This window comes from Mesoplodon densirostris, chromosome 6, assembly GCF_025265405.1.
Source record: "Mesoplodon densirostris isolate mMesDen1 chromosome 6, mMesDen1 primary haplotype, whole genome shotgun sequence".
Lineage (NCBI taxonomy): Eukaryota > Metazoa > Chordata > Mammalia > Artiodactyla > Ziphiidae > Mesoplodon > Mesoplodon densirostris.
Window position 1 is genome coordinate 107,908,623 of NC_082666.1, and position 72,089 is coordinate 107,980,711.

The following is a 72,089-nucleotide window of genomic DNA, read 5'->3' on the forward strand; positions in this document are numbered from 1 at the left end:
TCTCAAAGATTGGGATCCTAAGTTCACCTCCATCACTGTTACCCTATGGCAGGGGTCTCGTGAGGCCTGACCACCACTCTCCTCTCTTGGCTCATTCCTGACCATTGCTGAAATTGGACCTGGCTCTAGGCTGTCCCTCTTGACCCATTCCACACTCTCACTCTTCCAGGTTCTGCCCACAAGGCTGAGTGTGAGGGACTGAGAAGGTGGCCTGCCCTCCTGTCCAGTCAGAGAAGCCTTTGAGGGCCCATGGTAGTCAATAGATGGAACCGCTCCCAGGGTACTCTGGATTTCCTTACACACAGTTGAGGGGACAAGGAGAGGCCTCTTCAGGGTAGGAACTGACTCTTCTCTTATCACCTTCTCTCCTGAATGAGCCCGAGGAGGTTTCTCCAGGAACTCAGCAAACTTGACTGTTGAGTGGGACCCAGACACACAGGTGGCTGAAGGGGAAGTGGCAAACTGCAGAACGGTGGAGGGTTGGCACTTTTTCGACTTAAAGAGATTTATGGGCTTGAGGACCTTGAGGGGTAGGGTCCACCTGTGCTTTACCCAAAACCTTTTAATATGTGCTTCCAGCACCTCTCGAGTGTCTGGATCAAGGAAGGAAACCCTACAGGAGGTGTTCATGCAGGGTTCCCAACCCTTCAAGCAGTATCTTCCACAGGCTCCAGCAGGCACGGCTTTGCACGTCTCACCAGGAGGGTCTTGACATGAGAGCTGATGAAAGTTGCCCTTGCCAGGAAGCCTCTCCAGGCAGCTGTAGGAGAGCAGATGGGGCCAGGATGGCCGGACAGGACAGGCAGGGGTGGGCACCTGCAGCCCAAGAACCCTCCTCTGCCCCCACACTGACTTCATAATGCTCCTGCTCTCCCTCACCCTAGGGCCTTAGCCACACCCTCCCATGGCTCCCCCTCCCAGGGCTGGGGTCACATTATAGGCTCTGGGAGGAAGGACGACCCAGGAGAGAAGGGGAAAGGTTCTTTACCTTTGCAGAAGTGAAACCAGGTCGTGAGTCCCCTCCAGTTCTTCCAGGCAATCTCTGCAAGCTGGAAATCAGGAGACTGGGTCATGGTGGTGAAGGCAGAGGCCTAAGAGTCTTTCAGGAGGCTGAGTGCAATGGCCCTTTAAGGGAAATCTTTGGAGGATTAGACTCTGGAGCCCAAGTATCAGTGTCCAAGGCCACATGTCCCTGACAGTGATGGTAAGTCTCACTTGAAAAGGGTTTGTCCTTTGCAAAGTGCTTCCACGTTCATTAGGCTCTGTTAATTAGGCTCAGGCTCTGTTTCCTGAGGAATAAGCTCTGCCCCTGGCATCCTCAGAGACCGTGAAGCTGGGCCCTCAGGATTAGGAGAGATGGAAGCTAACTCTCGGGTCGCGCAGGGCTGAATGGCAAAGGCTTACCTTTCAAAGATCTACTTTTCTTCCTACTCCTGCTCCTCCCCTTCAGCTTTACTTGATGCTGAGAGATAAGAAAAAGTGAGGGGCTAACACCCAACTCTCACTGTCCTCTATCTAGGCAAGCTGTGTTCATGAACAACATGACTTTCTACATTTAACTAAAACTCTGTGGGGTTTTTTCCCCTTTTACTTATCTTTAAAGTGGATAACAATATTTTCAGTTTTTCTTCTTTGAAGAGTGCAAAGAATTTTTTTTTTGGGGGGGGTATGCGGGCCTCTCACTGTTGTGGCCTCTCCCGTTGCGGAGCACAGGCTCCGGACGCACAGGCCCAGCGGCCATGGCTCACAGGCCCTGCCACTCCGTGGCACGTGGGATCATCCCGGACTGGGGCACGAACCTGCGTCCCCTGCATTGGCAGGGGGACTCTCAACCACTGCACCACCAGGGAAGCCCAAGAAGGATTTTTTAAGTTTTAATCACCATAGATTTCTTCTGTCACTGTTCCTCTGATCAAGAAACACACACATTCTCAGACCTAAATGCCCACGTGAGCTTTGTCAGATAGGATTCTGCTTCCCAAGGCCAGACCTCCACTCCAGCCTCTTCTCTCAGGCTCTCAGGGGCTCAGCCCCAACACAGAGGAAGGTCTCACTTGAGACACCCGCTGTGGGAAGGTGGCTGGTGAACCAGGGCTCAGGGGTCAGCCTTCCTGCAGAGATTGAACTCTTCGTAATCCAGTCCTTAACCATTAGTCACTGCATTTGGGACTTGCCCTGGAGCCCTCTACCATACCTGAACTCCTGGTCTAAGATCTTAGGCTAGAAATCCTCATGCCCACTCTAACCCCTCTCTGGCCTGGCTTTTCCCTAGAAGGATGATGTTCTATACTTTTCTGAGAGTTCCCATCTCAGGAGTCTCTCTACGTGGTTTAGAAAAGTGGAAATAAGAATAAGAAAAAAAGAGAGAATCTCTGCTGGGATTAAGCCAAAGGTTTCTTACCTTCCTGATGTTTCTATGTTTCCTAGGTGGTGCTAAGAATAGATTACTCTGGAAGCAGTGGAGTAACATTAGGAAGAGCCCCAGTCCACACAGGAACCCAAGGATGATATCAATCACCCAGGAAGTTGGGCTGGAGCTCAGCCAGATCGCAACAATGTCTTTCAAAGAAAAGAGATTCTCCATCTTCTGAACTGCATTGCTGCCCTCAGGCAACAGAGCACTGGGAGTTCACTTGATGGCAGAACCCCAGGCCTGCATCACAGAGCTGTGGCCTTGTCACAAAGGGCTCCTGAGTGTGGGGGGAGGGGCAATAAGAGAAATAGGCTGAATCACTGCCCCTCCTTCCCATCCACACCCACAGACACCTGCACCCTCCTGGGGCTTCCAGATCCCTCCTTCCAACTACTCTCATCCTGTCAGAGAGACCTTAGCCAATTTTCTCCTCATTCCATCTGGAACCTGGTTCCTTCATCCATTAGAGACCTTTACTTGAGGCCCACCAACTTGATAACTCTTGAACATCTTAAGCTGACCCTGGAAGACTGGCTGTTTCACAGACATTTTTACTCAGGATTTCCTTTGTCCTCAGCTCCAACTTTCCCACATCATGTTTGTGTCTTGTGTAAACCCAGGGATAGAACTTGAATTTCTTTTACACTTATTTAGTTTTGTGAATTTTGAATAGTGTATGTTTTGCCTCATTTTCTATCAGAGGGAACTACACACAAAAATTAAAATAATTTATTTTTCAAAATTCATAAGTATGAAAGAAGTATAAATAGTTATGTAATAGGGAAGAACAAATCTGCCTCCACATGAGATCTTTTTTACTTTAATCTTTATGCTTTGTTGCCTGAGCTAACTCTGTCCATCCCTGTGATCCAGGCTGGCTCTGCACTTTTTGTAAAACAATGTTGCCTAGAGCCTGAAATATACAGGATAGACTATTTCTAAGGCTCTGACTTTTAAGAGCCCATTCATGGAGATAAAAAGTTGCAGAACAGAGAATAATAATTGTTTTCTTGGAGGTTTACAGGAACACATGACCTGACCAGGATCTGACCCATCTGGCCAGCCTCTAGAACAAAGGATCCAACACCAAGATATTTGCAACAATTAGTCATGCCCCTCCCTCACCTTGCCTTTAAAAAGGCTTTGCTGAAAGCCTTCAGGGAGTTTGGGGTTTTTCCTGGGCATGAGCCACATGTCTTCTTGCATGGCACTGTGTAAACCTTTCTCTGCTTCAAACTCTGATGTTTCCGTATTTAGCCTCACTGTGCATCAGGCACACAGACCTGCATCTGGTAACAGTTAAACCTTCAAATGATGTTTTTGTAAGTTTGTAGTGTTTATAATTCTGGAGTTAGTAAATCTTTAAACTGCACAAAAACTTTTGGGACACACTGCAAACACGCACACACACACGTACTCATGTTCCTTAACCAATCTAGTACTTTCAAATCCAATAATCCATAATTTTCTACTTAAAAAAAAATCTTTCATATGTTGTCTCAACCCAGCTTCTTAGTTTGCAATGATAAGACAGTCCCCACTCTCCAGATAAATTTTGAAATATGTGGTCTTAGTCCATTAGGGCTGCTGTAACAATATACCATCGACTGGGTAGATTAAAGACAACAGACATTTATTATCACAGTTCTGGAGGCTGGGAAGCCCAAGATCAAGTCACCAGTATGGCCACCTCGTAGTGAGAGCTCTCTTCCTGGTTCACAGCTGGAGCCTTCTCTCTGTATCCTCATATGATGGGAGGAGGCTAGAGATATCTCTGGAGTCTCTTTTATAAGGCACTAATCCCATTCATGAAAGCTCATAAGCACTTTTGCACGGCCCCGCCTCCTATCTTTAAGAGGTAGGATTTCAACATGTAAATTTTGAGAGAACATTAACATTCAGACATGTGCACTCATTCTATACTCGGAAGCTAGGAATGGGTTAGGGTGAGCCAAGGTCCTGACCCTAAAGGGCTGTAGGGTGAAGAGTAGGACTAGGGGTCAAACCCTTGGGGCTGAGCCAGGTCTTGAGCAGCCTCTTCAGATATTCCTAGTGTGTTATGGATGTATTCTCTTTTCTGAGTGTGCCTTGCCTTTCCTGCCCCATCCTCCCAGGCCCCTGAAGCTTCAAGTCCAGCCTGAACCATATAGAAAGGGAGGTTTGAGTCTTACACAAAATTCCCTTATGACATCCCTTAGCAGTAACACAAGATTCACTGAAGGATTCACATGGTAAATATGTCTTAATGCCCCATGAGGGCTTTAAAATAATGTGTATTCTCTGCTTGTTGGTCATAATTTTATACAGTTTTAGTGGGAACGTGGGCATGTGAGTTTATTTGGCTATATTGCCATGAATGTGCACTTTCACAAACATATCTCCTACATCTACTCTTTTTCCTACAGTCTTTTCCTCCCATATGATATTCTCACCTTAATTCAACCTTTTATCAAAATTTAGACCTAGGTCTGTCACCATGTGGACATGCTTTGTAACAAAATAGCTTCAACCGAGGAGGTCAGTGGAAGGCCTGGACCAGCTATCTTGGTTCCATGATAGTAAGCAAAGGATCGCAAACTACCATGTTAAGCTTAAGCACAAAGCAAAGTTGGTTTAAGCATAGGTACACTGTCAGAGAGGGAGAGAGAGAAGGAGAGAGAAAGAGCAGGCTGTTTCTGAGAACAGGCTATTTCAGCGAAGTGAAGCAAGCCCAAAGCAAAGTATATCGAAGCAAAGGTACACTCTCGGGATGGGGGGGGGATGGGTGTACTGTTTCTGCAAATTGAAAGCAGCATTCCTATAAAGGCTTACGAGCGCTTTTTTTTTTTTTTAAAGAAGATGTTGGGGGTAGGAGTTTTTATTAATTAATTAATTTATTTTTGCTGTGTTGCGTCTTCATTTCTGTGTGCGGGCTTTCTCTAGTTGTGGCAAGCGGGGGCCACTCTTCATCGCGGTGCGCGGGCCTCTCACTATCGCGGCCTCTTGCTGCGGAGCACAGGCTCCAGACGCGCAGGCTCAGTAGTCGTGGCTCACGGGCCTAGTTGCTCCGCGGCATGTGGGATCCTCCCAGACCAGGGCTCGAAACCGTGTCCCCTGCGTTAGCAGGCAGATTCTCAACCACTGTGCCACCAGGGAAGCCCCTTACGAGCGCTTTTAAGGAGCATTTGGCAGAGAGGCGGGGGTGAGTGACAAGCATCATTATTTGATTGACAGTCCTGAGCTATGTAACAAGTTTTCTGCTGCGCACGCTCTCATCCTTGAATCCCCAAGAAATGCCTACTGGGTGGGGGGAGGGGCAAAACCACATGTAATTTATTGTAATTATGGTATAATGAGTTTGGATTTACTATAGGTTATACGCCTGTCTGGTCTGGGCATGCACAGCCTGGAGAAGTCCCCTTGTGTTACTGTGCCTCTCTTTATCAGGATAAGCTGCCCACCACCAGACCACAGTTTCTCCCGTTCTGGGTGGAGTCAAGGGAGAGTCCCCAGATGGCTGCGTGTGACTCAATTTCTTCTTCTTGTCTTTCTCACCACTGTCACCTCCTTGCTGCTAATGTCTGACTAACTACCTAACAGGTCTTCTTTGCATTCATATTTGCTCTCTAAATTTTCTCTATTACTTTATTTTCAATATGTTTTGCTTGATGGGGTTTTTTTTTGGAAATTTAAAAATCTTATGATAACATTTACCTTGATTTATTTAATTATTGTTCTGCTGTTATTGATTTCTGCCATCTTATTTTATGCTTTATTTTCTACATTTTCTTTATTGTTTCTTTTTTTCCCTTCTTTGGCATCTTCCATTTTACAGGTCAAGGGTACTTATGTTTGTTTGACATTTGGGAATTTTTAATATTGTAATGGTTTTATATCTTGAATTATGTTAATTTTCTCCTCAATTTCTTACCCGTGGATGAAAAATGTTCCCTGCCATATCAGTAGACAAAGGATGTTGCAGTCATCAAGTCAGATGTCAAAGCAGGAACCCTCAACTGTGCACCTTGAGGGGATTCGGGATGGAGAAAAACAGGGTACTGATTCTAGAGTTAAGGTGCATATCAAAGGAATGATTTCACGGAGCCCAGATTCTTTCATCTTCTCATACATAGAAAAGTGCTAAAGTCCTTAACTTGAGATGTCTAGTTTTCTTTAATTAATAGTAACCTTCTGATGTTCTGACAACCTGGTTTTGGTTGACTCCTCCCTTAGGTCTTCTGAGCAGTTCCTCAGAGTGATCTGACAGGCTGTGTTCTGGGCTTAAGTCCTCAGAAAAGCTGCCAAATAAAACATAATTCTCCTTTTGGGTTGTGCATAGTTTTCAGTCAGCAGTCTTGGCAACCAATGAAGGGGCCCAGAGCAGACTTTTCTTCTTTGCCTGAACTCTATGAGGATCCAGAGTCCTGGCACCAGCAGAGGCTTCTTGGGCCTGTCCGCTTTCTCAGAGAGTCCAGACGAATTTGGGTGAGTATCTCCTGGTTCTTGGATCTCCAGTTTTGGTTGATGATCCTAAGTTTTATGCAGTGGTGTTCAACTCTTCTCTTGAGTAGTAGGTGTTATCCTTGAAACTTGGTTTCAAGAAGAAGTATTTGGGTCATCCTCAGTGAAAGACACGGGGAAGATTTTTACTCAGTTTAAACACTGAGAGCTTATCCTCAGTAGAAAAACACTGGGAAGACTTCTGCTCAAGTGGGTTAGCCTCACTTAAAAGACACTGGGAAGATCTTGCTCAGTGTAGACACTGTGGTTTATCCTCAGCTGAAAGACTGGGGAGGCTTTGCTCAGGTGAAAGACACTGAGTAAAAGTTGGACTGGGTAATTAGGTGGAAGACTAACCTGTCTTCCTTGAATTGGCTACTTTAATAGAGTTTGTCAAAATAAAAGTGATCTTCACAAATTGAACTCAGAATGGGGAACTTAGCTTTCAATACAAAAGAAAAAGGAACAACAGATTTCCAGCCTCCAACGGATATCCTGGCCAGGTTTATGTCCATACAAAATTTACATTTACAAGTGCTTACTTACTTGGGACTTAAAGAAAATCTTGCCCTAAAAATGACTAAGATAGGACTCTTTGATTGCATATGCAGTTAAGTTAGAAAAAGCTGGCTCGATAAAAACATCTTTTCAGAATTCTGACTTCAAAAAAACAAAAGGCTTTCTAGGGGAAACTTGCATTTCTCTTCCTGTGTCTTTGAAATGTAAGTGTTCTGATATTCTTCTGTGTGTGTGTGTGTGTGTGTGTGTGTGTGTTTTGAGAACTTGGTCACTACCATCCAAAAGTACTTATATGGTGTACATTTGGCAGCCAGTCAAATAGACTGGGATTCTGAGCAGTCTTTTGTCTGACTGTACAACTCTCAGGGGCTTTTTGCCATCTTAACCTTCATTGTGTCAGCCTGTACAACAAAGACCATTACTTTCTTAAACTACTTTTGGGAGTAAACTTTCTGGATCTTATTTAGACAGCATCCTTTACACTCTTTTGTGGGGAAGCCTCTTGCGTCTTATTGGTTTGAGTCACTATTAAGGTATACCTCATTTATGGCCAGATGATGGATCCTTCAAATTGGAGAAACTTCTAAATTGGTAAATTTTTAGAGAGCTCTCATTATAAACAGCTGTTTCATTGGCTCCTATGGGGGGGCAGAAATGCTGGAAATTAGTCATACAATGGTTAACCTAAAAACTCCTTTAGTTTCAAACAAACCCCAAAAATTGGTTTGGGAAACCTTATTTGTGGTCTCTGCTTCCCCTAAATGGGTCTTACAGATGCTAATAAAAACATTAGAATAATTATTGTTAATTAGGTTAAGTAACAGGGAAAAAAACTGAAGGAAAAGCCTAAAAACTTTTTCCCAACAAGGTGGAAATTTTAAAGGGACTTCTCCTAAATGAATAAGAAATCTTTAGATGGTTATTTTAAAGTGGGATAAATAAAACAGACATTAATGAGATAAATCAAAGATTGGATACAATACTACCTAAGATTGGATGGGCCAAAGGGATCTCCTACTTGTCATCAACATTAAAGGGCCAGACCCAAACAAGTCTGCCCTATTTACCCCAGTTTAAAGTACGTATATTTTATGACATGTAAATTTTATACACGTAAAATTACACTGAGATACCTGACCAACAATTACTTGGGGCAAAAGTTAGACCAATTAATCCAGTTAAAAGATTGACAAAAGTGCCTGAGTCCCTTGGTTCAACCACTCTCTGGGGACCCCAGAGTCTTTATAAAAATTGGTATGTTTAAATGGGCATTGTGTAAGATAATTACCTCTCTTTTGCCTAATTATATTGTGTGGGATAGACATGTTTCACTGGGGAATTCTTCCCCTGCCTGATATTATAAGACGGCATATGAAGGAAATATTAATTAAACATACTAAAGGAAACCAGTGGGATTACCTGAGCCTATACAATATAAAGTAAGAACTGACAGCTAATATTTAAGGGATAATAAAAATAAATAATGGAGACTTTACTCTGGGTCTAACCCGTGCACTCAGAAAGAGGGTCTTTGTTGAATGCCTTAGGCAAGTTTTGAAGGTATGATCAATTAAACCATAAAGTTCTAGACTATAGAATTCTGAAATTTCAGTCTAGTTGGAAATCTTCTCACTGATACAGAAAAGCAAGTTAAAGAAAACGTAGTTGGGCAAATCAATCTTTTAATATTATTTAGGTGACAGGCCAGTTCTTTGGGGAATTAAAAGCAACTGTCTTTGTCTTGCAAATCGGTACAAATCAGAAATGTAAATACAGACCACAATGACCTGAGACTGAGCCTAATTAGCTAAATTAGGTAGAACCTGAAACCAAGGTTAAAAAAGGGGAAAAAGTGGCCTTTTAAAACTCAAACGGCTGATTAGTCAGTCAAGAAGACGGAGGAGTAGGAAGATGTGGAGTTCATATCTCCCCACAAATGCATCAAGAATACATCTACAAATGGAACAATTCTCCCAGAGCACCTGATAAACACTAGCAGAGGACCTCAGGCACCTAAAAGGACAAGAAAGATCCCCACGTAAGCAGGTAGGACGAAAGAAAGAAGAAGGGAAAAGGAAGAGCAGATGAAGTGGGACGTGACCTGTGACCCTGGGCGGGGGAGCGGAGCTGAAGGTGAGAAGAGGTTCCCGCATCTGGGGAAGCAGCGGGGAGAGAAGCTGGGACAGAAGGAGAAATTTGGTGGCTCAGAGAACAGTGCAGCAACCAGTCTGTGGCAGGCAGGAGAGAGTGAGGCCTACACGAGTGGTCTGGCCACAGCTCTGCATGCCCCAGCCACTGGGGACCACTGGTGCACACGGGGGCTGAGTGTTGGAATGTGGGGTTTGAAGAGCAGACCCAGGAAGGGGAATGATGTTGGCTGTGAGGAGACAGCTCAAGGGGATAGGAGTGAGGAGCTCCACAACCAGGAATGCTCCTGGAGGAAGCCCAGACCAGCAGAGAAGCAAAGTGCCACTGCTGCGTGATGCACAAAGGCCGGGGCCCACATTGCAGCCTCTCTCCTCACGCACTGGCCCCTGCCTCCACAGGCACTAGGAAGGGCTCCCGCCAGAGTGGCTCACGGGCCCCCAGCCATCATCACCTCAGCACTCTCCTGCTTGGGTGGCCCATTTGTCCAGCTTGCCACCTTGACTCCCTCCTGCCTGACAGGCTCGTACGTCCCATAGCCACCCAGCACCCTCTCACCTGGGCAGCCTGCCTGGCCTGATTGCCGCTTCTACATCCTCCTGCCTGACAAGCTCGTGTGCTCCAGCAGCCTTGGGAGCAGACGCCAATGGGTGGCCCACATGCAGAGATGGGGCTGAAACCACAGCTGAGTTCCAGGGGATATGCAACTAAGGAAGAAGAGCTGAAATCTCTCCTCATGGCTGTGCAAATCATGGCATTACCCTTCCTCTGATGGCTTCCTAAATTCAGCCCCTGGGAACATCCCAATGGACACGTGCTCCTGCAGCTGAGACAGGTCTGGCTTTAGCAGCTGTGGGTTTTGGGGGCACATACATGCTGGGGTTTGGCCAGGCCAGAGTCTGAGCTGCCTCCGTATCTCACACAGTGGGTCCAGGTACATAATTACTGCAGTCCTGGGACCTGACCTCAGTGGATCTGGGCCAGTGGCCTGGTGAAACGGATGCCTGAGTCATCAGGGCCACTTGCCGCCATAACCATGGTTAAGGTGGGACTGAGAGCAGTACCAACAGCAGTGTACTTTGTAAGCCTACACAATGGGCGGAAAGGAGACAAAACAGAACATACCCACAGGTGAACACCTCCAGAGGAGGAATACTCAATGGCTTCTATCCCAGTGGGGGTGCTCCAGTCCTCCCGACCTCACACCGCAGATCAGAAACACAGCTAAGAAACAGACCTGAGGCCTCTGCTCCAACGACTAGGGATCAGAACCCAACCCTGACAAGGCAGTGACAGCCACAGAGGAAAGGGAAACTTCTGCTGAATAAAAATCAAAATTAAGAAAATCAACAGGAAAGATCAAACTTGGAAAATGTTTGCAATATCAATATCTGGCAAAGAACTCAGATACAGATTAAAGAATTTTTACACTTCAAAAATAAAAAGACAATCCAATGGGAGAAAATGGCAAAAATATATGTATGGATATGTTATATATATAAATGTAAAGTATATGTATCCATGAATATATGCCTATTGGCTATTTGCATGTCTTCCTTTTATTTTTAAGTGCCTAATTACATTTTATATATATATACACACACTATTACATATAAAATAGATAACTAATAAGAACCTACTGTATAGCACAGGGAACTCTATTCAGTACTCTGTAATGACCTATATGGGAATAGAAACTAAAAAAGAGTGGATATATGTATAACAGACTCACTTTGCTGTACAGCAGAAACTAACACAACATTGTAAATCAACTATACTCCAAAAAACTTAATTAAAATATTTACATATATTGTATACAACATATATATTAACTATATATTATTTATATATATTAGAGATTGCTCCATCAAAGACGTACAAATTATAATTATGATGAGATACCACTACATACCACTATAATGTCTAAAATTTAAAAAACTGTTAATATCAAGTTTTGGTGTGGACCTAGAGAAACATGAATACATTGTTAATGGGCTTGTAGCATGAAAGCTTTAAAGTTAAATATACATTTACATATGACCAAGCAATTACCTAGTAGTTCATACTTATCCAAGAGATATGAAGTCTTAGGTCACACAAATTTGTTCACAAAAATGTGTAACACCATTATTCATAATAGGTAAAACTGGATATGACCAAAATATCCAAGATTTTTTTTTAAACATCTTTATTGGAGTATAATTGCTTGACAGTGGTGTGTTAGTTTCTGCTTTATAACAAAGTGAATCAGTTATACATATACATATGTTCCCATATCTCATCCCTCTTGCGTCTCCCTCCCTCCCACCCTCCCTATCCCACCCCTCTAGGTGGTCACAAAGCACCGAGCTGATTTTCCTGTGCTATGCGGCTGCTTCCCACTAGCTATCTATTTTACGTTTGCTAGTGTATATATGTCCATGTCACTCTCTCACTTTGTCACAGCTTACCCTTCCCCCTCCCCATATCCTCAAGTCCATTCTCTAGTAGGTCTGTGTCTTTATTCCCGTCTTACCTCTAGGTTCTTCATGACCTTTTTTTTTTTCTTCTTAGATTCCATATATATGTGTTAGCATACGGTATTTGTTTTTCTCTTTCTGACTTACTTCACTCTGTATGACAGACTCTAGGTCCATCCACCTCACTACAAATACAGCAATTTTGTTTCTTTTTATGGCTGAGTAATATTCCATTGTATATATGTGCCACATCTTCTTTATCCATTCATCCGATGATGGACACTTACGTTGCTTCCATGTCCTGGCTATTGTAAATAGAGCTGCAGTGAACATTTTGGTACATGACTCTTTTTGAATTATGGTTTTCTCAGGGTATAGGCCCAGTACTGGGATTGCGGGGTCGTATGGTAGTTCTATTTTTAGTTTTTCAAGGAACCTCCATACAGTTCTCCATGGTGGCTGTATCAATTTACATCCCCACCAACAGTGCAATAGGGTTCCCTTTTCTCCACACCCTCTCCAGCATTTATATGGTACTGGCACAAAAACAGAAATATAGATCAATGGAACAGGATAGAAAGCCCAGAGATAACCCCACACACATATGGTCACCTTATCTTTGATAAAGGAGGCAAGAATATACAGTGGAGAAAAGACAGCCTCTTCAATAAGTGGTGCTGGGAAAACTGGACAGCTACATGTAAAAGTATGAAATTAGAACACTCCCTGACACCATACACAAAAATAAACTCAAAATGGATTAAAGTCCTAAATGTAAAGCCAGACACTCTCAAACTCCTAGAGGAAAACATATGCAGAACACTCTATGACATAAATCACAGCAAGATCCTTTTGGACCCACCTCCTAGAGAAATAAAAACAAAAATAAACAAATGCGACCTAATGAAACTTAAAAGCTTTTGCACAGCAAAGGAAACCATAAACAAGACCAAAAGACAACCCTCAGAATGGGAGAAAATATTTGCAAATGAAGCAACTGACAAAGGATTTATCTCCCAAATTTAGAAGCAGCTCATGCAGCTCAATATCAAAGAAACAAACAACCCAATCTAAAAATGGGCAAAAGACCTAAATAGACATTTCTCCAAAGAAGATATACAGATTGCCAGCAAACACATGAAAGGATGCTCAACATCACTAATCATTAGAGAAATGCAAATCAAAACTACACTGAGGTATCACCTCACACCGGTCAGAATGGCCATCATCAGAAAATCTCCAACAAGATTTATATGGGTGAACCAGTTGTGGTATATCCATACAATGTCATATCATACAGCAGTAGAAGGATAGAATTATGAGGAATGCAACAAGGATGAATCTCAGAAACACTATGCTGAGAAAAAAGCTAGACACACAAGAGTATGTACTTTATGTTTCTGTTTATATGACTTTCTAGAAAAGGAAAAATGAATCTATGGCGACAGAAAACATATCAGCAGTTGCCTGTATCAAATATGGAGTAGAGAGTGACTGCAAAGAGGAAAGGGAAAACTGCAAAGGGGGGTAATAGGAAAATTGTCTACCTTGATGGAAACAGAGTTACAAAATATTTACATTTGTCAAAATTCATTAAAGTGGACATTCAAGTTAGTATATTTTTTATATTATACCACAATATATTTCTTTTAATAAAATAATTATGAAGAGTAGGTAAGTGGGCAAAGGACCTGAACGCCAGCTTTAGCTATGTTAGAGCTGTCAAATCAAAAAAAGATCAAGTTGCCCCTAATTTAAAAACCAAGAAAATGCATAGAAGTTGAGGAATAGAGATTTTAACTTATTTTAAGAGTGAGTTTTCTAACAATTAGAGCTTCCTAAAAATGAAATAAACTTATTTTGAGTTGGCAATTTCTTTCTCAGTGAGGACATTCAAGTACAAGATGATGATCATTTTTCAGGTATGTTGTAGAAGTGCCTTAGAGATTGAAATTTGCATTAACCAATATTTAAGATGATTCAATAACATCAGAAAATATGCTATATTTATATATGCTCTTTTATGGTAGAGTTCTGTCTATAATGTTTTCTAAAATATCCTTTGAATTAATATTTCAATAGTAGTCTCCAGTGCTGCAAATGCAGGCCAGAAAGTTAGATCTGTGCACAGTCGATTTTTTAAGAAGCTTGTAATCTGGAAGAGAAGATAGACAAAAATGTTGTAGCAAAATGCAGTAAGTTTCATAATAGAGATATCCTCATGCTCTTATATGACATGGAAGCAGTGTCACATTCTTAATATGTCATCTTTTTCTGAAATACTTCAGTATTAATTTCTAACAATGATAATAATTAATTAAGGCATGAATTATTTACGGAGAGATACCAGTTATTCCTAAAATATTTGGAGATTGTTTTAACATGAAGGTATTTCTTAGAATACCTCCAGTAAAGTTCCAAAACGTGTCTTTCAAAGCCTAAATGTGTTTGTACGATCCTGAAAACCTCAAGGAAAACTGGGAATGTTGCCGATTATCCACCATTTAAAGTTTTCTAGGCTTTGGCATTTTTCTGTAAGTATAAATAATTGACTATGAACTATGCAGAGAGTTGTTTTACCTGAATTTCTTTGAGATCCATCAGATGTGGCCATTAAAATGAGCCAATCTCCTCCATTACAACTACTCACTGTGCAGGCTTCTAGTCAAGCACTGGTGGAGATAGCGCAGCTCAATTTAAATGTAAAATTCAAGGTAATGTAACTAAACAAGTTAGTCCTATCCTTTTCCCCTTACTTTCCCTTAGAGAGTTTTTGAAGTTAGGGATTTGAAAAATGAAAATATTAAACCAAATTAATAGCAAAATGTCATTGATATCATTAGTGAACCCAAGCCCAGTTTCCATTTACCCCAAAGTATAAATTGCCTATCTGAGAAGCAGTTCAAATTTAAGTCATGTCAGATTGGTGGTCTTTCTGAGTTTCAGTTTGGAACTCTTATTTGAAGTCATTGTTTCATTCAAGAGCACCTCAATATCAATAGCAGGTTTTCTACTTCAGCAAAAGCCTTGATGTACATCGGTGCCATTGGGTCCAGAGGATAGCCTCTTTGTACGTTTTTTTCTCCCAGTCTCACTGCAATGTTAAAGTCACTGATATCACAGAGCACATTTCTAATCCTAACTATATGCCCTAATTTTGGCAGAAATCCACTCCTCCACTTTTATGCAATGTATTAACAACCAGAAATTTAACTGTATTTGTTGAGACTGTAATATCCACGTGAAGCATTCCTTTTTTGAAGCTCAAATTCTTAACACTTGCTTTCCCCTTTGCAAGAAATACTTACTCCTTTACTCCCTTGTCCCCTTAGGCTACCTACGTCATACTTCAGTTAAGAAGACATTTCACAAGGGATGCCTTTCCTTATCCTTCCAGGTGAGAAAGGCTCCCTGTTCCATGGCTCATAGTACCCTGTCTATATTTACTACAATTAGTAATTCTTCTTGAGACTGCAGGCTCTAAGAAACATGGACAATGCTTGCTTTTCCACACCTTGTATTACCAGCACCTAATGCAGTGCCTGGGACCTAGTAGAAGTTCTATAAATATGTAATGATTGCTGAATGAATGAATGAATGAATGTGTTAGTAACAAGATAAATGCATAAATCGTATTTGTAAAGCACAATACAAAGTAATTTCATTAATATTCACCCACTTATTTGTACCTTTATACCCTTCTCTTCATTTATATATCTTAGAATTACTTTTATCAGCAGGGATACAGGATTTAATGATGAAATTTTGAGGAAATGTATTAGAAATATTTGTGAGTGAGTAAGCACTATGCCATGGTGAGAGAGAGAAAAAAATAAAAGCTATTGCTATATTCTTGACTCAAGTCATACTCAATATTATTTGTTACATATTATATTACACACACAAATGCATTCTCACTGGCATGGTATCACCTACATTATTATAATTTCCATTTCCTTCCCAATCCCTCTAAAGCCCATACCTGACCCTTAGACTTATTAAATTGCATCGTTTTAAACCACTTCTCCAATTTGTCAAGGTCATATTACGGTCATGTTGAATTTTGATCTTGACAAAGTATTAATCAGTCTTATCAACTAAAGAGAACTGTAAATGACTAAATCCACATGCTTTTCTATCATCCTAGACTTGATGAAAATATTAAATAGCCTCTGGCCCAGGATTGACCTCTACATATAAAACTTCTGTCCACTTTGGTTGAGGAGGAACTATAAATGAGTTTCATTGTTCTACCTACTTTGTTTCCAATAAATAGGTCTCTGGTGCTGATCTATTTTTATAAATTTGTGAATGAATTCGATTTGTAATATTTTTATAATATTAATATTTAATGTCAGATTTCAAGTCGTGGATGAAAAAATGCTAACATCAATGAAAACTACTACTTGCCCAGATAGATTAATAATAGTAAGAACAGGTAAAGTAGATTTAAAACCTACTGTCATCTTTATTTACTTTCCTGAATTGTTCCCACTGTGCCACTTCCTTACTTTCTGAATATGACAGGTTCATGCATGACGTCCTCCTCTAGATGCTGTGCCATTAAGAAATCTCACTGATTATAACAGGTGATCATCTATGATGGATAATAAATATGCTTGTGCATTTTCAATCACAAATGCATGTCTTGCACACTGAAATGATTTTACTTGTTGCTTGATCACGGGGACTTCTTCCTCTGAATAAATAAGACTTGACTTTGCCTCTTTATGCAGTCATCTGTTCACAGTTCTGCCTCTCTCCAGTAGACTGTGTCTCCTTAAAGACAAATGAATATTCATTCATCTTTGATCCCCTTTGCTTAGCATGCATAGTAACTGTTCAACAAATATTTGTTTAATAAGTTAAACACCAATATGCCGTGAAGTAGGAAAATCTGGAGATGTGAGTGGTCAAGATGGGGGGTGTGATTAAAGGACCCCTCTGAATTCTAAGAACAACATACTTAGGAGGGAATGCATGAATAATCAACGGGGCTGACTACTTGACAACTAGTATGTATTCAACTTTCAAATTCTATATTATAAGCATCCCTGAGTGTAATTTGAAATGGATAGACAGGAATTTTTATTTTATTTTTTCTAATGAGGAAGCAGTGTAGGTCTCTATTCTCATGGCCTCTGTTGCTTCCTATGAATATTTCTCCAATATCTTGACATAATCATTTTCAGGAAGCCAAGAGAGTCCAAAAGAAAATGACAAACAACAGAAATTGCTTTCATTTTCTAGTGTTTGGAAAAACATAAAAATAGGTTTAAGTTTTTCAAACATACTTAGATTTCATGAGATTTTACTTGGTTTATAATCAATATGATAAGATGCATATATATGTATATAGAATCATCATTCATTTTAAATTGGAAATAATGTGTATCCCCATGGCTGATCTGCAAACTGTCAATAATAAGAACCAAGCTTATGTCCTCCTAAGTCTTTTGTAGCCCCATTTTAACACATTTTCTGAAAGTTATTTCACTTCAACCACTCTAGATACTTTCTAAAAAAACAATAGATGACTTTTTAAAATTTTCCTTTCAAAATGAAAATATTAAAATATGCTACAAATGGGTGCAATAATGGAAGCTACAACTTACCATGTAAGTTTGTTTGTAATTGAGCAAAATATGTTCCAATAATTTTTGCATTGTATTTGCCTTTCTCTCTGTAATTACTAACCCTTTTTCTTTCACTATGGAATGTGAATTTTGATTTCTCATCTTCAAATTTGCCTTTAAATACATTTCTACCCTTATTTTTCTTCCATCTGGAAGCTAAGTTTGCAAGAGAAAATTTGTTGCCACAAATATTGAATGTCTTCATATTAGGAATAATTCTAATGCAACTACTTTGTACTTGGAAATGTGCCACTGTGTTTAGGAAGGCTAAACACATACTTTTGGGTAAGTTCAAAAAAGATTACTCCAATGATTCAACCAAGTATATCTCAAGCATATTGATAAGAAATTTCAAACTAATTGTGTGTGATAGCCATCAATTAAAGACGTAAAATGAATGCCTGCTATTTTAAAACATAGTTAAGCCAAGGAAAAGCTGTGCATAACTAGCATGTTCTGTAAAGATAATTGGCTCACTAACTAAATTCTAACAGCCCATTCACATTTCTAGATTTTAATTGAAGAATGGATGGAAATAGTAAGGTGAGCTCATTGCCCAATACACATAAGCATGTGACAATTTTAATTTCTGCAGAGATGCCCATATTGTATGAAATCTTATTAATATTGTGATGGAATACAGTGAATCATGCTGTGAAAGAAGCACATATTTGTTGTACATGTGTTCACACACACACACACACAAACACACAGATACACACACATTTCTTTTCTCTCCTCTCTATTCTCATTTCAGTCCCATTTTTCCTCTTCTTAGATAACTGGTATCATGAATTGAACATAAATACTTTGAATCCATGCTTGAACTTTTTACTATATGCAAATGAATCCATGAAAAACACATGATTGCTTTGAGTTTTAAAAATCTGTATACATGTCATCATGCCAAATATGTAATCTTAAAAATCATTTATCATGTATGTAATTAATTATTTCGAGTGAAGTATTGCATTGCATCTTAAAAATAGTTTATATATGTGTTTTGTAAGCAGCATAAACTGGAATTTTTAAATTTATTTTTATTGTCTCTGTGATCAAATGTATGGTGATTATTGATCTATTTCTCCTTTATTTTTCCATGTTTTATCCCTCCCGGTACTAACTTCGTTTAAACACATTTTTCATTCTCTTTTTATGGTCTACCTTTTTATGAATCATATATGAAGTATTCATTTTTAGTGTTTTCTGAAAAATTTGACATATATTTCTAACTTGAAAAAGTCTAAAACTAATTATCTCATCTTCCTCCTAAGCGGTTCATGGACCCCTCAAATTTTAAATCTGATCTCCAGTATTTCAGTATATTATCTAGTGTTTTAGTTTTACTTTGTACATACCCCCATTGGCTATTATTTTTTACACTCAACCGTTATTCAGATTCATTCCAACATTACAAATTTCTTTGCTGGTCACTGTTCAGTGCACCTTCCTACTTCTTTTTATGCTTATTTTCTTTCTTACTGAAGAACATTCTTTGTACAATGGTCTGCCTAAAACACATGAGAATTATGTGAGAACTTTTTAAAGCTCCCATTACTGAAACACCGCCTAGATCCCTTTGGTTAAAAAAAAAAAAAAATCTCCAAGTATTGGCTTCAGGCATCAGAATATTTTTTAATGCCTTCAGACAATTCCAATAGCTGCTGCTACTGCTTTAGTCATTTTGTTGTTGTTGTTGTTACAGTTTGTGGGTGGTAATTCCTCTTTGTCTATGAATGAAAATTTCTTTACTTCTTGTTCTTGAGTAGTTTTTTAAAATGAGGTGTAGAATTTTAATTTGGACAGCTATATGTGCTCAGTACTTTGAAGATATTATTCTATTGTTTTCCAGCATCTACCTGTTTTCTGATAAGACAACAGCATCTACCTGTTTTCTGATAAGACAACAGATATTTAAAGCCAGCCCTCAAAAACAAGGCTTATTATTTCCAGGGCCCCCTTGAATTTCTTGGTTTCAACTCCTCCTCACTATTCTAATGTTGAATTTGTTTTTTCTCCTTAAATCCTGAGACTGGGGATCCCCCCCATTTTTTGTAAGCTTGTTCATTTTCTTTTTATGTGTTGCTACATGTAAAAGCAACATATAAAAGAAAACACAAGTATAACAAACTGTGTGTTCAGATTGCAAGAAAGGATTCTCAATATCAGTTCAGCCTATCCTATTGACTGAAAGCATTTACCTTGTTTCTTTTACAACTAACTTGAATATTATGAGTCTTACATCTAATATACAGTACTCTTCACCCTTCTTGGAACGTCTATGCTCAATAAGGACATTAGTTGATTTGTCACTAATATTGCTTTCCCTACATGTGAGTGCATTCAGAGTTCTATCCTGTCCCATATACATAGCATAATCTTATATTTTGTATCTAACTGGCATCAGTTTTCCTTTTTTTTTTTCGATTTACTTTTAAGGTTTACTTTTAGCAGGACTGTACTGAAACACTCTTACACCTTAATAGATCTAATTGTCTGGACTTAAAATAATAGATTTCTCTATCACAGGGGCATTTGTCTGTACAGATACTGATTTCTGTTCTCTGCACATGTTTTCATGTTATATGCCCAGTGTAATATGAAGCGAGTTAATTTATTGTGTTGCATATAGTAAAGAATCCAGCAGAATAATGTTATTTAGGGTTTTTTTTTTCATTATTTCTATGAATAACAACAACATCAACAATAATAGTAATAGAAAAGATAATTTCTACCTATAGCAAGTCTCAGTTTTTTCTTAAATGCAGTAGAAGGCCCTTCACACTCTATTTGTCAGCTTGGCTTCAGGTTTTCATATTGTTGGCTAGAAGACAGATAAAGGGGATTATGGACAGAACTGAGCCTGGTTTCTGCTAATCTCCAACTTGAATTCTTTCAAGGGTTGCAAAATATGATTCAAGTATTTCACAGGGCTTTATAACCTTTGTCATCTGTCTGGTATATGTGCCATCATGGGTGGATTTGGAACTGACATTTTATATCTCTGATCTCAACTGTATAAATATTTGTTTAGACTGACTATCAACATAGAACACAGACATTCTCTTCTGATGTATGGATGATAGAATAGTCCTTAACTGGGCCCCTAAGGATGGGGCAGGCACAAACTAACAGAGGGCAATGAGGCAAATTTTCAATGAACTCAGATTTTATATTTTCCTTTAGGTAAAAGAGTGGTTGCTTCTATACCAAAAAACTATTTCTTATAATTTGGGTTACATTAAAAATATCTCATATATACAACCATTTGTCTGAATCTATAATAGTGACTTGGTTTTCTCAAATACATTATATATGGAGTCCTTTAGACTGGAATTAAATTAATCATGTTTTTTTTTTTTTTTCTATAGACTTCCCAGCTCTTTTCCCCTAGGAAAACTCTCTTAAATAATCAAGAGAAATATTTTAGGCAACATTATGTAAATCATCACCTTTATTAGATGAATTAATATTCTTGAAGTTATAGCTCATTTCATGGAAATCAGATTAACCTGATGTTATGGGCATTGTCATTTATCAGTAAGTTATTTGTTAATATGCTCAGTATGTGACATAAAATATGTAACTTTAATAAGAGAATGGATCACCTCAAATAATTTAGCAAATCTTGAAAATGATAAGGATTAAAATTGTGGATGTATAAAGGACACAGAAGCTTGGAGAACTTTAAAACCATCTACTTCTCTCCTGTTTCCCTCACACAAGGAAACGAAGGCTGACACTTTAGCATGGTTTGGAAATCCTTCTAAAAATTATCTGACTTTCTCTTAGAATTAACAAGTAATTTAAAGTTTTAAGAACTGCAGAACTGATCACATGAATTACCATAATTTAGTCAAGAATTTTTTTGAATATCCACCTTTTGACAAACATTGTACATATATATACCAGGTTGTAGAGATGAATAAAATCATCCTTAGTCTCAAATAACTGAAAGAAAAATCCCCCAAGATTAGTGAATACTGAGGAATTAAGGATGATGCTATGAGAAAATTTTTATAATGTGAAATTTATTAAGTTAAATAAAATATTGTGCTTTTGAGATTAGAATGACTTGGTTTTGTTCTAATGATACTGATGATAGACAGTGGTTGTATTTTGCAGAAGTTTTATGGGAGCAAAATAAAAACTTGATAATGTGATATAAATTTGGTCCCCCAAGGCGATTTTTATTGTTATTTCTATTGGTGTTGTTAATGAGAGAAATTTCTGTGAGCTATTAGGAAAAAAAAATGTGGATATCAATATCTAATCAAAAAGAAGGACAAAATAATGGATAATTAGAGAATATATATAACCAGTAAGTTAAAAATATACTCACATGCTAAGGAAGCACAGTGGTGGAAGTTTTGCTCATCATAAAGCTTTAACAGTGAGTAGAAGGTATCTTGGTGTCTTGGGTGTGGGAAGATATGCTAACAACCAGTGATAGATCCGTTGTAAAATTTGGAACTGTTTCTTTGGTATTAAATTTCACTTAAGACCTGTGCTTCTGGACAGGATGGAGTAATAGGAACTGGATTTACTCTCCTGGCTTAAACTGCTAAAAGTAAAAAAATATATATATTAAACAATACTTTTAGACATTGAACAACAAACAGCACAAGACAACGGTTGTATAAAGCTGTTAATTATAATGATAACCCATAAAAACCAGTGGCATAATGTTTTGTGTAATACAGTTAAATGTTGGTGTTTGAACAAGTCCCTGGTCACCTGTGAAAAATAAAGGTGGATTCTCTTTTCATACTTATTAACAAAATGAATTTCATAGGGATGCAGTATTTAAATATGTTAAAATACTACAATTACTAGAAGAAAACATTTTTGTTTTATTTAATAAAAGTTAATTTTTAAAAATTTTTATATTTTTATGTGTTGCATTTATTGCTTTAAGATTATACAAATATGTTTTGATATAATTTAATACATGCAGCATCAACTAGAGTATTCAGTACACAGAGTATTCAATGGGTATAGGCTTAGTAGTGGGACCAAATTAGCCCTAGACTAAATTGTTTCACTTGCAGCCTAATAAGGCTTACAAGGAAGCCTCAAAATGATCAAACTATTTCTTAACTACCTCTTTGAGCAAAGTTACAAATATTTCAAAAAATACAAATACGCCCTGCAACCAGTCAAGTAAAATTCACAATATCTGACATGCAATCTAGAATTACTAGGGATGCAAAGACGAAGGAAAATATAACCCATAACAAGGAGAAAAATTAATTAATGAAAACAGACTGAAAAATGGTACAATCAGTAAACAAAGACATTCAAACAGTTATTATAACTAATTTTCATAGGTTCAAAAAGTTTAAAGGAAAGCGTCAACACCTTAAATAGACATACAGAGGATATAAAAATAACCCAAATTGAGTTCCTAGAGATGAAAAATATAGTTTCTGAGATGAAAAATAAACTGGATGGGATTAAAAGAGATGAGGCAATGCAGAAGCAAAGATTGACCTCCCTGCAAAAGCAAAATTTTGTTATTATAATCTGTCCCACTGAGTAGTCCAAATATAAAGTCTGAAATGCAAAATGCCAGCTTGGTCATCTTTTTCCATTTCAAGTTTGCTTTACCCTTTCTGGTTTGTGCTTCCAAAAATAATTAAAGTATAAAATTATGAAAATTGTATTCAATGGTATTAAAATTAAGCATCTATCCATTTTATGGATTGCCCTGCATAATGCAAATATCTAAAATCTAAATATTATGTGTATATATACATATATGTATACATACATATATGGATATATATCTCACTAGCAGAATGAAAAGAAAATATGAAAGTACAACACAAGTTGTGGAGGAATATAGTAAAGGAAAGTAAAATGATAGTATTTTTGTTTTTAGATATAGTTGCCCTACGCAGTGGAAAAAGGATATACGGATTAGCATATTTTATTTTCTGAGAAGCATGAATCCATTTAAAAGATGAAAGGGCAGATGAATTTAAAGAATCATTAATTTAAATACATAATCAGTCTTCAATTTTTTTGTTACTGACAACATCCCCTTTAAGATTTTCAAAATGCTGAAAGGTGGGATTCCAAGATTTTTAGTTGCTATAGAAGCAATTATTAGCAAATCCTTTCTTCTAATCTCATTACAGAAAATAGTGCCCTTTGTGCCCAGAGAACTCCCATTAGAACAGATAGCTAGTGGGAAGCAGCCACATAGCACAGGGAGATCAGCTGGGTGCTTTGTGACCACCTAGAGGGGTGGGATAGGGAGGGTGGGAGGGAGGGAGACGCAAGAGGGAAGTGATATGGGAACATGTGTATATGTATAACTGATTCACTTTGTTATAAAGCAGAAACTAACACACCATTGTAAAGCAAGTATACTCCAATAAAGATGTTAAAAAAAAAAAAAAAGGAACTGCATTTCGGAGCAGCTCAGAACATAGGGTGTACCACTCTGGAGCTATCCTACATTTTCTGTGTCTGATTAAATATTGTGTATATATGCTATGTATTTATATCTCCATCTAAATATACATCTGTATCTCCTAAAATGCTCTCTCACATATAATGAAGTCACAGTTTCCAGATAGTTGTTCTGGTAGTCATTAGACAAAATATAGTCTCATTTATCTAAAAAATGTGAAATGAGAGAAATGTATGAAAAACTTGATCCATCTTCTGACTGAATTTGTGGTATTGGTACCTTCAGAAGAGGAAATAATTAATTTATTGTAAATTATTTTATTCCTCGTTTATTAGAGAGGAAATTTATAAACTGAAACTGTTAGGGCTTAAAGGGTTTTTTCCCAGAAGATAATATCTGTGGTTCTCACCTTACACTGAGCAGTATATCACTAGTAAACAATCAGAGAAATATGTACATTATTAAGTTATTTTATTTTCACCTGGCTTTTTAATACTATCATCTGATATACATCATATTAATTGACACTGCAATTTCTTCCTTGATTTGTATATTTTTTTCTACAAACACTTTGCATTCCAACTTCCACGTATCTGATTTACTCATCCCTGTGATGGTCTTCATCTTCAGACATCTTGCTGTCTGGGCTGTTCAACCCTGTGACAGTAAAAGCACACTCACTAGGGACTAGGAGTTTGAGAAGGACTTAGAAAATTGTTTGGAACCTGAAAAAAATGGCTCCAGAATATGAAAACAAATCTGCAAAATGGAGATCAAAACTTGTGTAATTAATATTTTCAACTAATATTACTACAACAGCAATGTTACTCAGCTTTCATATAGTTATCTATAAATTATATTGGATATGTGACTTGGGCACATTTTAATGCATTTGATAACATTTAGGGTAAAGCTTCTAAAAGGGCAATTGCCTAGGACTGAGGAAGGTTTAAAAATGGCCCTGCACAGAATGAACTAGAAGTGACTTCAATGGGAGGCTGAGGCAGAGATGCTGGACCCGGAGAGTGACAGAGCAGGCGTACATTGGAGAGACCTTTCCTATATAGGAGAGCCAAGAATGTGTTACTTATTGAGGGGGGAGCATGAAGGTAGTGGACCCTATAATGAGAATCCTAGGATTGCTCCTAGATTTCTAACTTGGATAAATGACAGGACAGTACTCTTTGGTGAATACTAAAGGAACAGCAACAGCAGCAAAAGTCTAAGAATGGAACTTTAACATATCACAATGCCACCTTTAAAGCAAATGTGGCATTCTTCCCTTTTTGAATGAATGAAAATACATTAATTAAAGACATACACGGGCTTCCCTGGTGGCGCAGTGGTTGAGAGTCCGCCTGCCGATGCAGGGGACACGGGTTCGTGCCCCGGTTTGGGAAGATCCCACATGCCGCGGAGCGGCTGGGTCCGTGCGCCGTGGCCGCTGAGCCTGCGCATCCGGAGCCTGTGCTCCGCAACGGGAGAGGCCACAACAGTGAGAAGCCCGCGTACCACAAAAAAAAAAAAAAAAAAAAAAAAAAAAAAGACATACACATTCACACACCTGCTAATATCTGCTCTTCTGCAATCGTGTTTTCTGTATAGTGTCTAAACATCTATTCCAGTTGAAGTAGTGCTTAAACACTTCAATATGCCTCTTTTCAGCCAAAAAGAAAAACTGTCTATGACTGTTTCAACATATTTTAAATATATGTATAATCATTGCCAACTTGTCTGCTTTGCAGATTCTAGTTTCCTATACAATATTTAATATCTCCCTTTATTGAAAATGTCATTGCTCAGTATTATGATTGTTTTTCATTTTTATTATATGTCTGAATATTAGAATTATTGATTAATCTCTTTATTAATGGAATAATCTCAGCACAATGTTAAATACACTTCTTCTCTACCATTATTATATGTTATTTTAAAGATTTTCCATACAGTTACTTTAAATGGGATTTTCAGAGTTTTCAGCCTTTTTGAAGTCAGTAGGATAGGCTCCAGTGAGTAAAAGAAATGCTGAAGAACAACAATATGAATTAAACAAATTTTAGTTAAGAAAGCACTAATCTAGTCATTGAGAAATGTATACTAATATTTACATAGTATGTATATATAAATCAATAGTTTCTAAATGAGATAATCTACTGAACAGAATATCTTAAAATATGAATGAAAAGATGTTGTAAAATCTCTATATGATTAAAGTACCAAAATTTTTATAAGCTTGGAATATAAATAATAAGTGCATTTTTGTCTGGGAGACAAGTTGTTATCTGGGAAACCTCAAGACATTTTGTAGATTATTGAAATCACTTTACTATCAATCTTGAGCATTTCTCCTATCAACTTTATAATTAGTATTGGAAATTACCATGATGACTCTATTTCACTATCAGGAACACTGAAGAAACTATTTAAAGTGCCAAACATTGGTTTTAACAAATAAAAAACAATTCATCTGAAGAAGATGTTACAATGAGCTGAGGAATTAAAAGATCTCAAAGTAGAGAAATTTCACTGACTGCAGTATAAACAACTTGAGGGTAGAGAGTGTCTGTTTTTCCTGTTTGCCCTCCAAATTTGGGAACAGTTTTATATGCACGGTGCAGGGTAATAAGCAAATGTTTAACAAATGAAAAGTACTGAATTCATTACCTTGTGGTACAAATTAGGATTTCTTTTGTACTGTAACTAGAAGATTTTAACTTCAGCATTATGAATTATTAATGTCTTTATCTGATGCCCAGTTCTGTGTCAACCAAACTGATTTGAGTGATAATTAGAGGACTTCATGTTTATCCTGTCTTCTAGGATTTCACTTTTGCATATCTGTTAATTCATAATTTTGACATTTTTATAGCACAACCAAAGACTATAAAAACACACAGAGCAAGCACTTGCCAAAGAACTCTAAATAAAACACATCTCAGATATGAAATTAGATCCATGCTTGGTTATACTTCTAAGTGCTTCATCTAAAGAGAGACGTGCAACACTGCTGCATGAATTAGTCACCTAGGGTGACTTTTAAACCTACCAACAGCTGGCCCCTCTATCATATCTGATTTTATTCAATAGTCTAAGTGATAATAATTTTTTGATCAAGAACTTTATTTTACTGGTTGTAAAGGTGGGCACATGCACACGCACACAATCCCCAGTGCTTTTAAAAATTGTGGGACAGAATTAATCATAACTATTGAGTTTAAATGCCATTTATCAACTTATTAAAGTGCAAGCATGCAGGGAAAATAAGCTAAAGACAAGACTTTCGTTTTTCAATTTATTTTTTAAAAGTCTTGTAGAAATCTTTATGAAATTAACACAAAATGGTGGTACCAAAAATCTTTTTGCTTTGTTTATTCCCTAGTCTGTGGCAATGTAAAGAGTGGAAGTTAACCCGGAATTTAAGTTAAGGAAAGCTATATTGTATTAAGTTTAGCCAAAATTCTCTAACTTGCCATATTTTTTCAAATAAATAAACTTTCTATTCTCTTCCCTCTCTCCTCATCTCCCTTAAGGTATGTCAACTCTAACCCCGCCCCCCCATACACACACCCTGTTGCCTCTGATATTATCTCCTCTACTAGAGGCGCTTTTGTACTTATTGCTACACGACAGTTCAACAATAAAATGTGATAAATGCAGGCAAAGGTGTTTCAAGAAATAAGGTAAATGTCCTTACACATTTTCAACATAGAAACAAAAAGTTTACAAAACAGCAAAATTTAAAAAAAAATAGTTATAGATAAAGTTTGCAGATAATGTTGTCATCCCTCTTAAAAGAAGAGGGATAAGGCACAGAAGAAATGTAGTGTTGAGGACAATGAAAATCAGCAGTTATTGCAATCTATTTATGCTGCATTCAATGGATTTAGAAGACAGAGGCTTGAGTGCTGTCGTTATTACTTGTTTGCCATTAGATGGTGGGCAAAATATTTAATTTCATTGGGTTTCTCTTTCTATGCCTCTAAAATGTAGATTCCCAGGCTAAGAAAATATTTCAAATCTTTTCTAGGTCTAAAAGTCACAGACCTTAGTGTACCCTTTATAAAGGCCACATTTTCACAAAAGATAGCATTCTTGTAAAACACCTTTATAGAAAGAAAAAGCTATATTTAGAAAGCCCACTCAGTGTCCAGGGTTTTCTGAAGTCGTACTGCTGTTTGTAACCAGGTGTAGGCCAGTAGGACAACACATTTGCTTTAATAACTGTCCAGATTTCTTGGAGTTAAAGATAAGTTTTTCATTATTCTAAGTGTTGACCTAAGAAATTATTGAAAATAAGAATTGTTCTAATTTACTTCTTGAATTGCCCAGTTCTTACATGGCCTGACATGAAAGGCGATTTAAAAGATTGCATTTAAGTTTGGACATATAGCCTTCATCCTGCTGTTTCATCACAGACCTCTTACAAGATAAACACGTGCAACCATTTTGAGTTTCTGAATGGGAGTGCTCCTTATAGTATTTTCCCCTTATAAATTTCTTGCCAACTTACTCCAATTTGAATGCAGGTAGAAATTTATAAATTTCTCCAAGAACTTATTTTTATTTTTATGAATCTTACTGATTTTGTTTTAATACTGAGGACTTTATCAAATTCATAGACATTTGATAGAATAAAAAGCAAAAGCATAATTCGGAAAAATCCAAAAACCTCAAATAGAAAATAAGATGCTATGTTGTTAGTAACAGAAATTAGCACAAATAGACTGAAAAACTGACCACCATTGTAAACTGAGCTTTTAACTATGGCAGTCGCCAGGAAAAGGAGGGTTACTCCTCTTTTTTTTTTTGCCTTCTTTTAACAATCTCGAAAATTAAAGAAAGATTGAAATGACAATAAAAATAATTTATTTCCCAAACCATTTGAGAGTAGTTGCTAACACAATGCAATGTCTCCCCCAAATCCTCTAGTATTTCCTACAAACACATATCCAAATATAATCATGAAAATAAGGAAATTAACACTGACACATGACCACAGAGCTACTAATCCTCAGACCCCTTTCAAGTTTTGTCAATTATCCCCATCATGTCCTTCATAATAAAAGGATCAGCCCAGTGTCACATGTTGCATCTAGTTGTCCTGTCTCTTTAGTTTTTTAATCTGGAAAATTTTCTCAGGCTTCCCTTGAATCTCATGAACTAGAAAGTTTTAAAGAATATGGATCAGTTATTTTGTAGGATTTAGCTGTTCGTATTTGTCTCATGATTATTCAGGATATGTGTAGTTGGCAGGAATAACACAGTGGTGAAGCTCTGTTCTTCTCACTGCTTCCTATCAAACAATTTTGGCAAACTTTTAACCTGTAACCTTACTGGAATATCATGTTACTCATTTGATTAAGGTGTATCACCCAGTCTTCTCCATTGTAAAGTTATTTTTTTCTCCTTCATTATTAATAATTTTTGTGGTAAGGCACTTTGTAATTATGTAAATATCCTGTTCCTCATCAAACATAATTTACTCAATTTAATTATTTAAATCAGTATGAACTCATAATAGACTCCTATTTTATTCAATTGACTATAATACGTTTCTGCCATTATTTATTTTGAGGCTGAGATTGTTCAAGATTTGTCCAGTGGAAACCCCTTCAGTTTGGCTTCTATATCCTTTGATGTTTCCCAATTATTCTGTGATATCGCCCTTCTTTTTTTTTTTTAACATCTTTATTGGAGTATACTTGTTTTACAATGGTGTGTTAGTTTCTGCTTTATAACAAAGTGAATCAGTTATACATGTATCCTCATATCTCTTCCCTCTTGAATCGCTCTCCTTCCCACCGTCCCAATCCCACCCCTCTAGGTCACAAAGCACCGAACTGATCTCCCTGTGCTATGCGGCTGCTTCCCACTAGCTATCTATTTTACGTTTGCTAGTGTATATATGTCCATGCCACTCTCTCACTTTGTCACAGCTTATCCTTCCCCATCCCCATATCCTTAAGTCCATTCTCTAGTAGGTCTGTGTCTTTATTCCCGTCTTACCCCTAGGTTCCTCATGACATTTTTTTTTTTTAGATTCCATATATATGTGTTAGCATACGGTATTTGTCTTTCTCTTTCTGACTTACTTCACTCTGTATGACAGACTCTAGGTCCATCCACCTCACTACAAATAACTCAATTTCGCTTCTTTTTATGGCTGATCCCTTACTTCTTGAAACAATAATATGTTCTAGGGTTATCTTATATTTTCCCTGTAGTGGTTCTAGAATCAGCCATTTCTGCAAAGAGCTTTAGTTCCTTCAGTTGGAGAGCTGTATTTAGAAACCAAGATCTGGACACTAGGTGTATTCATTGCTCTTGGGAAGCAGTGGTCCCAGGTACTCTCAATAGGCAGAGCTAGGGGATTTATGTACATATATACATACACACATATGCAAACACATATTCATAACCATTTACACATATTCACAAACACATTCATAAACATATGCATACATATAGTCTAGGTTTTTTCTATAATGTCTCTATACTGAAAATCATGTGTTCACATTAACATCCTCCATTCCCTTTCAACACCCTTTCATTCTAGTTTTTGCCCTTTTCATATTTTAACTCCCTCCACAGATATTAAAATAACACTGATTACCATATTCTTAATATCCTTAATTATCTGATCAATCTTCCTGTATTTAAGTAAATTCTTGTAGCTGCCACTTTCCCATCCACACATTTTCTCCACCTGGCACGGGTTAGGACAGTCTGTACAGAGTGGTTGCCAAGGCCACTTCCTCATGTGGATGCCCTTTCACACGAATCAGACTTCAGCAGTCAACTCCAGGCTCCCTTATGCAGACATCCTCTCCCCTTTCTCAGACTCTGAGACCCAATGCCAAGTCATTTGGTTCCTTGAATGCCCACCTCCCCCATGCTGACAAAGGGTTATTTTACCTCACTTAATGGACTAATTTGTTCAAGAAGGGAAGGGATCACAACACTATAAAGCAGTTATACTCCAATAAAGATATATAAAAAAAGGGAAGGGACAAGGAAGGGGATGAAGAAAGGGAGGTGGACAGGGATGAACAGGTATCTTTCCTTTCTAAACAATATTTGAAGAGGCCCTTCATTTAGAAGTTGCAAAGACATTATGAAGTATCAGCTGAAGAACTGAAACAATGACATATATTTACACATCTGTATCCCTACATCTATGACACACAATGTACACCTAATTTTATAGCAACCAAAATATAATTTAACAAAACTTATGATGCTTAGCCATACACTTTAATACTCAGCAACTTAAAAAAATGTGCAGTGCCATTTGGCTGTTAACTATCATCCATTTATATGAATGGATTTGTAAAACTCCTAGCCAAGAGTGCTTGGGATAGCGTCTCTACTGATCCTTACTGGATCCTCTTCTTCTTTTGTCACTCTTTTCAGTCATTTGTTGATTCTCGATTGTATCTCATTGGTGACTTGCATGACCATTGGTAATCATATCTGGGCAAATACCCCAGCTTGGTGTCTCTCAAAGGGCTGACTGAAAACCACCTGCAACAGAATCGACTGTGGTACTACATAAAATTCAGGTCCACAGGCCCTGTTCTGATTTCCTGCTCAGAAGCTCTTTAGAGAGTAATGAGTATTTGGAAAATACCTTAGCTAATTCTCACACATTAACACTGAAACCATGGTGGAGTTTGCATGTCTACAATTCCTCAAAGTTCACGGTTTAAAACACATAGGTCTCACCAACTACAGTTCTTTTATTTTAGCTTCATCAATTCACATTTGTTATTTAACCAACTTGGAAATTGCCAGATGTGTGAATAGCTGCCAAAGTAAAATGTATCTATCTTTTGCAAAAATGTCTGCTACCAAATGTCTCTACAAAATGAAATGTAAATACCTTCTAAGATCTTGCTTGGAGGAATCTTACAGATTTTTTAAATCTTCCAGGTTTTAGGGAATAGCAAGTGCAAAGGCCCTGATGTTGGGAAAGCCACTGCAGAAAGAAAATCTGGATGTGTGTGTGAGAGAATAGTAGTAGTAAACGAGCTTGGAGAGTAGGGCAGAAGAGATACTGAATAAAGCATGTGGGACAGGTAAAAAGTTTAATTTTTATTCTAAAGTGATGGGAACAGGTTTTGGGAAATAATGTGATATGATTCATGTTTTTTTGTGATTATTCTGGCTATTGTATTGGTTATAGACTATAGGGATTGGGGCAAGAGGGGAGGAAGCAAGGAGGTTGTGGAAGAGGCTGCCTATTGCATTAGATGAGGCAAGCAATGATGGCTTGGAGTAAGTAAAGACGGCAAGAGTAAGGTGAGAGGTAGGTGGATTCAGGATGTATTTTCAAGTTAGACTGGCAAGAATTTCTGATGGACTGGACACAGGAATTGTGGGAAAGTGAGAGTTTAAGGATGAATCTAACATTTTTGGCCTGAGCAACTGGATGAGTTATGGAGCCAGGAAAAACGGGAGTGCAATGGATGGATCAAAGCAAAATATTTAGTTTTATTCGCTAAGTTTGAAATGTCTATTATGCATAGATTGGAGATATTTAGTGGGAAACTGGAATTAGGAGTCTGGAGGTTAGGTGAGTGCTTAGGGCTAGAAGTACGAATTGGGGAATCATAAGCCATCTTCCCATTAAAGTAATGGGACTAGATTAAAACTCATGAGTAGTTAAGGTAGATGGAGAGTGAAGGGGGCCAGGAATGAGCCTTAGGGCATTCTAAAAGACGTTGAGGGATGGGAGGCATCACCAAGGGAGACTGCCAAGGAATGGTGAGTGAGGAGGGGAGAAATCTAGGAGAGGATGGTGTCCTGGTAGCCAGTGAAACAAAATATTCATTCTGGAAATGATGAGGTTCATTTCCCAAAGTTTCTTGAATTGATGATCATTTGAAACTTGGTATTTTAAAAAGAGCTTTAGCAAACAGAAAAGAGAATAATTTTCTATCATGAGTGATTGATTGCAGTAGCATGGGGAATGGAAAAGTTGTGAAAAGGGAATCAAGAATCTATGTAAAAGACAATTTTAAACAAAAGTATTCATTTAAAAAACAAGTACACAATATTTAGACATTATATTTTGTCTTTGTGTCAACAGCAGCTACAGCATGCTGTAAGTGAAAGATGAAGGATTACAGTTTAATATCAAATCAGGGAAAAAGGTGAAATAGTTGAATTCTTTGTAGCTTTTTTTTTTTTTTTTTTTTTTTTTGCGGTATGCGGGCCTCTCACTGTTGTGGCCTCCCCCGTTGCGGAGCACAGGCTCCGGACGCGCAGGCTCCGGACGCGCAGGCTCAGCGGCCATGGCTCACGGGCCCAGCCGCTCCGCGGCATATGGGATCCTCCCAGACCAGGGCACGAACCCGTATCCCCTGCATCGGCAGGCGGACTCTCAACCACTTGCGCCACCAGGGAAGCCCTCTTTGTAGATTTTTAATAGATTTCAAACCCCTATTGGTTTTGAATAATGTCATATTTCAAACATAATTTTCTAAATAATCATAACAATTTTAGAATCAGAATAAACCTTATATAACCTTATATAAAACTTATTTAAATGCACATATAGTTCATTTTTACGGGTAAAACTAGGACTCTGGTCTTCTGATTACCAGTACTATTTCTTATTGCAACACACTGTTTAAATGTATAGATGATTGAAAAAAAGAGCATACCAGTGATCTCTTAAATGTTTTACAAAATATTAAGTAATTACAATTAGGGGAAATAAAGCTCATGAGGATTAAATTACAGGAAGAGTTTATAAGAGGGCAAACAAGTAGGAGACGTTTTTCCACACAGATAAATATGAGGTTTTAGTAGACAATGACCAAAACTGCATTTATAAGGTCATGATACTAGCTAAATGAAATAAAGACAACCATCATGTAAATAACATATAATTTTGAAGGTGAATTTTGAATATGGAGACTGATACAGATTAACATCTGATTATAATAAAAATCAGACAGGCAGGGTAACAAGGTCTTCTTCATCCAATCACAGCTTATCAGGAATAAGGGAACCTCTTGATACTTTGGTATGTGCCATTTTAGGACAATGAACTTGGTACAAAGTGAACACCTGATACAAGAAATAGTTTAGAAACATAAATATGATTCAAGAAATTCATGGATGGTGAAAGCTATGTTGGATTATTTCAAAAAGTTAGGGATGACTTGGTTAAGTAACTTCTCTTTTTAATAACAGAATAACTGTCACATAAAAGATCTCCCTATGCCATTGACAAAGATAAAATCCCGGGACGCCATGGCTTCACAGTCTAATAGTCTAGAGATACAATGTCCAGTATAGTGTCCATTAGTCACAAGTGGCTATTAAATACTTGAAATGTGGGCAAGTTTGACTTAGGAACTGAAATTTTAATTTTATTGAACTTACATTTAAAAATTTAAAAACACATGTGACTAATGGCTGTAGTTTTTGACAGCACTAAGAACATTTCCATTATCATGGAAAGTTCTATTGACCAGAGCTGACCCATAACCTTTTTACTTAATTTTACATTTATTCCTCTTTGCTAAGAAAATCCTCTCTCTTACTAAAAAACAATATTAGCAAGATGGCTAGATATAAGCTCAAGATGCAAAAATCTATTGGATTTCTATAATCCAGGAACAAAGAGAGAGCTTAAAAATTATTTAAAATGGAAAAAAAAACTACCTAGGAATAAATCTAAATAAAAATGTGCAAGACATTTATGGAGAAAATGAAACCTTATTGAAAGACATTAAAGAAGTCTTAAATAAATGGAGAGGTACATCTTGTTTATGGATTGAAAAGACTCATCATAATGGTGTAAGTTTTCCCCAACTTAATTTATATAGTCAATACAATTACAAGAAAAATACTTAATAGAGGTTTTACAGGATTGCCAATTCTGAAATTTATGTGAATGGTCAAGAACAGCTCAGACACACCTAAAAAATCCATTCATTCCAAAATGGTCCTGGAAAACTTAATTATTCATAAGAAAACAAAGAAATTGGATAATACAGACAAGTCGATTGTAAGTGCATTAATGGCTTGAATAGAAAACAAAGATACACTAGAACTTTCAGAAGAAAATATACTATATCTGGGTAGCATTAAACTAGGGAAGGACATTTTAAGTAGAACAAAAAGACACTAAGCTAAAAGATAAATTTGATTTCATTAAAATTGAGAGCCGCTATTTATCACAAGACAACATTAAAAATGTTAGAAGGTATGAAATAACTTATTTGTGTCATATATAGCTGACCAAAGATTATTTGCTTGTATTTAAAAAACAATACAAATAAGTAAGAAAAAGATAAACAGTAGAAAAATGGACAAAAGATATTCTCTGGACTTCACAGAATAGGAAACATAGGCAACTGTTAAACAAATGAAAGGATTCTCAGCCTATCAGTAATTAGGGAAATACAAATTAAAATTGTTATGGACTGAATTGTGTTCCCTAAAATTCGTATGTTGATGCCCCATCTCCCAATGTGGCTGTTTGGAGACAGGGACTTTAAAAACATAAGTATGGTTAAATGAGGTCATAATGGTGGGGCCCTAACTGATATGACTGGTGTCCTTGTAAGAAGAGAAAGAGATAAGAGGGATGTATACACACAGAGAAAAGGCCATGTGAGGACATAGCAAGGCAGCAGTGGTCATCTGCAAGTCAAGGGCAGAGGCCTCAGGAGGACCCAAAACTGCCAACATCTTGAGCCTGGACTTCCAGCCTCCAGAACTGTGAGAAGATAAATCTCTTGTTTTTTAAGCCACTGAATCTGAGGTATTTTGCTAGGACAACCTGAGCAGACTAATACAAGGAACAAAAGACTAGAATGGCCATTCTAACTGGTGAAGCTATAGAGCAAAAGGGCTGAAAACTGATTCCATAACTTTGGAAAACATTTTGACATGAATTTTTAAAGTTGAATATTTGAATTCCCTACAACTCAGCAATTCTACTCTTAGTATGTCTACTCTTTTACTTATGTTAAATCTTGCACATGTGTACCAGGAAACATTAAAATAAATGTTCATGGAAGTACTGTCCGTAATAGGCCCCAAACAACCCAAATATCATTAATAGAATAATAAACACATTTTCTTGTATTTATACAAGAAAATATTATACAGTAGTACAAATGAATGAACACTAGTTAAAGTAAAGTGGATGAACCTTAGAAACATAATGTTGAGTAAAAAAAGCAAGCACAGAAGACTAAAGTATGATATCAATTTTATAAATCTCAATAATAAGCAAAATCAGATAAAAATTATGTGGATGTTCAACATAAAGCCAAGATCAGAGTGATTTCCTTGGTGAAAGCAGGAAGGTGGGATCAGGGTAGAGAACAGAGAGAAGACTCAGCAGTTTTGATTCTAGTTCTTAGTTTTGGTGGTGTGTTTGCAGGAGTTTTTATTATTTCTCATAACTTACATACAATTAAATATATTCTTTTGTATATTATCTAATAATATTTAAAAAATCAAAATCCATTATATACCAAAGATAACCCCTAGACATTAATTATAGAGAGTCCACTTTGAAACAACATACATAGTTACTCATAAATCTTCTGTAGTTGAAAGCTTTTAGCTATGAAATTCTTCCCCCTTCATAGGAGGACTTTATGTTCCATAATGAAGGAAAATTGTTCCTACTTTAGGACAATTTGCCTTCTTTATTTAAGTGATACTAGTCCTTTGGCTGCCTAGAAATTTTAAAAACAACTGATAACTACATCTACTGCCTGCAAGAGAATAAAGGAAAAGGAGCATAGGAGGCAATCTCATACATTATTGATAAACACAAAGACAATATTGGTACAAAGCTATTTCTCCATATAGCAACTCTGAATTTTATTAATACATATATATATATATATATATCAAACATTAATAAAAGAATAAAATCCAATATGAGTACATTTGCTCTTTTTTTGCAATTAGTTCCAGGATTCTATTTTAGATTATTACTTCATATCTGCGAGAGTTGGGTGTGTGTTTGTGTGTTTGGTTTTATGGAAGTTGCATTGTGCTAAATTTTACATTTCTTTCTAGAATTAAATGGCTTTTGTTATCCCTTGGGAATTCTGAAGATAGCAACAACAGATTACTACCTACCGGTGGAAAAGTATAAATAGCAATTTTAGCTGCTAGTGATTCTGAAATTGCCCTTAACTTTGTCCTTCTAAAAATGCTCCAAGAATTACGTTTTGCAAATCCACAGATTTACTATCCATATTCAAGTCATTTACGTGGACAAAGAATGTAGCCTGCGGTATCAGTACAAAGGATGTTATAGCCATCAAGCCATCAGCCACTGAAGCCACCCCCAATGCTGCACCCTGAGAGGATTCAGGATGGAGAAAACAGGATACTGGCCCTAGATAATTAAAGTGCATATCAAGGGAATGATTTCCATGAGACCACATTCTTGCATCTCACCATATATAGAAAAGTGCTAAATTTATTTAATTAAGATGTCTAGTTTCTTTAATTAACAGTAATCTTTTGATGTTCCAACTACCTGGGTGTTTTTTTTTTGCAAGAACCCCTAAATATCCTGTGCCCTCCCTTACCTCTTCAGAACAGTCCCTCAGAGCTATCTGAGAGGTTGTCTCCTGATTTAAGTCCTCAGTATGTCCTCCAAATAAAACATAATTCTCAACTTTTAGGTTGTGCATTTTTTTTCAGTCAACATTTAATTGTATGGCTCACGTAGGTACTATGCCTAGATGTAATGGGATGAGCTGTAAATTATTAAAACTAGATAAATTCTGTCAGCTCTACCACTAGCTGAGATCAGGCTTTCTTCTCTGGATACTTCTGTCATAGACCATGGTAGATATGGGGTCTGTGTTGGTCTTAAAATTATTCTTAGAATTGTGGGGACTCATTCATTCTTTCAGCAAATTTTATTGCTTATATTCTATGTGTCAGTTACAGTGCTGGGTCTTGAAATACAGAAGTCAACACACGAAAATACAAGGATAAAACACATTTTCTACCATATTAACTTTTTTCATTCATTAATTCATCCCTAAATCATTCAACACGCATCTTCTTATTGAATACTGATGAGGGGTCAAATGCTATGCTAAACACTGAGTATATAACTGCAAATGAGATGGATAGGCCCTGATTTTGATGTCACTACTATCGTTTGTCCTGCCATATAATGGCACAGCTTCATTATTCCCTTTACCCTAAGTTTTTATCACAAATTGCTAATGAAAATAAAACTGTTAGTGGAGTTTCAACATGCATAGGTAAATGAGAACACAGAACTCCCCTTTCGCATGCCCCATTCTTCTCCTTCTAACTCCCTATGTGAAGCCACTTTGTGCCAAGACCAAGAATTTGTGCCCCAATAAGAACCAAGCTGATTTCCTCACACTGACTGGAGCTATTACTCACTTAGAAGACATGATGCTTAACTTTGATAAGCAACTAGAAGACCATGGAGACAACCTATAAAAATGATTTGTATTGGGAGAAAATACTAAAAAGGGTTAATGTGCTGTTCCACATGTCTAACCTCCTGGGATTAAACCACAGGCACCAAGATCACCAAGTGTACTTGGCAACAATGAGCTAAAAATGAAAAAAAAAAGCATCATACTGTTATTGTATTCATTTTCCCCCAAGGCACTCTCTGATAAACACCACAACCTCTAAGGGAAATGAGAACAGCTTCCTTGTGGGGTAGGTTAGATATGCATCTTTTCCCAAGCAGTTATATCATATCCAGCTATCAGCACACCTTATTTAAGGTGATTGTAATGTATGAGATTAAATGTTCCTACCTGATTGGAAAACTTCTTGTCCTCAATTCATTGGCTATACTGGATTATTTTTCTTGGGTCAGACTTCCAGAATTCTACCAGAAATCGTTCCTTTGGGGAAACCAGGACTTCCCAGAAACTCAGGAAACTGAAATGGAGACAGCAAGAGAGAAGGAAATTATTTGGACATATAGACCTCAATTGTTTGGTTTTAAGTAAACGTCCAAGCAAACATCTTCTAAATGGTATAATAACTTTAGGGAAATTCACGGTTTATAAGTTTGTGTACTCATAAACTGAACATATTATGATAAAAGTACAGGTTGCATTTTGTGTCTTCAACCCAAGCAAACACTTCAAAAAAGGCCCAGTTATCCTTTGTTCATTAAGACACAAAGAGAGGGCAAAAAGGGCAAGTTTCTAAGTCTTTTTCTTTAAAATTTACTTCCTTTCTTCAGCCTTCATCAAGATCTTCAGGAAGTTAACTTTACTAAAGTTAATTATTCATAAAATAAACATACGAACCTGCAGAAAACTATTTCACAGAGACCTGTAATGTACAATATCCATCGCATACATGCACCATGAGCTTGTCTTTTCTAGCACTGGCATACACAAAACTCTGTGTGTGTGTATGTGTGTGTGTGTGCACATGTGTGTCTTTTTTTTGTGATGGAGCCATAGGGAGAAAATAAATCTATTGGCTGCAATTCAGTGATGTAGAAAGATTTAAGGGTAAAGGAAAAGGCTACATCAAGTGAAGCAATAAAGTCATGAGGTTGTGCTTCCATAATAATAACAATAGCAGTCTTCTGTAACCAAGGGATCAGGCTCCTCAAATTATAGTCACACCTGTTAGACCATCTGCCCCAAAATTTCATACTATCATTAATGGAAAACAAATGGCACTGTCTCTCCTTCCCTTTATCCATTGGCCATTCTCATATAAACGATTTTTCTCTTCAAGGTCGTGCTCTTTCCTATCTGTTTAAAAATACTAGGATTTAGGAGGGGTGATATATAATGTGCCATGCCTTGGTACTTGTACCAGTGATGGCTCTGTAAGGAGCACTGGATTGTTAGGAGGCTATAAATTGAATTCCCCTAGAAGCAGAACCTGAGGCAATAATTTGAATGCAAACAGTTCATCTGGGAGGTGCTTCCAGAAAACTCAGAAGTGGAGTGGGAATTGAGAATGGAGGCACGGAAGGAAGCCAACAGAGGTGCGTTACTGAATCAATTACTCCTGCAGGAAACTGCTGCCAGTACTTCAGGGGAGTTCTGTGAAACTCTATAGAACATGTCTCAGAGTTATCCCAAGAATTGGTGAGAAACTTGAAGTACTTATCTTCCAGTCCCCTCTGTCCTTGGTTGAAAGCTACACCCAGATACATTAACTCCTGTACATTTCTGGCCTGCCCTAAGGTGGATAATTGCAGGTGGTAGCATGAGTCTATCAGCATATACTGGAATGATGAGTGCTGGGGAGATATGAGTGGAGCATTGAAACCATCTAATACAGTGGGGGCAGGAGATATTAATTATTGGCTTGCAAGTCCAAATGGTAACCTTAAATTCCTGGGTTAATGGTTTTACTTTGAGGTATTTAAGCATGATGTATGAGTAAAAATTTCCTCTATTAAATCAAGTTGAAGATCCTAAGTCCCTAATCTTCTGGAAAACTGTGGGTATCTTTTTAACAGATTTTTGAAAAGTAACATGATTAAGATTTCAAACTGACCATTCATTCATTCATTCATTCACTCATTCAACAAACATTTATTGAACACCTAAAGTATGCCATGGGTTAAACTAGGCACCAGTGTTACTGTTACTAAAATCATTATCGTGCCACCTAGAAGTCAATGTATTGTGACACTCAAATAAGAAAATCCATAGTTACCGTAAAAATTATTACAGAGTGCTATAGGAAGACACGGTAAGACCTTAATTCATGCTGTGGACAGTAGTATATGGGGGATATCAGTAGGGCTTCCTGTAGAAGGCAATGGAAATGGATATGTAACATGAAGGAAGGGTGAATTTTTGAGGAAAAGACAAGATAAATTCATGTTTGCCAGAAAATGAATGGTTAAGGATCAGTCCAGAAAGGAGTTCCATTCATAATCAGTATAAGAAATGTCACTGGGGCTTCCCTGGTGGCGCAGTGGTTGAGAGTCTGCCTGCCGATGCTGGGGACACGGGTTCGTGTCCTGGTCCGGGAACATCCCACATGCCGCGGAGCGGCTGGGCCCGTGAGCCATGGCCGCTGAGCCTGCGCATCCGGAGCCTGTGCTCTGCAACGGGAGAGGCCACAACAGGGAGAGGCCCGCGTACTGCAAAAAAATAAATAAATAAATAAATGCTACTGGAGTGTAAGAAAAGAAGACAATGGAGAGGGTGGTAGAAGCAAGACCATGAATGGTCCATGTATGTATACTAAGTGCTATGGTCTAGTCTTTGTGTTCCCCTCCAAATTTATACGTTGAAATCTTAATTTCCAGAGGTGATAGTAGTAGTAGGTGGGGCCTTTGGGAAATGATAAAGGTATTAGTGCTCTTATAAAAGAGACGCCACAGAGCTCCTGAAGCTCTTCTGCCATGTGAGGTTACAATGAGAAGTCTGTAACTCAAAAGAGGGCCCTCATCTGACCATACTGGCACCCTATTCTTGAACTTGCAGCCTCCAGAACTGTGAAAAAAAAAATGCCTGTTGTTTATGAGCCACCCAACCTGCACCATAATCTTACAGCAGCCCAAAAGGACAAAGAGAGTTTGGATGTGAGATTTTACTCCAAGAAAGATGGGAATCCATTGAAGGATTTTAACTGGTAACTTAGAAGAGAGAAAAGTTTCATAACACAATCAGGTATTTTTATAAGAAAAATTTGTTTCATTTTCAGAAATATCACTCTGGAAATACTGTGGCTAGATTTTTGGAGAAGGGTGATGGCAGTCCCGGATATAGAAAGATGAGTTAGTGGTCCATTAATGTAAGTCAAACAAGAAAGTGGATATAGAAAGCGTGAATTTGTGGCTGAGCGTTCTTTTCTTTTAGCACTTGAAAAATGTTATGTCAATGCTTCTGACTCCAGAGTTTTAGACAAGAAATATGCTGTCATTGGAATTGGTGTTTCTCAATAAGTAATGCATTGTTTCTGCCTGTCCACTTTCGAGATTTTTTTTGTCTCTACTTTTCAGAAGTTTAATTATGACACGTCTTGGCAAGGATATCTTTGCGTTTTTCCTCTTTGGGTTTGCTCAGATTCTTGAATTTGTGTTTATGTCTTCTAAAAAATTGGGAACTTTTTAGTCATGATTTCTTTGAATACTTTGTCAGTCCTACTTGCTCTCTGTTTTCATTCTGGAACTTTGATGATATGAATGTTAGTGCTTTTGTTACTGTTTACACGTTCTTGAGATCCTGTTCTTTCTCCCGTCTCTATCCCTCAGTCTATTTTTCTCTGTACATGTGGTGGATTATATTGATCTCTTCTAAGTTCATGATTCTATGCTTTGTAATCTCCACTCTACTCTTGAGCAAAGCTTTTTGATTGTTGTATTTTTCAGTTCTACTGTTCTCATTTGTTTTTATTGTTATAGCTTCTAGTTCTTTGTTTACATTTTCTATTTTTCCCATTTCTGTCAAGGAACACATAATTGCTAATTGAAGCATTCATGTGACAGCTTATTTAAAATCCTTGTGTGATCATTTCAATACATGTTTTATCTCAGTGTTGGTGTATGTTTATTGTCTTTTCTCATTTATTCTGTGATTTTCTGGTTCTTAGTGTCATGAGTATTTTTCCATTGTATTCTAAACATTGTGAGTTATTACATGACTCTGCATCCCATTTAATTTTATTATTACATTTTAGAAGGAAATCATCCTACTTGAGGTGTAGTATGAGGACTGGGGGGTTACATACAGATTTCCATTGGGCCCTACTGACGATACCCCAGCAAAAGTGGGCACTTACATTGCCTCACTGCAGACAGATCAAGTAGAAGTTCAGCTATCCTATGGCCTTTCTGACACCTTCCCCCAAAAGTGGGAACATTAATATCATTGTGTTGCCTTTTAGTAGGAGTGGAAGTTCATCTCCCCAGTAGATTTCTTGACACAGGGGAGGGGAGAAGTGAAGTGTTTGCTGTCCTTCCTCCCACTTCATTCCTTCTTGTTGATGCCGGGTGTGGGTAGAGGGTCAGCTACCTGCTGGCCCCACTGACACCAGGGTAAGAGGCAGAGAACTGACAACTAGCCCTGCTTGTGCCACCTCATTCTGTCTTACTGCCTCAGGATGGTTATGGGGATTCAGCACCCCACTGGGTCTCACTGACACCATGTGTTGGGGGTTAGTGGGGTGCCTACTCCCTCCAACCTGTAACATCCTATTCTTATAGATGTTAGGCAGAGACGGAGGCTAAGTCCCACCATTGGACCCCACGACTGTGTGAGGGCAGCCCAGTGTTAACTAGCCTGTCAGGCACCACCTTTTAAAGTCTGTTTGCTAATGGAAAGGGGTGGCGGCTCAGCTCACCACTGGACCACACTGAAACAACCCTGGTGGGGAATCAGAGCGCTGCCTCTTCTGCAGGGCAGGAGTGGGGTGGTGTGGAAGATCAAATCCTAGCTTGGCCCAACTGAAACCACAGGACATAGGGGATGGATGCAATATCCCACTGGCACTTGGCTCGAGTAGTGTGTATATTATTGCCCAAATGGTCTTCTGTCTTTAGCAACCCCTTTCCTCATACTTTGGCTAGGGGCAACAGGGTTTTGTGTTTTTTTCTGAAGCTTTTTTGTCTGTTGTTCTGTTGGTGGTTATTGATTGGGGGTTCCTGTAATACCCTCTTCAGGATGTATGGGAAGCAACAGGAAACACAGGGGACTCATCACCATGTTATTCCTCAAGTCCCAAAGTCCCTAGTTAAGTCTGCCTTCTCATTTCCACCTTTCAGCGTCTTCCTATGTTTGTTTGTTGTTATGTTCAGGGTTTTAGTTTTAAGTGGGAGAACCTGGGAGAAATGGGCTACTTCATCTTCTTGGAAGCAGAGGTCTGGAGGTCTACTGATGTTAAAAAGTACTGCTGATTGTAAATTAAAATTTGATGATAAACACCTTGCCCTTTAAGAATTATTCTGCTAGATGATGTGGCTTCCCAAAGTTGCTACAATTTGATTTTCATACTTCTAAAAGTCAAGTGTTTTGCTGGAGTTGAAATTTAAAGATAAGCAAGAGATGAGGCTAAGATGATCTATGTGGTAACAGATTAAAGTTGGAAACATCAATATACGTTCATGTTTAGCTTAATATTGCTTCATATTACCTTAATACACATGGTTATGTAGAGAGATACTTATAGATATGTGCCTATACATGGGTCATGTACACACATATTATCTCTTTGCTCTGTCAGCTGAGAAGATCTAGAAGCAATGACATCCAAGCAGCAATTAGTACACCCCACACCCAGATCCTCCTGTCTAATACCGTCTCCACTAAAAAGACCTAGTTATCCTTGAAGAAGTAGCTGATTCTAGGACTGGGGCAGTAAATATACAAGATTTATAGACAAGAGCATCTTAGAGTGTCAGAAAGTTCCCAAAAAATATATAGGATGGGGATACCTCAGAGTGGCACAAGAGCCAACTGAAAAGAGTTCACAAGGGTCAGGACTAGAGCAATTTGAGGAACAAAGTAACTAAAGTAGAATTAGATTATAACCCAAAGTATAAAATAAAAATCCATGAGTTCTTCTGATATAAATAAATAATTGGATACATAAATAAATGCAGGAGAATAGATAAATCTCCAGTGCAAAGGAATTCCAAATAGTTTATGTAGTACTCCATCTTAAGCATAACTCCCTATTCCTTAGTTGTGGGCTGAGCATATTGACTTCCTTCCAAAAAGTACAGCATGAAAATGGGAAAACAGTAATCTTACGATGGAGAAACCTGAAAAACACTACCTCAGCCTGGTGATCAAGGGCGACCTCAGCATTCATAATGCATATTGATACTCTGTACACTTGATGTGATCTGACAGAATAACCCTTCTACTCTGTGGTCTTCCTCCCCAAAACACATAATCCCAATATTCTCATGAAAAATGCATCAAACAAATTCTAGTAGTGGGTATCCTACAAAAAACTAACTACTCAAAATTGTCAAGGTCATCCAAGGAAAATATGAGAAGTTATCAAACCCAAGAGGAGCCTAAGGAAACATGGCAACTAAAGGTAATGTGATGTTTTGGATGAAATCCTGGAATAGAAAAAGGACATTAGGTAAAACCTAAGGAACTGGACTAATGGATGGACTATAATAAATGATAATGTATCAATATTTGTTAATTGATTGTAACAATGTAACATACTAATATAGGTGGATCATCATAGAGGGAAATGGGTATAGTGTATATGGAAACACTTTATACTATCTTCTCAATTTTTCTGTAAAATTAAAACACTTCTAAAAAATAAAGTCTATAAAAACATCGTGTTTCTTGTTTTATGAGTATGTGCCTGTATTTCCTAAAAAATATGTAAATTTGCTTTACCTTCCTTGATACTCATATTAAAGAAAATACTAAGTAACCCTGAAAGAATTTGTAACTCCAATTCAACAAGCAATAATTCTTGGTATTAACTTTTTGGAAGAACTCACTGAATAAATCAAAGCAAATTGTCTTTAAAGGCTGAATTTCTTTTCAGTGTTTAATCTTTTCTATGGTTAATGCATACCACAAGCATGATTCTGTTTCAAAGGGCAGAAAACGTTGATTGTAGGCAATGTCTAAAGTACAGTGAAATATTAACGCCTGATGCTATAACAACTTTAATGTATTTAATGTTTTCAAAATGATGAATTGTTATTTCAGTCAACAAAGTATTCACTTTTATACATTTCCTACCCACCTTTTCCGAAAATACCCACAAGAAATGATACTATCATCTGACATTAGGTTCATCAAGTTAAATTAGCGTTTTTGGTAGCTGTGGTTGCCAATGGTACTGGAATGTGTGATACTTTTACAAATCCTCTCCATGGCAAAATCTGATCTTCACAAGGTAAATCACAGTAGGTGCCTAAAGCCAAATGACATATAGCTTTGTAGCTAGATTACCAAGCATTTTACTTAGAGGCACAATAGAATGTAGAAAAGGCCATTTCTCTTTCTGTCTTTTTCTGCTCAAAGGTCACTCACCATCTTACTTTTTATCAGCCATCTCAGAAGTTTTCCACAAAATTAGACTATATAATGTCACTTAATGCGAATGTAGCTCAACATTCTGTTTTAGTACAGCTAATCTCACATTATTTTATTGGTGCTAAATATGTAAATCATCAGCAAATTTTTGTACTTAACTTTTCTTTTGATGTGGACCACTTTTTAAAGTCTTTTTTGAATTTGTTACAATACTCCTTCTGTTTTATGTTTTGGTATTTTGGCTGCGAGGCATGTGGGATCATAGCTCCCCGACTAGGGATTGAACACACACCCCCTGCATTGGAAGGCGAAGTCTTAACCACTGGACTGCCAGGGAAGTCCCTGTACTAAACTTTTAAAAATAATTAAAATAAGCTATTCAACACATTTTCCCTTAAAAAAAAAAAAACGCAATTCTTCTTAGGCTGGCCCTGGGCACATATGTGACTCTGTCATTTTTTCCATGGACTATTTTCTTATCTGTTCTACTGTGTCACATTTGTTCTACCTTCTCAAAAAGAAGCATTTAAAAATTCATCTATGCATTCATGCATTCGTACATTTATTAAATAAATCTATTGAACACCTACATACGGCACAGAAAAAAAGGCAGAAAACTAATCTGGGTTGCACAGAAAGTAATGAACTCAGTTAAAATTTTTGGTGAAAACAGGTGTTAATCTACTGGAAATTACGTTTCATTATGGGGACTCACAGACTCAAGGAAAATCAAGACCTAAATAATAATAAAGTGATAAAAGCACTAGCCATTTACTGAGTGCCTGCTTGTACCTGACTCTGAAACTCTAAAATCATTACGGATGTTTTGAGGATTGTCTGATATGATTATAATGTCCATTTTACAGATGAAAATAACAAGGTTCAGAGACATTAGGTTACTTGCCTAAAGTGAAGTGGCCCAGAAGCTACAGAACTGGAAATTGAACCTTAGACTTCATAATGCCAAAGTCTGTGCTTTTAATCACAGTGTGTGTGTGTGTGTGTGTGTGTGTGTGTGTGTGTGTGAGAGAGAGAGAGAGAGAGAGAGACAGAGACAGAGACAGAGAGAGACAGAGAGAGACAGAGAGAGAGAGAGAGAGAGAGAGAGAGAGAGAGAGAGAGAGAGAGAGAGAATGTGTTTAATAGAGTACTTCTGAGAAATGGCAAGAAAACTGCCAGGTATCCATAAAACAATAATTTAGGAGCTTCTTACTATACAGGTAATTGTTAATCATATGGCTGGATTAAGCATCTCTCACTTTTGAACTAAGAAATGAAAAGCTTCCAGAAGTTGAGTCTAAATTTTACACTTACATAAGATACTTCATACAGAATGCTCAAGTATAATAACTAAAGAGCTCTGAAAATACTGGAAGCATTCATATTAGTATGGTTTCATATTGTGGATAATAGAGGATTTAAGAAATTGGCAGAGGCAACTGCAGACTCATTTGTTATCATTTCTGTGAATAACTGAATAAAATGCCAAAAATGAAAAAAGAATGGCTAGCAATTTTAGGTAGTTTGCTTAATCTCCATACTAGGAAAGACTGAGCAAAAAAAAAAAAAAAAATTCTCGAAATTTTATTTTGAAAGCACCTACAAGTGTATATGGTCTTTTTAAACCAAATAACTTGGAATTATGAACTGTCAAATAAGTCTAATCTTCTCTGATGATAAAATTGCTGACTTTATTTGAAACTATGAAATGAAAAATGAGGTAATAATCAGAAATTCTTAAGAAAAGGAGTAGAAAAAACAAAATTATAAGAGTTATGTTAAAAAATATTTTGAAACAAACATAAAATCCCCATTACTGGTACAGAGCTTTTAAAACCTTATTTTGGTTTTAAGTTTTAATAAATATTTATATGTTTACATAATTACTGTCATAAGGAAGACACAACTGTAGGTCAGCTTTCTTCATTCTTTCTTTATTAAGCATTATTCTATTCTGCTCCATCATCTTGTAATTATACTATAGTAACTGTGTAATTTTCTACTAAGTGGATATAATTTCCTAAACTGTTTTCCTATTGTTACCAATTAAAGGTGTTTCTAATTTTTTGTTATTGCAAATGACATGACAATGAGCATCTTTATATAATAATTTTCTGGATTATAAAGTATTTATTGGCATAAGCTTCCAGAATTAGAATTAATGTGTAAAAAGCTATTAACATTTTTATCTTGCTAGACATTGCCAAATTACTTGTCAAAAGATGGAACCAAATTATATTGCAAACATCTTTGCCAACAGAAGACATTATATAAAATTTTTCATTTTGCTAAATTAATAAGTTGGAAACCTATGTTCCATTTCTTTGAATTCTTTGATAAAAGAGTGCTGCTGGAGGCTGGGAGGGCAGCCATGTCCGTGAAGGCTCCCCAGAGTTGGAGCGGGGAAGTAGAAAAAGGTAAAAAAAATACTAATTGTATTTTCCCTCAATTGTTATCTCTCATTCTCTTCTGCCTCTGTGTAACTTATATCCAGGTAGCTGGAGAAAAATCATGTGGCAGGGCAAATTGGTATTCCAATAAATTAATAATCACCAGCTTCAAATGGATTTTCAAGACTGGAAATAGTGCTCTGACTTATAGTACGTTCTTTCTAATTCTCCTTAAGGACTATTTTCTGAGAAGCTTTACCTGCCCTCCTCAAATGTTCCTCCATCCTCTCTACTCCCTCCATTCTGAGCCGGTGAGGTGCTTCATAACTCATTAAGAACACAGAAGTCAGTAAATAGTCCACTGCCAAATCCATTAATTCATTAGCATTTGCGTTGATCTTTGTATTCCCTTTTACTACAGGAGTGAAAGTTAAAAGGCCATGTGCACTACAGATAGCATTTCATTTCCTCTCATCTTCTCAAGTATTTCACAGCACTGCATTTTCTACAGCCCATCTACTCCTTATGAATGATTCTTGCCAAAATTCAACCTCATTCTAGACTAGTAACTCCAACTTAAAATGTTAAAAACTATATGTGTAACATGAAAGCCTCCCTCCTCCCCTAATCCCTGCATATCTTCTTTAGCCAATTCATGTCTGAGCTTTTCAAAATTGTTATCTTCATATATTGTTTCCATTTCCTCACGTCCCATTTACTCTATAAGTTACATCCATCTGACTTCTCTCACCGTAATCTCTTTGCCCACTGTCCTGAAATTTTACTTATGGAGGTCACCAGCGATCTCCATGTCAGTATAGCCAACGAATAGTTTTTGTCCTATTTCTAGGCTTTTTCCTTCTTTAAAAAAGCAAAAGAAAAACAAAAACCGTTTTTTTTCTTCTATGCTTTTACACTCTCATCATCTTCTGTCTTGGTATATTTTACTGGCTTTCTGTGTTTAATCTGATTTCTAATATTCTATTAGTTTCCTTTATCTTGAGTGGAATAAACCAGTATATGAAGGATTATTCTCAACAGTTAGTTCTCATAATAACAGTACTAGTAGCAGCAGTCAATACTCTGTAATGCTTATCATGTGCCAGACACTATTCTAAGACACTGTTTAAATACATATATATAGACACACACAAATATATATGAGGTTTTCCTCCTCATAGGCCTATGAAATAAGCCTATTATTATACCCATGTTACAAATGAGAAAACTGAGGCAATGAGAGGCCAAGGTCCCATGATCAGTACATGGTGAAGCCCCGCCTGAGTTGATGCTGGAACTTTAGAGTAGACAGGATAAATAATGTCTCACAGATTGGCCTTAAAAGTGAGCAACATTTAATTAATGACTTGTGAAGTATCAGAAAAAAATGGAACATTTTAAATTGAATGGGAACTACTGAGTCATGTATCAGTAACTAAGAATGACTCTTATTGAATGAAATTATTTTTCATTATTCTTTTTTTTTTTTTTTTTTGTGGTACGCGGGCCTCTCACTGTTGTGGCCTCTCCCGTTGTGGAGCACAGGCCCCGGACGCGCAGGCCCAGTGGCCACGGCTCACGGGCCCAGCCGCTCCGCGGCATATGGGATCCTCCCGGACCGGGGCACGAACCCGCATCCCCTGCATCGGCAGGCGGACTCCCAACCACCGCGCCACCAGGGAGGCCCTCATTATTCTTTTGAAAGAAGAATATTCTTGTGTAAGTGTTTCACAGTTGTTTTTTCATTCACATATTTATTCATTTATTGGACCCACATTTCCTACACACCTTCTATGTGCCAGTGTCTGCTGCCAGCTGTTTTGCAAAATCAGAAGAAAAGGAAAGGTAATTCCTTTTCACCATTGCCTCAGCCAGTATTTCTTCTGTAATTAAAATTGAAAGCTTTCCCCAACAGGTTCTCAGAGGCTCTCCCAGAGAAACAGATTTCTCTTTTCCTGTATAATTAAGCACAAATTGTAAGGTGCAGGGCTTGGCCATAGAGGGATGGATGATGGTCAGAGGTGTTCCGTGCAAGGCTGGGGGACGCTTTTGTGTTTGGTTAGCTGTTAGGAAATGTTAATTTCCTTTTCTCTTGCCATTAGGCACTAATTCCCTGCTGTGCCAGAATTTTTCTGCAGGCTGGGGCCAGAAAGGTGAAGGGAGCTGTACAGCACAAATGCCACAGAATCACCTGCACCAGGAAACTGCTGCTGGGCCAGGAAGGTGATTGTTCACCCAGCGTTTGTGCCAACAATGTACCTCACAACTCCTTTTCTTCTCGTCCTTGGGAGCAGGCCTAAGAGTAGGTACTAAATTCGGTCTCTGACTGTCTCAGGTCGCTAAGCGTGTACCCTACACACGAGGTTCCAATAGCAATTAAGCATCTAATCAAAATCTCCTAGCTCAGGAACAAAAGCCAAGGCTTAACTCTTTCCTGGGCTGCTGACTGCAAGGAGATCCGTGTTGCCTGCCCGTCAGAGCCACGTGTCTGCGTCCCCACATCTACTGCTCTGAAGGGGAGACAGCCCACAGCAAGCTCCCAAGCCCTACAGCACAGATACCCTGAAAGCTCGGGGAGGCCAATGTGTGTTCCTTCTGCTTCTCACAAACACAAGGCAAAACGGGCTGCACCCACATCACCCTAACACCTCTGCCTCTGCAGGTCTCATCCCAGAAACGCCCTTTCCTTTTAAAGAACCAGGTGGCCAGAACTGTGACCACAGATGACAATTTTTCTGCCATTTTATTATAGCCCTATGCAAAGAGCCTCTAGCGTGGCCCTATGACTCTGTTCGCCTGGTGTTGACACCTTGTATGATCACCACCTCCCTCTGAGCATAGACAGGACCTGTGACTTTTTTCTAAACAATTGAGTATGGCAAAGGTGAAGGGGTTTGGCAGATGTTATAAAGGTCCCAAGTCAAAAGGGTAAATCAAAAAGGAGATTATCCTGTGTGGCCTTAATCAGGTGAAAGCTCATAAAAGAGGCACCGGGCCTTCTACAGGCCAGAGACCCTCCTTGCTGGCTGAAGCAAGCAGCCACACCGAAGAAGCCCACAGGGAGGAACTGCATTGCCTCTAGGATCTGGGGTGGCCTCCAGTGACAATCAGCAAAAAGCTGGGGACCTCAGTCTTGGAGCAACCAGGATATGAATTCTGCCAACGACCTGAATGAGCATGGAAGTGCATTCCCCCCCAGGCTGATGTCCACATGAAAATGTGGTCCACCCAACACGTTTATCAGAGCCTGGTGAGACCCCAAGCAGAGGACCCAGTGCCTGGACTCCTGACCCATAAAACCTGGGTTGTTTTAAGCCACTCATTTGTTACTCAGCAAACAGAGAACTAATACAATTCCTAAGCATTCAGATCCTACATTTTTAAATGACTGGTGACTCAGCTGTATTGCAGCCATGGTCTTCATCATTAATATCTTCAAATCACCAGCCAATTAATATATTCCTTCTATGCATTGCCCCTTGGGTCCATGGTGCATATTTTTTGAGACCATTGAGCTCTTGAGATCTTCTGTCAATCATTTCTCATTTCTTCTCAACCTTGCCTTTTTAGTCACTGAGAGCCCATATTGCAAAGAAAGATCTTAAAGTGAGTAGAAAACTACATTAAACAAAAAGATATGGATCCTATGCTTGACACACAAATATTACAAAAATATATTCTTTTTCTTTTAATCAAGCTTTCACATGCACAAAGAGAAAATCATATTTTATTCCTGCTTGTCTTAAGCCTCATGAAGCCTTCAGTTCATAAACTTCTAGAAAACTTTCAAAGTTCTCAACAAATATGTTTTGTAGTTCAGATCATTTTAGAAATCAACTGCCATATACCAATAGGATTTTTTCCCCATGGAGTTTGACAAGCTGAACCTATTTATATGGAAGAGCGGGCCAAGAAAGGCTAGGATACGTCTAAAGACTCCAAACGCCAGATATGAAGAATTATTATAAAGTGATACTTTATAGTATATTATAAAGTATGATGTTGGCACAATGATTTAAAAAATAATAAACCAACAGAATAAAAAGAGCTGCCCAACACAGGCCCATGCATGTATTGAAATCTGATATATGGAAGATGGGACATTACAAATCCGAGGGGAACAATGTTCTATATACTGAATGGTACCCCATGATAGGTTCCCAATATAGGGGTGGGGGATAAATAAAACGGAAGAAATCATCATTTAGGAATTTAGTTAACTACCAAACAATGAAAAGAAAAAGAGGTAAAAGAAAAGGTATAAGCCAGTATTTTTAAACTATAACACAGTAAACAGTTATATAAATCATGTTATTCATTGTGTTTTGCAATCATTTATCATTTTAAAACAATCTAGGGTTAAGAGAGGCTGACTGACCTTTTAAAATATATTAATTACTGCCTATGATTCAGCTCTTAAAAATATATGCTTAATTTGTGATTGAGAAAGGGGATTCATTTTAAAAAATAGCTTTAACATGCCTTTGGCCTAACAAAAGCCAAACATGGGATGTATTTCAAAATCATAGGATTATGAAGATTGGATGCGAGCATGATGAAACAAGATTGGTCATGAATTGATAAGTACTAAAGCAAAATAATGGGCATCTAGGGATTTAGTATGTATGCGTGTGTTTGACATTTTCCATAACTAAGAAAGTATTTTAAAAAAGGAAAGAAAAAGAGTGTTTGGTAAAGCATCTCAAGTAAGAAAGTTAAACAATAAGTCCCCTACATACAAATGAGTTCCATTCCGAGAACGCGTTCCTTAAGTCCAAATTGTTTGCAAATCCAACAAAGTTAGCCTAGGTACCCAACTAACAACTCGGCTATATAGTACGGAACTGAAATAGGTTTATAATACTTTTCACACAAATAATACATACAAAACAAACAGAAAAAATAAAGAAAACATTTTTAATCTTACAGTACAGTACTCTGAAAAGTACAGTAGTACCAGCTACTTTACCTATGCTTTTACGCTTGCTTCTGGACATCCTGGGCTTGAAATAAGATACTGTATTACTGTCCTCTATACAGTTCTGTAAACTACACAAAAGCACAACCACTCGTAGAAGAAGCATGCACGTGACAATTTACCCCAGACACTTGAACTTACGTGATTGGACATGCGAATGCATGTTTGCATCTTTGAAAGTTCACAACTTGAAGGTTTGTATGTAGGGGACTTACTGTACAGAACTTGTGTGCTATTATTTTAAGAAAACACACATGTATATATGTGCATATATATGTGTATATATATATATATAGGCATAATAAAATGTGCATAAAAAATTATGTTATATATATATACACACACACACATATATATACGCATATATACATAATTAACATAACTTTTGGGGGCAGGCAAGTCTACATTCTTACACAGTCATGTTACAGGTGAGGATCCTGATCTCTCCTGGGTGGTTATCTTCTGTTTGCCCTCCCAGGTCCCCTCTCCACCCTTCTCTGGTGAACTGGAAGGGTGAGGTTGACAGGATCCCAGCCCCTGAGACTTCTAGCTGGGTCTGGGCCATGGAGAGCATCAGAGAGATGTGAGGGAGGGAGGAGGAAAGTGAAGGCAGGGGATTTGTTTCCCTGGCTTTCTCCCTGCTAGATAGCCTCCAAGTGGGCTAACTATGACCTTTTACTGAAGGTTACCGTACCTCTCAAGAAGACCAATTCTCCAGGGGTCCTTTTTCTGCTGGGGTCCTGAAACTGATCCCTCTCTTCTTCCCTTTGGACATAGAGATTGTCTCAGCTCAGCTGCTCCTAGCCCCAGATTCTTGCACAATCCCTCCTATGGGGCTGTACTCACACCCTTGTAACAGTTTTGTGTGCCATCTGTTACCTATTAGGACCCTAATTACCACCCTCTTCATTAAACAATAGATGGTACACAGTTATTATAAATAGAGATGGGGAGATTATTATTCTCTACATTTGCAAATCTTTCCAGTATTGCAGTTATGTCCTAGGTGATTCCCAAACTGGACACAGCAGACATAGGAATAAAGGAAAAGAGAGATGTGCAATTGGGGGGTATCAACTAGATACTTACTGGTCCACAAACCAGTTCCTTTTGCTAATAGACATGGAGGCAACTGAGAAGACAGTCCTTTCTCTGAAAAGCCCCAATTGTGAGAGCAATTCAGCTCTTCTAACTTTCCCTATATCTGAACCTAGACTCAGTGCTATAGGACTATTAGAGCACATCAAATATTGCACTATAGTTACCTGGATACATGTATTTATCTCCTCCAGTAGGCTGTGAGCAATTCAGGGAAAAGAGTCCGTCTCTTTCAACTTTATATCCTTGCCATCTAGCACAGTGTCTGGCATACAACAGACACAGTAAATGTTAATTGAATGAATAAATGCCTGCTTGAATAAATGAATGCCAGTGGGGCCAGTGTGTTCCATAGCAGGGCTCTAAACAGAGGCTCTTCTCACCTTCCAGTCGCCATCTGGCTTCCAAAAGCAGCACCAAATCCAAATGTGACCTTGGTACCATGGAATAAAGAATCTTTCTCATCTGAATCACTCTGGCTACATCTGCCTGGCTACAGTCAACATAAGGTCTTGAGGCTGAGACACACCTTCATTTGTTAAAAGGGGGAGGGGAGCAGATGGCAAATGAAGGTACTAAAGCTCATTAATTCCTAATGGAGTTGTCCTCCTGGATGTAATTAGAACAACAAGAAGAGCCAAAGGAGGAGGGTTTGGGAAATAAAGTAGGCAGCTGGAAGAGGTTTATGAACGGTATAAACCCTCAGGGAGCTTTCCATTAGAGAGAATAATAATGTCCACACTTCACAATGGCATAGTTCTCCTCAACCAGCAAAACACATCTGCATACATTATTTCAATAGCGTCTCAGGAAATGATTGTAAGACACAGAGGAGAGTTTTATTTTTCCAATTGTGTACATTTAAAAAGTTAAACTTCTCCTCAGAGAAGTTAAGCCACCTGCCCTGAGTAACATGGCTAGAAAGTTATAGAATAAGGATGGATTTCAAACATTCTGACACTGAATTTGGTCTCCATCCGTTCCATGGCTATAAATGGAGAGAGTGACCTTCAGACCAATTCTAAAAAGCATGTGACACTCCACCCAGCCCAGCTATTCCACAGCATGCTCTTTTCTTCCATGCCCACTACCAATCACTTAAAGACAACCAGTTGCCTTCTATTTTTGATTGGCAAGTGGGACACAGAAGTTCTTATGAGCCTAGAGTTTTTATTTCTTTATGTCCCCATGGAAGACCTCAAGCCAAGAGAGAAGGGAACTCTTCCTATTAGACCTGGTTAACTGACTCCATTTCTTCCCACTGTTCCCAACACAAAATAAATTTATTCAAATATGTAGTTGCATTGAAATTGAGAATTACATATTGTACTTTGATCTTATAGGAAGTGTGCAGCATAAATCTGAGATATCAGCATTAAATGCAGAGACTTTATAACTAAGGGCTTGCTAGTAAGCCTGGGTTTTCATACTCAGGTCAGTCTACCCAAAAAGAAGTACGTTACTTGAAAATTGACTCTTTGCATTAAAGTAAACTTGCCCCTTAAAGTCTTCTTCTTCCTCTCTCAAAGACACACAGCTGACTTAGTTCAGAAGCAAGCTGAAAAGAGTAAGGAAGATGTTCTATTTAACCAGCATCAATTGCTTATAACTATCCTGTTCTCAGCATCTTTTCCCCCCAAGGAAGCATTCAGCCAACATTTTTATTGGACTGATGCCCAGATTGCTCCATTAATTCATGCAACTACCTTTGTTGGAGTGCTCCAGGCATTATTACTCATGAATCCTACAGAGCACAAATATATCTCTAGAAATACTGTCATTTGTACTACATATGACCTTAAAGCATCTTCATAAATTAGACCTTCAAAGCAAACTAGAGAGCACTGAAGTCTTTTGCTATGTTAGTCATCTTAGTTTCACTAGACCCATTGTCTTTTCTTTACATATGCAATGTGACTAAGTTGGTTTTACTGATCTGGGTCCTTCAGATTCATCAACTTTATCTTAAAGTGTATAAGATATATGATCTTTAAATCTGTAATGGTATCTTTCTGCTCTGTGGGTTTCATTGGTTCAAACTTATCTTCCAATTATGTCTTCCTGAGATGTATTCTAGCTATGATGGGGCCTTCTAGGCTGTGGTTTATTTCTGGTACTGTATCTATTAAGTAATCAAACCAGAAAAACAACAAAAATTGTGCTTTGGCTTCATATACATTAGACCATTTAACATGAAACCTGTCCATTTTCAGAGATTTGGGCAACAAATATAGTCACTTAATTATTAAATTAGTTACCTTATCCTAAACAATTGTCAGTAGCCCACCATGGTAATAAGAAAGTTCTTTCTCAAAATAATTACCATTTGATTTCCAATTGCTTATAAAACGAGCACTGTTTTCTACCCCAAATTTCCATGAAATCTTTTAATAACTATTCTTGTTTCATATTAGGAGTTTAAATGAATAAAGCATTATTCACATAAAAGAAATAAGTACTTTGATCTACTACATTATTTTCAAAAGGAAAGTAGAACCACAATGTATGATGATATCCTGAACATGATCTGGGACACAAAAAAATCAGTATTATCTGTGAAACCCTGAGCAAAATTTCTCTCCTTTGCGGACAGAAAGCAACAATGTCATTCAGCTATTTACATATGGCCCAGATACTAATGAGGAACTGTTTCCTGCTTTCTGTGAAGGAAAAGTGAAGTATGAATAAATATCACTGGGGTCATTAGCACCTGCACACACAGGTAACTGGTGGCTTGCAACAAAATAGTGTCAGAAGCAAAATGGATCTGTAGCAGGAAAATCTGTCTTAAGGCATGATTGGGGGTAAAAGACTAACTGTGGATAAATATTTGTGGTGCCTGGCAAAGCTCTCCAAGTTCCAAGATGACGAAAGACCTTTCACACATATATGGAACTTTCCATGAGAGTTCTAGAGCCTTTCAACCTCAGAATATATCTGGCCTATCCTCTTTTCAAAAGGTAAACTGACAGGATCTTGGAGAAATGGGAGTTGAACCTACTCTTAGAGATCTTCAGAGAAGAGGAATTTCAGCTTCCTGGCTTAACTATGTTGCTTCTATCTAGTTTATTTTACATGGCACACTTATCATGCTTAAAAATCAGCCCAAGTCCACCTGTTATTTTTTTTTTAGCAGCATTCACTCATTTATTCAATAAGTATATACTGAGCACCTCTTATAGTCCAGGCACAACTTTACTAGCTGGGATTCAAGAGAGAACAAAAGAGACCATAATTCTTCCTCTTGTCGTCTTTATTATTCTAGCAATAAACTGTTCAATTCCCAGTAACATCCTTATTTCTTGTATGAAATTGGGTCAACTTCTTTGACCAAAGCTAGTTTTGTTAGAATTTAATTCCTTTAACAAAAAATTCAGCGACATGAAAACCAACATTAGTTTTGTACTCACAATTTGACAGCATTTGGGGCTGGTTCTTTTTTATTATCTGTCATTCTCATGTTTCCTAGAGGTGTACTCTGAACTGAAGAACAGTTTCCCTCCATCCTGGAAGGATACCAGTTCAACCGCATACACATCCCTGAGGGACACAGGCGGAATGTGAAGAAAGAGGGGGCCTAGCCAGCCATATGGCCCATTCCACATTGGGGAAAAATGGAATTGCCTTTACATCAAGTTTCCTAGGGAGGATATAGGGAAAGCTTGCACAGAATTACTACTCCAGCTAATCTGTAACTCTTGCTACTACTACCATTGTCCTTTGACCTCACATACATTAGAATACTTGGTCCTCACAGCAACTCCATGAGGAACAGATGGGAAAACAGGCTGGCAAAGGTAAGTGACTTGTCTACAATTAACAGCTCTGACAAATGGCGGTGCTGAAATTCAAACTTATTTCAGGGGTCCGTCTCATGAAAAACCCATGATGTTAGTTATCTAATAAAACCATAGAAAGGGAGGAAAACCTAGGCAGAACACTCTATGACATAAATCACAGCAAGAACCTTTCTGACCCACCTCCTAGACAAATGGAAATAAAAACAAAAATAAACAAATGAGACCTAATGAAACTTAAAAGCTTTTGCACAGCAAAGGAAACCATAAACAAGATGAAAAGACAACCCTCAGAATGGGAGAAAATATTTGCAAAATATTTGCAAATATTTGAAGCAACTGACAAAGGATTAATCTCCAAAGTTTACAAGCAGCTCATGCAGCTCAATATCAAAAAAACAACCCCATCCAAAAATGAGAAGACCTAAATAGAGATTTCTCCAAAGAAGATATACAGATTGCCAACAAACACATGAAAGGATGCTCAACATCACTAATCATTAGAGAAATGCAAATCAAAACTACAATGACGGATCACCTCACACCAGTCAGAGGGGCCATCATCAAAAAAATCTAGAAACAAGAAATGCTGGAGAGGGTGTGGAGAAAAGGGAATCTTCTTGCACTGTTGGTGGGAATGTAAATTGATAGAGCCACTATGGAGAACAGTATGGAGATTCCTTAAAAAACTAAAAATAGAACTACCATATGGCCCAGCAATCCCACTACTGGGCATATACCCTGAGAAAACCATAATTCAAAAAGAGTCATGTACCACAATGTTCATTGCAGCTCTATTTACAATAGCCAGGACATGGAAGTGACCTAAGTGTCCATCGACAGATGAGTGGATAAAGAAGATGTGGCACATATATACAATGGAATATTACTCAGCCATAAAAAGAAACGAAATTGAGTTATTTGTAGTGAGGTGGATGGACCTAGAGTCTGTCATACAGAGTGAAGTAAGTCAGAAAGAGAAAAACAAATACCATATGCTAACACATATATATGGAATCTAAAAAAAAAAAAAAGGTTCTGAAGAACCTAGGAGCAGGGCAGGAATAAAGACACAGACGTAGAGAATGGACTTGAGGACACAGGGAGGGAGAAGGGTAAGCTGGGTGAAGTGAGAGTGTGGCATGGACATATATACACTATCAAATGTCAAATAGATAGCTAGTGGGAAGCAGCCGCATAGCACAGGGAGATCAGCTCAGTGCTTTGTGACCACCTAGAGGGGTGGGGAAGGGAGGGTGGGAGGGAGACGCAAGAGGGAGGAGATATGGGGATATATGTGTATGTATAGCTGATTCACTTTGTTATAGAGCAGAAACTAGCACACCACTGTGAAGCAATTATACTCCAATAAAGTTGTTAAAAAAAACATAGAAACGAATTAAACTTTAACCATCATTATTTCATCCTATAGAATGACATAACCCAAGAGATAAAGATAGAGGTGTTGAATATCACTCATGCATTTTCAGTTCCTTCTGTGAATCTTAGCTACTGTAATAAAAGCATTGTTTTGAGCATTGTTTTATATGCACCCTCATATAAGACCACACATGCCTGTATCGATTAAAATTTAAAAGAAACAAATATTAACTGCAGATATCTAGTTCACTTACCTTGAACAAAGTAGCTTCAGGTGCTTCCACTTTTGAAGCTAGATAAATATCAGACAGGAACGAAGTTCACTTTAGTTTGGTCCAGGAAGAAAAAAGATTCACAGCTCTGAGAATAAAGAAAGAATCAGACCTTGTCAGGGCATTTGGTTCTAATTAACTAGTGACAAAATGGTTCTACACTGCAACTATGTAAAAGTGGCTGAGTTATTTGAGCTAGGAAAGGTCAAAAACAATGATTATGATCAAGATATTATTATTGCATATACTTTTGATTATTGGGAGTGAATCTTCCTCTCTCTTTTCCTCATTAAAATTTTATGGTTTATCAATTTAAAGTTAAGTGAACAAGATAATTTAACATTATTTTGATAATGGAGCATATTCCTTGTAAAACATAAATCCCTGGAGGCTTTCTCAATTCCCCTTCTTCTATCCCCACAAAGCTGCCTCTGTCTAGTATTGAGCCATGGCTTTGCTCAAGAAAGCAAAACAAAACACAAATTATCTAGTGGTAGCAATCTGAATGAAGACCTGGCCCAGAGGACAAAAAATGTGATTTAACATAAAATAGGATGTCATGATCTAAACTACTCATTTGGCATTTACCATAAATCCCTGAGTACCATTAGTTGTCTTTTCAGATAAATTCAATAAAAATTTATTGACTGTTTTCCATGTACAAGCACTTTGCTAGATATTAAGAAAAAGGAGGTGAATAGAAGACCAGGCTCTCTTCTCTGCAATCTATCTTTGAAGAAAGGAATGTATGCAAACAATCCTGAATAATTTCAGGGATAGAGAGAAAAAATAGCATACTTTTGAAGAGTAATGCTAACTTGATATGATTATATTTTATTCTTTCTGATCTATTGTAAATCCTTGGAAACCAGAAATTTGTATTTTTCAGAATCTTTGCACATGTGAGTATTTTAATCAGTAGTCCTTTTTAGTGAAGGACAGAAATTGTGTATGTTCTAAGGTACACATGTAGCCTGATATCAGCTTCAGACACAGTTGGATCAGGCTTTTTTGTTTTTTGTTTTTTTGGTACGCGGGCCTCTCACTGTTGTGGCCTCTCCCGTTGCGGAGCACAGGCTCCGGACGCACAGGCTCAGCGGCCATGGCTCACGGGCCCAGCCGCTCCGCGGCATGTGGAATCCTCCCAGACCGGGGCACGAACCCATGTCCCCTGCATCAGCAGGCAGACTCTCAACCACTGCGCCACCAGGGAAGCCCGCATCAGGCTTTTGAAAGGGACATAAGAATTTCTTTCTCCATTCCTTTGGTCTGGTTTTCTCTATAATTGGCTTCATTCTTCAAAGATCCTCTAATAGTGGGATTAAAGGTAGCCCCAGAAATACTGCACCTGGTTAGTAACCCTGGGAGAAAGACAGCTTCTCTTCCCAACAGTTTTAGTCCAAAGTCATGGAATTCATTCCTAATGGACTGTTTTATGTCGTGTGCCCATCACCACACAATTCACTGGGGCCAGAGAAATGGACTACACTGATTGGCCAGTCTGAGTCATGTGCCCACTGCTGGAGCTCTGCTGCTTCCAAAGCACATGACTGAGAGATGTAGGGAGAGACACCCCAAAGGGAAACCTAAATGTAGTTACCATAGGAAAGGTAATGTCTCCTGGGCAAGATAAATATCATGTGCCACCACAAAAAGAACTCAGCAAATATTTGTTAATTGATGTATTGATTAGTAAGTCTGGGATAAGTGAAATGATGATAAATACAATGTGTGAAGGGAAACACAGCCAAGATAAATTGTGAAATGGAGCTACAGAGGTGGGCAGTATCCTACGAGGCCTCTTGGAAACAAATCAACAAAAAGGAGCTGACCTTGACTGTTTGCACTGTTTGAGAAGAATTAACTGAGTCTATAATCAGTAAACAATCCTGAGGGCTTGGTAAGGTGAGTTCTGCCTTCTGTGATATGAAAATTGTGTCATAGGTATCAGAAGGTGAACATGGCTAACTGTCTGTGATTGCCACAAAACAAGAAAAATAAAATGAAATAGAAATCTTAAATCAGTCCTTGAATCACAACAGATACAATTATGAAAACTAGACTATATATTAATCAGATTTTCATGTATTACTTTAAAAGACTTCCCTAAAAAGCCATGAGGAAAAGGGACCTCTTATTTGAACTGTGGAATGATCTGAATTGGCAACAATATACCAGTGCTTCAAAAGAAAGTCAATTAGTCCTATAAAAACAGTGTCTAGGGCTTCCCTGGTGGCACAGTGGTTGGGAGTCCGCCTGCCGGTGCAGGGGACATGGGTTCGTGTCCCGGTCCAGGAAGATCCCACATGCTGTGGAGCGGCTGGGCCCGTGAGCCATGGCCGCTGAGCTTGCGCATCCGGAGCCTGTGCTCCGCAACGGGAGAGGCCACAACAGTGAGAGGCCCGCATACTGCAAAAAAAAAAAAAAAAAAAAAAAGAAAACAGTGTCTATAAAATATGTGTAACCTTTGATAATTCATTATATTTGCAAGGCAGAGGAACCTTTAAAAATGCATCATTTTTTTCCTAAATGACTGAATTTTCATTATTATACTACTTTAAACAAATTTTAATTAATGCATTAAAAGCTTTGAGTAGTTCTTACTTTAACCAACCAGCAACTAGAACAAGTTTCAAGAAGACTTCAAGTCCAGCCACATGCCTCCAAGAAAAGCTACACCTACAGTATCACAGACATATGGCCTCATGTGTCCATCTTGGCATGTCAGAATTCATGTCACTTGCCCAACTCCTTGCAAAAGTCCGTTTTTACATGGAAATGATTCATTTAAGATAATTAGAAAGCCATAAGTTTTCACTTATTCATTCAGAAGCAATTTTTAGTTCCTACAAGCACTGTGCTAGGAAATAGGATACAAAAATGAATATGTCTCTTGCTCCTAAGGAACTCACAGACTGAAGACACCCAGGGGAGCCAAAATTTTCCATACAATCTCATGAGCATGGGGACAGGGGGACATGCAAGGTAAGAGGGGCTACAAACCTTATCTGTACCTGATCCCACTATTTTAAAAGTTGGCCATTCCGAACTAATTCGGAGTACGTTATCTCCAAAAGTTTATATGTTCCTAATTTCTCCATCATTTCCACTCTTAGGCATTCCCTAATTGTACCAAAGGTAGAGTGTGTTTTATATGAAAAAAACTGCTACAGGACAATCATTGACAGCGATGTACTAATATAATACCCGACCAGAGAAAGCACGCTTTGCCATGATAAATTGTTCAAACTATGAGGAGCAGTAGGGCTGAAATGAATCTAGTCGTGAACAAAAAAAAAGATTGAATGGAAACAGTTTGTATAAAAGGATACACTTGATATTTTCACTCTAGACATACAGATTAAGAGGCTGTCTATCAAGGTAAATCAATTTGAAATTTGAGACTGATTTTCTCCACCCTCAAGAAATGATTTGCAGGTATTTGTGGCTTTTCGTTTTGGTTTGACTATTATTTCATATTTTACTTGTAATTCTTCTTATGGAACACTAAGAACATTTATTTGTTCTTCGGTCAGGTTTATTGAGGTATAATTTACAGCCAGTAAAATTCACCCTTTCTAGCATACAGTTCTAAGAGTTTTGACAAATGGATATAGTCTTACAACCTCCACCATAATGAAGATAGAGAATAGGTCCAGCATCCTGAAAATTTTTCCCTGCCCCTTGGAAGTCAACCTGTAGCCCCCTGACAATCACTAATAAGTTTTCTGTCCCCATAGTTTGACTTTGTCCAGAAAGTCATATAAATGTAATCAACAAGTATGTAACATTTTGAGTTTGGCTTCTCTCACTTAGCACAAGGTGAGATTATCCGTGTTGTGTGTGTCAGGAAATGTGGACTGGCATATTGTCCTTTAGAGTTTCCCTTATTTTTCCAAAGCCAAAGTCAATATGCAAAGCCTGGATCTCTTGCCATTTAGTTTGTCCATGGTTAGGAAGAAACCGAGTTTTTACTATGGCTGTTTGTTTTCAGCATAGCAGGGAAAGAAGAAACACTCTCAGGGAATAACCATAATCTGTGGTTATTATAGGCACTAAGTCATATGTTTGTAAGACCCAAACTTTTGTTAGTCAAATGACTGGGCACTAAAATTAATTCGGAGACTCAAGGCAGAGTTTAAGTGTGGTTTTCCTTATTTTTTCATTATTGCAATAGCAACAGAATACATATTTGTGACTTAATGGTACAACACATTAGTTTTCTTATCTGACCCACCTTTAACAAAATGGAATTACTGTAGAGGCAAAGGAATCAAGAAGGTAAATCTCTTACCAGGAGTAGGAGAGAACGGATAGAGGCCCCTGTGACCTAAACCTTAGTCATTCGAGTGCCACCTTCATAATTGTGCCTCTACCCACACGTTACCCATATCATTATTTATTTAACAATTATATGGGTCACAGTTTTACTTAGATAAATTTATTTTCAACAGGACATTTTTATTCCTTACTCTTTTAAATGGAAATCCCTTGCCATAAATAAAACTATGAAAAATATCCAACAATACAAAACTCTACCTATATGAGTCAATGTACCTCCCCAAATCATCCTGAGTTCTTGAGTATCACTGGTGGAGCCCATGTACACACCCACATATGCTTCTGGAAACACAGCAACGAGAGTAGCTGTCCCATGCTTTAAATGCTTTCTCCTTGACCATGTATTCTGTGCACACCAAGGCAAAGAGTCTGCTCAGAGATAGAGTAAAGCATTAAAACCTGTTTAAAATAACAAAGTACGATATGTCTTTCTACCTATGTCAGGCATTGGAAGCCTGCAACTTATTTGCCAAACAGGTTACCAGGGCTGATTTTTATGGAAATACGGACCAGATGCACCTTCTTCCTCATCTCTTCAAAGTGGCCCTTCTGAGCAAGGCCAAGGCCAGTGTGATTCAGCAACACCCACGTTTCTTAGGGTATCTCCTTACCCTAGACTAAAAAATGGAACAGAACCTTGGCCCCAAAAGACTTAAAGAATTTATTCACCAATTCATATCTTTATGCTAGTATAATCATGTATTTGATGGTTGCTATAGAAATCTATGTAGACAATCATCACATTTTTAAAGGAAATACATCACTGAAATGTCTTCTGACCCGTGGTCACTATGCTCTTTGACAAGACAGTTGACCTTCACGATGTTAATCATCTCATCTGTTTGAAAGGGACTAAAATGTTTGCTCTGCTTCCTGTTTAATAAAGCTATCAAGAGGATTAATGAGAGAAAACCTCTAGAATACTCCAAGCTCTTTCCAAAAAGGCAGCAGTAAAACAGCAGGTGCCTCTTGTGAACATACACTTGTCTTCTTCATGGAAACTCATCCTGAAGGACATCGGGCTTCCAGCTTATATTTAATTGGCTGATTATGTTGACACTCTTGAGCTCCTTGCCAAGTTACAGGGAAGAGTTTTCTTGGAAGCCAGAGTTCCCCAACTTTCTCCAGCTATGCAGTTTAATTACATCTAGCAAAATGACAACAGAGCTCATAATTAGCCTGGAGATTAATTACTGCTGAATCAGTCCAAACACCACAGCTACCAAATTCAACACAGGTGCTTAGACGAAGAGAAAAGAGTTTTCTCAATACCCAACAGAAGGTGGATATGGAAGATGTGCTTTATGAATCTCTTCCCATGAGCTTAAACATACAACCTGTGCAAAATGCCTTGTGTCTTTACAGCCAGGATGCCCCTAAGTATTTTAAAAAGAACCAGACTCAAAAACATTTCAAATACTGATATCACATATCTTGAAATGTGCAGTGACTGGGGCATACTTTCTTTCTATGCATATTTCTTCAACCTAGAGCTCCCTTTCCCCTTCTCCTTTTATTGAGGAGTCTAAAAATCCTACATAATTCATCTACTGTTTCTAAACTATGAATGAAAGAGTGATATAGAGAAAATTATAAAGCAAGCGAAAAATCACGCTGTACCTCGTGTTCATCCTGTGACCTCTAAGAGTGACTATAAGCCTGTAGGGTGGGTACCACACTCCCAGAGAGTTATGAATGCATTGTCAGATCAAAGGCTTGAAAGACAACAACCGCCCAAGGGAACCTCCTATTTTCTCTCTGAGAATCACCAAAAAGGAAGAAGCTAGATTAGGTAGGTAGAAAAAGGAAGGAGTTGATCCCATTTAACAAATGTTATCCATTTCCTACCCCCTCTATGTACAGGTCACTTAAGGTATGTTTAAATATATGCACACCTAGAATCCAACAAAGACAAATTCAATCCCCAAGTGATTCTAACGTGCAGCCAGAGTTGAGAACAGCTGGTCTGGAGTAACCAAAAGGTTGGCCAGATGATATAATTGCATGAGACTCAGGGAATGGACAGAACCAGGTAATGGAGAAGGAAGAAGGAGGCCAGAAAGAATGAAGTGACAGATCAGAACTCCAGAAGCTCATGTTCCAAAGAAGCTAAAGGTGTGTGGCAATAGACGAACACTCAATTCTTAAACCGTGTAAGAAACAAGTACACCATCCCCTAACTAGAGGCTGATGAGATTGTGTTGAAGAAGCACTTTTAATGGATTTGTAGGATGCGTCTGTTTGCTGGTTTGATTTTCTGTTGGCTTGTTTGTTTGTGTGTTTAGAGGAGTTAGGGGTTTTGCTGCAAATTTTAAAAAATCATCCTAATATTGACTAAAAAGAAAAACCGTGTTCATACAACCCAAAGGGAAATCCATGGAAAGGAAGGAGGAAATTGACATCTAGAGAAGGCCTTGTAGAAAGATCCAAATAAGGAAAATGTATACAAATGCACAGCCCTGATGCTTGTACCTTGCTTACACCAGGACTGAGGGGAGCCGCTGCAAAGCCATTTGCTTGCACAAGGCTGGAGGAGAGATTACATGGCTGCCAGGAGAGGAATGTTGTCAGAGCGAGTTCGGAACCAGCTCAGCCATGCTCTCCAGTGCTGGGAGGCCCGACCACTGTGCACGCAGCCGCACCACCATCCGTACAGGGCTGCTTCTCAGTGCTGGGCCAAAGCCGAGCTACACCCCCGCCCCCACCCCACGAGAGGAGGAGCAGGCAACGTTCTAGAACACAGCTCTGTCCACTGGAGGGCAGGCGTATAAGAGCCACGAGGCGACCTCCTGGGACAGCCTCTGTGTGGGGGCACACGTGCCCACGTCCACACATGGTAGGAAATGGCTCTCAGAGAGATGTGTCCCCTTCACTCTCAGTTCTTGAGGTGGCATTGCTCAGGTTGGCTTGGTGCACCTGTGATTTGAAATCCGAAGACACGTGTTCAAGACTCAAGTCTACATCTCACTTCCTGGATGACCACTGGCAAATCATTTCTGTGAGCCTTAGTGTCACCATTTTGTAAGTGGAGGTAACAGAATTTTAGAGTTCATCTAGTCTAAGCATATCATTTTACAGTTGAAACTGAGAACCAGAGAATGTGAAGTGAATGCCCACCTTCAGCCAGCTAATGGATGGGTAAGCAGAATTCACACTCAAATTTCCCAGCTTAAGTTCAGTTTTCTTCCCTAAGCACTGCAATCTTCTGCCTCAATACTTCCCCTGACTCATAGGATGGGTTTAAGAAAGGATGTTAGGAGGGTAAGAGCTTCTGATTCAAGATGACGGACTGAAGACACACATCACGTCCAATGCCTCCCGAAAAGCCCACGGGACTTATGGAAAAGATTTTTAAAAGAAGGAGAAAGGGGAAGAAGAGGATGAGAAGGGAGAAAAGGGTACCAGCAGTGAACTATGAACTGTGAACAAATCCTGGAAGATTGCGAGCACATTGGGATCCGATTGGTAGAGAAAATTTTTCAAAAATAAAAAACCAGTTTAAGTTAAAAAGGGTGCCTTCATCAATAAACATTATTAAATATATTATATTATAAATAGGATATATAATATTAAATTTAATATGAATGTATTAACTATATATTTATAAATAATATGTAATATTAAATATATTTTAATTCATATATATAATAGACTACTACTATGCAGCCTTTGGAATTCACAGAAGTAGGGAAGATCTTTATATACTGACATGGAAAGATATTAATTATGTAATGTCAAATGAACAAAAGATGTCAAAACGGTACAAATACAAACCGATTTTACGTGTGCATGTCGTATGTTCCTATAGTAAAAATGGCAAATGCTTACAGTGCTTGTTAGGTAAATAACAAGCTATAAGCACCATTTTGTACATAAGAAAGAGAAACATGAGAAACAGAGAGGTTAAGTAACTTGCCCAAAGTCACAAAGCTACAATTAAGTGGAGGGGCTGGGACAAATCAAGGCCATGTGGCTCCTGAGTTGATGTCTTTCCCAGCAACTCTCAGCCTGTCAGAACAGCATAGATAGCTCTGAAAGGATACACATCCAGGTATGAGTTAGGGAGGTGAGGAGTGAAGACTCCATTTTACTTTTACGCTTCCTATTGTTTAATAGTCTTCAATAAGAATGTGTATTTTTTTCACTTCGTTTTAAAACTTATTATACTGGGGCTTCCCTGGTGGCGCAGTGGTTGAGAATCTGCCTGTTAATGCAGGGGACACGGGTTCGAGCCCTGGTCTGGGAGGATCCCACATGCCGCGGAGCAACTAGGCCCGTGAGCCACAACTACTGAGCCTGCGCGTCTGGAGCCTGTGCTCCCCAACAAGAGAGGCCGCGATAGTGAGAGGCCCGTGCACCGTGATGAAGAGTAGCCCCCGCTTGCCACAACTAGAGAAAGCCCTCGCACAGAAACGAAGACCCAACACAGCAAAAATAAATAAATAAATAAATTAAAAATTTTGTTAAAAAATTATGATACCATAAAATTGGCTCATTTTTGAGGTACACTTTTATAAATTATAGCACATGTATGGGTTCACGTAACCATCAGCACAGTCAGGATACAGAGCAGTTTCATTACACCCAAAAAAACTCCCCATTGCTCTCACTTTATAGTCACACACTCTCCTGGCCTCAAACCCCTAGCAACCACTTACCTACTACCCATCACTATACGGTTGACCCTTGAACAACATGGGTTTGAATTGCGCAGGTCCACTTATATAGGATTTTTTTTTCAATGGTAAATTCTACAGTACTACACGATCCAAGGTTGGTTGAATCTGCCAATGCAAAACCGTGGATGAGGAAGGCTAACTCTAAAGTCATATTCTGATTTTTGACTTGTGGGGGGTTGGCATTCCTAATTCCCATATTATTCAAGGGTCAACTGTAGTTCTGATTCCTTGAGAAAATCATGCTCTATGTAGTCTTTTGAGGTTAGCTTCTTTCACTCAGCATAGTGCCTTTGAGATTATCCAAGTTGTTATGTGCATCAAAAATTTGTTCTTTATACTGCTGAGTAGAATTCCATCACATGAATGCAGCAGTCTGTTTATTCACTTGCCCACTGAAGCCCACATTTAGGCTGTTTCTAGTTTAGGGTGATTATGAATAGCGCTACTCTAAGCATTTGTGTAGAGTTTTTATATGAACACGAATCTTCATCCCTCTTGGGCAAATACCTAGGAGTGTGCTTGCAGAGCCTTATGATAAGTATATGTTTACCTTTATATGAAACTGTCAAGCCATTTTCTAGTGTTGCTGTACAATTTTGCATTCTCACCAGCAATGGATGACAGTCCCTGTTGCTCTACATTCTCACCAGCATTTGGTATTTTTAATATTTTAATTTTAGCCATTCTCATAGGTGTGTAGTAAGAATATATCACTTAAATTGTTAAAAAAATGGAAAAGAATTGAACAACATTGGCAAGTATAAAACAAATAGGTTATCTCCTAAGCTGACGGTGGGAAGAAATACAAATAACTGTTTTGGAAAATTCCATTCATCCATTAAATATTTCTTGAGCACCCAATATATGTGTCTGCTGGTCTCCTCACAGGCATGTTTCAAAGCCTTAGGAATGTTCATGTACTTTATGATTTTACTTTTCATTTTGTCATCCCTATTTTCTATTTACTTATAATACCCACAGTTCCTGTCACACAACACAAATGTAGTTTTAAAAAAGTAGAGTTAAAAAAAGATAACATATTTAAATTAATTATTATTTATATTAATAATATGGTATTTGGGAAAACATCGTCCTCTACAGTTACACAAGATAAAAGGAAGTCCAGATAGAGTGTACTCAGCTATAGAACTTTACCTGTTTGTTCCACCCTGAATCTATCTATGTCTTGTCATCTATCAAAAGCACCGTAACAGGTAGAAGAGTTAGTTTATTCCCTACAAATGCCTTGCGAATGTTTGGCAATGAGAAATTAATTAGAGAAGATATAAGGGCCAATTGATTTTCTGGCCGCCAACTGTCCACTTTGCGGATTATTTATGGAAGCCAGAAAATAGAAAAAAGGCAAAGACGTGTGCCTGGGCTGGAAGGCAGCAAGGGGCTGCCCAGGAATTCAATTACAGTAATCCCTGCTGGCTCAGGACTTCCTTGCATCTTTGCCGTGTCCTCCTCACCAAACCTGGGCCACCTGGGCCAAGAGACTGAGTGTAATGCATTAGCGTCCCAAAGACCTCTTTCTCCTGGTTTTGTATAGATTGTCAACATCTTCAGTAGTACAGAGAGAGATGTGAGAAAGTCCATTTTGAAAATAAAAATTCATATTACGAAAAGGCTGACCGGGCTTCCCTAGTGGCACAGTCTGCCGGCCGATGCAGGGGACACTGGTTCGTGCCCCGGTCCGGGAAGATCCCACATGCCGCGGAGCGGCTAGGCCCGTGAGCCATGGTCGCTGAGCCTGTGCGTCCGGAGCCTGTGCTCTGCAACGGGAGAGGCCACAAGAGTGAGAGGCCCGCGTACCGCAAAAAAAAAAAAAAAAAAAAAAAAAAAAAAAGGCTGACCAACATGGCCCCAGACTGAAGGAAAAAAATCAAGAAAAGAAATTATTCTCAGAAATTACATTTACCCAAGTAAAGTATATTCAGGAAAAGACCTGCATTTCTCCCCAGGGTAGTCTCGTGTTGGTCCCTGACCCCAATTCTCCTAAACCAGGGGAAATTTAACTAATCGGTTAGAAATGCTTTTCATAATTCCTTTGTGTAGGGTCCTAATCATAGAGGCCTAGAATTTTAAGTTGGTTGAATATGTGATTGTATATTTTAGTTCAGATGTCATAGATGGGACACAGAGGCTTCGAGAAGGGAGATGACAGCAACGTCAGAGCAGAACCATGACCAGAAGGAACAGTTTTCAGATATCCGGTCTATACCATGGGTCCAGCTTATTTACTTTCCATCACTGTCCTGCCTCTTCAAGGAGAGCTATTCAAATGCATTGCTTTGGGAGATTCTTGCCATCACCTATGACAAATGGTGTTTATAATGACATTTCCTTGCAGAAATGCCCCTCAAGAAAGCAGAAGGAGCAGGAAGAGGAAGAGGAAAATCTTCCAAATGCACGTGAAAAACAACTGCAAAGTAGTTGAGAAAAACATTTTTTCACTAAAGTAGGTTTTAAGCACAAATAGCTCATTCTTTTTTTTTTTTTTTTTTTCTTTTTGCGGTATGCGGGCCTCTCACTGTTGTGGCCTCTCCCGTTGCGGAGCACAGGCTCCGGATGCGCAGGCCCAGCGGCCATGGCTCACGGGCCCAGCCGCTCCGCGGCATATGGGATCCTCCCAGACCGGGACACGAACCCGTATCCCTTGCATCGGCAGGCGGACTCTCAACCACTGCGCCACCAGGGAGGCCCACAAATAGCTCATTCTTAATGAGATCCAGCTGATCCTAAGCATTTTACAATTTCACTACATCATTTTCTAGTATTCCTGTCACATGGATCAAGATGCATAATACAGCTACAAATTAAGTTCAATTCCTCAGTCAATTTTTAAAGGAGTGAAATTCAGCCACAATACGTCAGCTATCACTATTTATCCAAGAACTACTGGTATGGACTTGGCCTTCCATGTACTTTCTATGAGTAAGGATAGAAAGGACCCAAGAAAATGAAAGAGATTTCTGGAAGCAAAGGTAAGTAATGGATTTTCCATTTCCAGGGAGTTCATTCCTTAGGTATATAAGAATACATTTAAGTTATGACTACTCAAAATCCTATCTGATTTTT

At 38.2% G+C, this 72,089-nt stretch overlaps 1 protein-coding gene and 1 long non-coding RNA gene across 2 annotated transcripts in view; both read right to left on the reverse strand.

The window, feature by feature from the left end:
- The window catches only part of LOC132492343 (putative spermatogenesis-associated protein 31C2), a 4,697-nt gene extending 3,239 nt beyond the window's left edge, over nucleotides 1-1,458 (reverse strand). Inside the window, exons 1-3 of the mRNA XM_060101806.1 lie at nucleotides 1,405-1,458; nucleotides 989-1,049; nucleotides 1-760 (exon numbers count right to left, since the gene is read on the reverse strand). The exon at nucleotides 1-760 is cut by the window's left edge and continues 187 nt beyond it. Coding sequence (XP_059957789.1) covers nucleotides 1-630 — 630 coding nt within the window. The 5' untranslated portion in view covers nucleotides 631-760; nucleotides 989-1,049; nucleotides 1,405-1,458. The remainder of the gene's footprint in view (nucleotides 761-988; nucleotides 1,050-1,404) is intronic.
- Nucleotides 1,459-16,458: 15,000 nt separating this feature from the next.
- On the reverse strand, nucleotides 16,459-38,972 carry LOC132492656 (uncharacterized). The gene is made up of 4 exons (XR_009532842.1): nucleotides 38,880-38,972; nucleotides 21,994-22,215; nucleotides 20,387-20,475; nucleotides 16,459-16,794 (listed from the first exon to the last, which is right to left on the reverse strand). It is a non-coding gene; the product is annotated as an uncharacterized LOC132492656 (long non-coding RNA).
- Nucleotides 38,973-72,089: the final 33,117 nt, after the last annotated feature.